Below are 72,089 nucleotides of genomic sequence, written 5' to 3' on the forward strand. Positions count from 1 at the left end.
GGTGTGACCAAAATATGTCACCCTCCAGTTCTGAAGAATGAGTTACAGAAGGTAATTCAGTACAGGAAAAGTTACAAGAAAGGAAACGCAGGAGATCAGCACATCAAGTTCTCCAAAGACCTAAAGGTAAAACATCTAGCATTATTTTGAATTTTATTCTCATGTGTGGCATTGAGGTGTACTGTCAGCCAGGTCCAAGACTGGTTGATCTCTGACCAACATTGTTCTTCATGTAAGTTTCTCTAACAAAGTCTAGCTGTTGGCAGCGATGACCTGTTGCGACTAGAGTTATATTGCTTTTGAATCCCAAAGAATTAATAAGCTAACCAAGCTAACAGACTCAAATCACCACTGTTTTCCACACCCCAGATGGCGATCGAGAAGTATAAAACAGATCTCTCTTTGCTGACAAAGGAGTGTGAAGAGATGAAGAAACGCTATGCTGACATATTGGTAATCCCTGAGTTACCATTTCAATATCTGTGTTATGGATGGTCCTCAGTGTCTATTGTCAAGATTTCAAGCTTTCCCCCCCAATCGTTTTGTTTATTCAGTTTAGAGAAGGAGAAAAAGGTATATTTCAGAGAAATTCATCCTCAAGGTCACAAATGTTTGCTCCAAAATGTGTTTTTTTTGCCAGTTGTGAGGCTTTCTTCAGTGGAGGGCAGACTTGAAATGTACTGTACCACGTCTGATCCATTAGTGACTCCTGTTCCATCATAGGAGAACTCAAGGTCTCTACTACAGTCAGTATGTTGTCACTGGATTGCAATGTACACGATTGTAGATTCAACAATATACTTTGGGATATCATCAGACCTTAGTGTGTGGAATCGTACTTACCTTATTTATTATTATTTTTCTTTTAAAAGGGTTCTTCTTACACAACAATCAAAGATATAATGCCAATTTTCCAACCCTCCCCATTCCAAGGAGGTGATGCATCATCACACACAGAGGGCAGCTGTCTTTGCTGACTTTTTGACTTGTGAGACTTGACAGGGTGAGCGCTGAGCCTGAGCCCGAGGCTGGGTGGGGAATTGTGTTACAGTGAATCCACAATTACATTCCTGCACTCCCCACAAATGTTATACCACACACACACACACACACACACACACACACACACGCACACACACACACACACACACACACACACACACACACACACACTCTCACAAACGTGCCTGTATGCGCACACACCCACGCACACACAGACCAATAACGTGGGCCTGCAACAGCAACAGAGAGAAGAAGAGGACTGACCCTCTTAAAGCTTATATCTCTGACATTATCAGAACCTTTGCCTGTGTCCTCAGGGGACGAAAAGTGCTGCAGTCAGGGGACCAGTGCTTAAACGCTGAGGGAGGCAACCGTTACCCCCCACGTTAAGTTCAGCACTGGCTTTGCTTTGCTGGTTTATTGTCTGACGGTGTGAAAGGAAATCAACTTAAAGGAGTAGTAAGGGGAAAATCATGTTTAGCCCTGTTTTAAGGTTACTTATGATCATATACAATGGTTGATGATTTTTCACGGTGCCCACCCACATCCATTGTATGACCAAAACGGTGGTAGAGCAATTATCAGACTTTCTCAAAACTGCTAGTTTTGTCAACGTTTTGATCTGAACCATTGTATATGATCATAAGTAACCTTAAAACAGGGCTAAACATGCATTTTCCCTTTACTACTCCTTTAAGGGTTGACTCACTATCTGTAATATCAGTTCCCATTAGTGTTGAGGCGGCCCTCTGTTGACTTATTGTAATTGTGAATTCTGGGGTACATGTCTGCTCGTATAGATAGACTATGGTAATTGATTCCATGATCAAGCAGTATATTAGCTCATTATGACAATTGAAAATTGCATGTAGGCTTGTGCATTCAAGACAGACATCAGTTAACCTCAGAACTCAGACTAATTTATTAATCACTGGATTTTCATGTATAAAAGATGAAAATAATGTCCACACATATGCTTGATCAAATGTTATTTATTACTACATACCGAGTCTTGTCTTTTCTTTCTTGAAGGTGAAATTTGGCGAGCCACGGGATCAAGATTCCCAGGAGCTGTTTGGCATGGTGTGCCAGTTTGTCAATGACTTCAAGACGATACATGCTCAGATGATATAAACCATATCCTACTTTATTGTTGTTCTTTGGAGACGGTGATGCTCTTGTAGGTTTCCTTTAAGGCTGACTTAAAAGATAGAATAAGCAATATTATATGAGGTTGCTACTTTCTTTCATGACACAAAACTCAAAGGAACGGAAAGGAAGACAATTTTGTTGTCATAATATGCTGGAGATGATACCTTGTTAATTTGTATGAGATGTCAAGGCCTCCACAGTGATTTCTCCTGAGTCAACCTCCTTGTACGCGCAGAGGGAAAACTTTGGTGTTTTTAAATGCAGAAAAATGCCAAATTCAATAAAATAACACATCAGTTTCATTTGAAGTGTCCTTACTGAGTGCTGTCAGCACAAAATGTATATGCCTCCACTGGCTTCCAGTCAGAGAGTATCTTTCAAGATCCTCCTCTTTGTCTACAAAGCACTGAACGGCCTTCCCCCAGCCTACATCATGGATTTACTTGTCAAAACCTCCAGCTCAGGTCGGACGACCAAATGTGGCTGAGACCTCCACGGTCCAACACAGTCAGGCTGGGAGATCGCACATTTGCTGTGTTGGCTCCAAAACTGTGGAACAAGCTCCCCATTCACATCAAGTCTGCTCCCACTGTAGGGACCTTTGAAGGATTGTCAAAAACCCATTTGTTCACCATAACAGACTCCTAGGTTCACTTGCTGTTGTGTTGTGTGAGAGTTGTTTGTGTGAGTTTTTTTCCCCCCACACTGTGTTCTTGAGTGCTAGACTGTCCTTGTGTACTGTCCTCCCTTTTTGTGCAATCTTTCCTCTCCCTTTCTTTCCGTCCTCGGGCTGCGCTCTGGGCCAGTGTAACAACTGGATGGGGAGCGCATTACAAATGCAGTACCTATACCTATACCTATATAAAACTTCATAGAGAAATAAGGTTGCAATGTGGCTAAGATACAGTCTTATAGCTAACAGGTTTTTACAGGTAGCTGTGTACCAACTCATCTCACTTTCATTCAGTGAAAAACGTGAGAACGAGCTCCTAGATTGTGCACACACTAAGCAATATAGAGGTAAAAATATAAAGAACCAGTGTGTGTGTGTGTGTGTGTGTGTGTGTGTGTGAGAGACAGAGAGAGACTCCTTAGTATAGTGTAGATAAGGTGAACCAGTGGAGGCAGGTGACTCAAAATATTGGGGAGGACAGGAGGAAAACGTGACCACCGTCCGGGGGCATTTTTAAACAATATTGCTTTAAAATGTGGCTTTAAATGTCAATTTTCGCGTGGGGATGTAGAGATTTGTCACATGGTCAAAGGAAGGCATTGGCATTTTTATTTTCTCCCTTATCTTTTCAGGTATCTCTTTTGCTCCTGCTGTTAGTGGGGGGGGGATGAAATTCCCATAAAAATATGAATATAAAGTAGAATAGGCACTAAAATCAAATTAATGGAGCTGTGTCTTATTTGTCCAATGTAGTACTATATTGGATATTGATTTGGAGTCACTGGGTCACATGACATGGGATTAATCATGATTAATCACAGCCTTTTATTGTGATTAACTTGATTAACATTTTTAGCCATGGCTGCGGTGTGGACTGGTAAGCCGGTGGTTGGTACAAAGCCTGCCAAGCAGGTTGGTACTGTATGTGGCCGCACAACCTGCCAGTCCAAACGTCGGCATAGGGGCTGGACAAGGAACCAAGGTCTTGGGTTTTGGCAGAGGAGTAGGAGCAGTTGCCGGCTGGGCTCTGAGCCCGCCGGCATGCAGGGAGGTGGGTACACCACTGGATCCTGGGCCACCGGAGTAGTGAGATGCTTGGCGAAGAGAAGCCGGTCTTGTTCCTGGCTTCTGCAGTGGTCCAGGAGAGTTAATACTGCTACTCCAAACAGGCCCATTCTGCTCACCGGGGAGTTCAAGAGGACCATTTTTTCGGCCTCTTTCATTGGTCTGGGGAGAGGGGCCGCTGCTCTGCCAAAACCGCCGCTCTGCCAAAGATCTGCGCTATAGCTGATCTTAGCATAACGATCGAGGAGGCTGCGGCCACTGTCTGCGCTCCAAGCATGTAGCTCTTAACCACAAGAGTCATCATAATCTTGACCTTTGCCCAGGTAACCACGCCTGGGACCAGGACAGCTGCAAAGGCTGTTTCCAACCAAGGGGCACCAACCAGCATCGCATCTCCCCACCTTGCGACCCAGGCCACGGACACGAAGGAGCGCACAGGCACTTGAGCATTGGTTGGGTCTTCCCACCACTGTTTTGCCTGCCTGGTGATACAGCCATAGTCCCATGCTGGGATGCTGTCTTTGACCTCCTCCGGCGGAATTGGAACCTCCAGGCGCTGCGCAGATCTTCCCAGGATTCTTGGGAAATCTCGGCAGAAGGATCTTGCACCGTCCAGGATGACTCCGAAGGTGTCGTCTTCAGTAGAGTCTTCAGAAGCTGCGGAGGGGGCCGGCGGGATGGCCACAGAGGACTGCTGCCAGCTGGCCACGCCTCTAGCGCCGTCATCTTCTCCAGCGAAGTCGCCTCCCTCCGAGTCTGAAGCATAGACCGACACGGCATCTTCAAGCTGTGGAGGATGTTCGGTGACCTCCAGTACATCCTCTCAGCTGCGCACACTGGGCAGGCGGGAAAGATGTTTCAGTCCCAGGAATGCGAAACAGATGTTTTGGCTGTGGCTTCGTCCAGGTCACCGCAGCAGCAGAGATCTTGAAGTGTTGAGCTGAACGTTTTTGGGAGACAAATGTTGGCTGCAGCTTGGTTATATAGTAACACCTGTACTCTGATTGGTTGCGGGGGTGCACATTGTTTTTCTTTTTCAGTGGGTGTAGCTAGCTACGGTAGTGTAGGACCTTTAACCTTTAACCCTGTAACCTTTCGGATTGGAGCCCTGTGGGGAGGAGCACCACGAAATAGAATGGGTGTAGCTAATGTTTTGCAAACAGAGTGTACAGTGGCCCTCATGCAAGTGCAATCCTAACAATAATCTGCTGCACAGACTAGGTGGGATGAAACCCAGGAGCCACCATGAGGTACACCAGGATCACGATGATCGTGCTGCCAGTAGCTCCTCAGCAGAGAAACTACATCACCCTCAGAAGAGAAACTACATCACCCTCAGAAGAGAAACTACATCACCCTCAGAAGAGAAACTACATCACCCTCAGAAGAGAAACTACATCACCCTCAGAAGAGAAACTACATCACCCTCAGAAGAGAAACTACATCACCCTCAGAAGAGAAACTACATCACCCACATCCTCACTCCAGATCAATGTCATTACACACACACCCCATACACTCACACACACACACACACACACACACACACACACACACACACACACACACACACACACACACACACACACACACAAGTAAACTGTGTCAATGTAATATAGCCTACTCTAAATCATAATCTGTAAATGTAAATACTACTTGAATGATCATCTGAATATTTAGTAAAAAACATTTGAATCTTAGAGAGACAGTTAGAGATTGAACGTTTTGTGGAACTTAAAAGGTTTTATTACAAGATCAAGCGAAGGCCAAACTTCCAGCTTCCCATTTGGCTCAACAGGAACATGACCTCTTGGTATCTATGGCTGTGAGTTCAAGCCACAGGTGATGGAGAATAATCATGCCTACTCAGGCATTGTACCGTTTGGATTTCAGACACATGATTTTAAATAATTTTTTAATTTAAGAGGCTTTAAATAATTAGTCCGGGCAGAAAATCTCATGCATTTGTAATTTGTCTCCTCCTCCTCCGCAGAACACCCAGCCCTGATCCAGTGCTGTTCAGCAACTCGCCTATAATTTTACATAAAATTACATGAACTGTTTTGACCTGACTGTAGCGATAATAATGTAGGTGAAATGCAGAAAGATTTTTTTTTTTGCCAGAGTGGAACATTGAGGTAGATCAACTGTACGGTCTGAATCCATCACATACTGTGGTGTATGATGGAGAGACACTGCCTAACTCATCTGCAACACTACACACAACGATGGCCTAAGGCACTGCTTAATGCTTAATGTGGTCAGGGGCAATGCTGCCTGGTGTATGATGGACTAACACTGCCTAACTCATCTGCAACACGACACACAACCTAACAGCAATGTTATCAGTGAACAGTGTTGATGCTGTTAATACTGTACAGTCAGCGGTTCTTAATTGACTTACCTGTATAGTAAAGGATGATACACTGTATGTTACAATCCTCTGGTAAACTAATCAGATTCCATTGCAATTGTAGACTATGGGTGATCTTACAATCAAAGCTAACCACACTTATAAAAAGATAGTGTTGTTGTAAAGAAGTCCTGATATAGGCTAGACATTCAGGATTACAATTTGCTTGTCGATTTAGGTTAGGCATGTAAGTTTTCTAAACAGATTTGAGTTTGTGTGGTAGGCTACTCAAATAGATTGTAAGGGACACATACAGCGCAGAGAAATTCCCTCTTCAATCATGTGGGATTGATTGTGTTGAAACGTTTATGGACATGGACGTGGACGTGTCCACGCAGCGCGCTGTGTGGCGCATCACCTCAGTCGAACGTGTAGTGAATAGTAGAGTCGGTCAGATGATGTACATACCTATCCATTTAGGTGTTTTCTCTATTTTGGGTGAAACATGAAAATGTGGCAAAGACATCACTTGTCTGGCCACCTCTTATCAACTTTTGAAGATATAGATGTTGAAAAGAAAATATATATGTTTTTTTTCCGAGGTAGCATATTTCTGGATCCAATAGAAGTTCATAGCGTCAGAGGCGTCTGAGACGGAGGATCAGTGGGATCGGAACTTGGAACGGAGAGGGTCTGTCTATTTTAAAATGGTGCGGATGGTCAAAGCAATGCTACACTCTTTTGTCCTACTGCTCAGTTGGGCTATAATCTCGGAGTTTGTGGAAGCTCAGAACGATACGGAACCTGTTGTCCTAGAGGGTAAATGCCTTGTGGTTTGCGACTCTAATCCTACTACGGATTGGAAGGGCTCGTCCTCTCCACTCGGCATTTCTGTGCGCGCTGCGAACTCCAAGGTGGCTTTCTCTGCGGTCCGGAGCAACAACCATGAACCATCGGAGATGAGCAATAAAACAAGAATCATTTACTTTGACCAAGTAAGACGATTCAGCTATTTATCTTTCTGTAACTCACAGATCAAAGACTTTAAAAAAAATAATCTAGGCAAAATACACTTTTAATGGTAGGATACTCTAATAAGAATAGTTATTTTAAACTGTCATTAAATATAATTCAATTTCAGCAGTTCACGCATCATCATGGAATTTACATACCAACGGCTGAGACATGTATTGTGCATGGATATGTGGCTTTATTACTCTAAACAAGCCCTGGGCAACAGCCTATAGTCCATGGCTTTCCACAGGCATTTCTAATAGGCTAGTGGTTGAATTTATACAGTTGTGGGTGGCTTACACCTACTGTACATCTACATTAACAGCCAATTCACAAGACATGTAACTAATACAATTCTTAACACTTTTGCGGTAGAGATGGGTAACACTTGGCTTTATCCAGGATTCAAGTGATATGTACAAGACAAGAGTACCATGTACAATTAAATGCTTACTTGAGACCTTCTCCTCAAATAGCAGTAGTAGTACTTTATTGATCCATGGTACAGCATCAAAAGAAGTAAGACTATGATACAGATTTACAATAGATAGAAAATCAAAAATCCAAATGTACTAGACTCTAGTACTCTAGGAACCCATTCTAGTAACTAGAGTATATAACAGTATATAAGGTTCCTAGATTATGCAAACATGTCTAAGTTGTGCAAGAGTTTAAAAGGTAAATGTACACGTCCTGTCCAGGGAGTCTCAGAACCCTCAGAGCTGACTCAGGTCCATAGTGTGAGGCCAGTCAGGTGATGTATTGAACAGTGTGATAGCAGCTGGTATGAAGGACCTCCCGAAGTGCTCTGCCAAGCACCGTGGCTGGATCAGTCTGCTGCTGAAGGTGCTCTTTTGCCTGACCAGAGTGTCATGTAGAGGGTGAGAGACATTGTCTGTGATGGTCCATAGTTTGGCCACCACTCTCACTGAGTCCAGGCTGACCCTCAGGACAGAGCCCGCCCTCCTGGTCATTTCCCTTCTGTTGGTGTCAGATGCCTTGAGCTGCTACTCCAGTACACAACCGCATAGAAGATGGCACTCGCTACCACACGCTGTAGAACATGCTCAGCATGGTTCTACGTGCTGTACGGTGAAGGAACTGAGCCTCCTCAGGAAGTATAGTCGGTTCTGTCCCTTCGGCCCAGGTGTCTCCGGGCCATACCAGCCTGTTGTCCAAGTGCACTCCTCGATAATAAAAGTTACAACAGTGATTATGTATAGAATACATCAGGGTAAATCATATACATCAAATTTAAAGAATATACGGTACATAGAAGAGTTCAAAATATTTATACATACAATAAGTATAGAATACATACATACAATACATACATACAGTATAAATGTGTATTAAAAATACTATATACCTACAATATACATACAAGAGGATAAAGTAGTAAAGTCATAGTGGGGGCTGCTGGCATAAATTAATACCTGAACTGCTTGGTTTTGGACCTGGGAAGGATGAGTCTGTGACTGAAGGTGCTCCCCATCTGCCACAGCTCGTCATAGAGGGGATGGGAGGGGTTGTCCAGGGTGGACTTTAGTTTGTCCTTCATCCTCCTGTCCACGACAGCCTCCAGACTGTCTGGTTGTTGCCTCATGACAGGGCTGGCCTTCACCAGCTTGTTTAGTTTGTTTGTCTCCCCAGACTTGATGCTGCCTCCCCAGCAGGCGACGGCAAAGAACAGTGTGCTGGCTACCAGACTGGTAGAACATCCTCAGCAGCCTGCTACACACATCAAAGGACCTGTTGACTGCTGTCTTTTATTATTGTCCTTATTCAGCTCTGCGTTGTGTTTTGGTTTCAGTAAAAGACGACACCCAATCTCTCACAATAACACACAGTCCAGGTGTATTACAAAAATGAATCTCTCCAACATGGGATTTGAGTGACAATCAAAAGCTGTTTATTACAGGAGGTGATAGCATACAAAAGACGATGGCATCCAGTCTAATGTGTTGGCTCCCTGCCTGCGTCGCTGTCTACCCAAAATTAAAGCATCTGAGCTCGAGCAAAGCTCTTATGGTTTGGGGACGTTCCATCCCCTCCCCCCCCCTTCCCCGATCAGACTGGTCTGGACTGGTCTGGTCTCTCCTGCAGCTTACGGCCTTGTAGCCGAGATAACTGGCCGATGGTTCGGCGCCCAGGTCTCTATCTCTAACCACAACAGTTACTGAATGAACCAACCATGGAATCTCACCCTTATCTCTGATGAGATGTATGTCTATGCGAAGGGAGACACTTTTCTTACAGAAAACTCTGGCCGACAGCCACATTCAGGGGTCAACATCATAATTAGAAACAGCTAACAGGATCAGGTTAAACCAAGACTTTTCTCTGAAAATAGCCATTTTCCTACCAATACTATAATTGGTTTATCACATTTCTCCAAACTAAGGCTAACAGCTGTCATCTGTGTAATCACCAGTAAACACAGCAGTCTGTCTCCACATATGTTTTCATTGTTTTCACACAAACACAACTGAACAGACAGTTTAGTAACCCTCTGAAAGTAGTCGATTGCATGGGTAAATCAATCTGGTAATCTTCAATACTCTACAGTGCATTCAGAATGATTATATCAAAAAGGGACTGCTTAAAAGCATATTCTGATAGTCTGACCTTTTCTGTGGATATATTGTACGTAGATGATCATAAATCAATTTTGTGTGTATAGTTTTGTTGCAAATATTTTATCTTTATAAAGAGAGCATTTAACCTTTTGGGGAGAAAAATTGTAACTCTGCATATCCTCTCATAGCCCAATTAATATTGCAATAAAATGAACCCTGGTAAATATGGTCCTGAAGTGAAATGTCACGGTTGAGCTAAGGCTTCTTCTTTTGTGGTTAGCGCCACAGCTGGAACTCAGTGCCACACCAACTTTGTGTGTATCACACCAACTGTTGACACATGCTTTAATTGAATCATTTAAAAAGACCACTTTCATAGATCTCTCTTCAATTGTCATGTCCTTGCGGTAGCTCTTCTGAATAGGTTTGTAACTATTGCGTTGAGTGGTCATATTATGAGCAGCATTGCTGAGTGTAACATGCATGTTCACTGTGAATGTTATTGATGTGTTTCAGACTTTCAACCCTCTTTGCTTCTGGGGTACATGTCTGAATAGTGTACACATACTATCTGCCTGCCTATCAAGCAACATTTGAGAATATATTATCTGTATGTCATGTCTGTAAAGCCATACTGTATGTTTGGTTTTGGAATGGCAAGTAGTGAGCAAAGAAAAGCAGACTTTTTAAATTTGGACTATTGTGGTCAGATTTGACCAGACTAGTCAGTTGAGTCAGTATGATGTGTGTTTTCTAATTCAAAATTCTCTACACTTCATTTCCAGGTTCTTGTGAATATAGGCAACTATTTCACACTGGAGTCTATGTTTTTGTCACCTAGAAAAGGAATCTACAGTTTTAACTTTCATGTTATCAAAGTGTACCAGAGCCAGACCATACAGGTATGCAATATGTCTTTGCCAAACCCATAATTATTTGATTTTGTAGAACTGGAGTGATGTGATTATAGTCCCCTGGTGATATGGTGATATAAATTTGTGTGTCATCTGCATAGCTGTGGTTGTCGTTGTTTTCCATAATTTTAGCTAGTGGGAGCATGTAAATGTTGAACAGAAGAGGCCCCAGGATGGAGCCTTGGGGAACTCCACAGGTCATTTTTGTGTGCTCAGATTTGTAATTGCCTAAAGACACAAAGTAGTCCCTGTCCTTCAAGTAGGATTCAAACCAGTCTAGCACTGTGCCAAAAATTCCCAGCCAGTTTTCCTGTCGGCCTAGTAAGATCAAGTGAGATCAAGTAATACTAAGACTGAAATTCTGCCATTGTCTGTGTTTAAATGGATTTGATTGAAAACCTTAACAAGAGCAGTGCTGTGGTGTGGTTGAAATCCTGTCTGGAAGACATCAAAACAATTATTTAGTGCCAGGAAGTTGTTCAGCTGTTGAAAAACAGCTTTTTCACTCAACTCAAATAATATCCCTATATATCACATTAATTAACATTAGCTTAATCTGAAGCTACAGGCAACCAACTCCTTCGCAAAATGCCTCGTTTGCACACATGAGACTTTTATTTTGAAGGGTTAATCTTACTTCCAGTTCATTGTGTTTAGTCACTGGGACAATTGAAAAATGGAAATACCAAACGATAAGAGGAGCCTCTTTTACTTTATTTTCAATGTTCATGGTCATTGGAAATACGAGAAAATGGCCCATTCTTCCATTTTATCAGTTTTGGTTTAAAACGGAATGACAAAAAACACCTGATTTCTGGGGGGTTTTCAATGTGGATTTCAACCAATAACAAACAATAAAAACGTACAAGGACCAATTTATGATTGATTCTATCTAGAGCACTCATTTTTGGGTAGCTGCTCTCTTGGAAATATGCATATTAGGTGCCCAGAAACACTGAATCTAAAAGATACACATTTCATTGTGTTTCTAATGATCACAAAACATAAAATAGACACCAATTTTGCATTTGTAGCTCATCTGGTTCAAACTTTATGGCTAAAACCTTTTTCAGATGGTGGTCATATTGGATTTGGCCACCATGGTAAATGGACTGCACTTATATAGTGCTTTTATCCAAAGCGCTTTACAATGGCTTCTCATTCATGTATTCACACACACATTCACACACCAATTTGGGGAGCAAATTGGGGTTCAGTGTCTTGCCCAAGGACACTACGACAGGAGTCGGGATTCGGACTGCCGACCCTACGATCACTGGGGGACCTGCTCTACCTCCTGAGCCACAGCGACCCTGGGACTTGCCAGCTTGAGCGCCCTATATACATCATATGAGCATGCCCTGGGCTACATCTGGGCCAAATTTGCTCTTTTGCATGAACTTAGCATTTGCATGAGCTCTCCCCAAGTCCCTAAACTACAGTATTTGTTTCTATGCTCTAGTTGATACTGTACAGTATAAACAACACATTCAATTTGAGCGAGAATCAAGCACCTCTCGAAAATAATGTGTCGATAAGATGCACCGCCTCAAGACACCTCCGTAGGTGTCTGTTTCCATCTGGCACAGAGCAAAAATATATATTTTTTATATATATTTCCTTTATTATTTAAAAATAATAAAGGATCCCAGATCATGTGTGGCCCACCTTTAGAGTGTGTTGTTATATATATATATATATATATATATATATATATATATATATATATATATATATATATATATATATATATATATAAGCTGAGGGCAAACTAGAAGTATAGTTAGCTAACAATTTTTGTCAATGTGTTTTGAGAACTGGACAATTGATATGTCACACAGCTACAGTGATGTGATCTCAGATTTTGTCAGTTGGCCTCAGAATCTTGGAACTCAACATTCCAAAGATCTGAAGCCATCTAACCCCTTGGCTCCACTGTGTCAGTCAGCGTCAACATTCAGCGTCCATCAAAAATCAAGAAATGAACCTTGGTGAAAGACAAGGAACCCATTCGCCACCATCACTGCAACATCCTCAAAAAGCATGCCCTTCCAAGCTGGGATAACATCTTGAAGCTCAGTGATGCCAGCCTGGTATTTAAAATCCACCATGGTCTAGCCCCACCATCCCTCTCTCAGTTCTTTACAGAGAGCAGCAGGTTCACTAGAGCTGTTGTAGAGGGAGACTTCATCATCCCAGTGAGGAAAAGCTCTTTCAGCAAATCTGCCTTCTCTGTTAAAGCTGCTGAATCCTGGAACACCATCCCATCCCACATCCGCAGTATTGATACGCACAAGTCATTTAAACACACACTCAAAAGCTTGTTGTTAGAATATCAGGCATGTGACCACTAACCAGCCCTGTCGCAGTCCAGCTGCCTAACACTGTGTGCCTGCCCGTTTGACTAACTGTGTATGTATGCTTGACTGTCTGCCTGCATGCTTGTCTGTGTAGTACTTGATCTTGTGTTGGCCTTGCCGTGTCCCTGTACATAATGTTTGTAACTTGTCCTGCATTGTGCGTGCGTGCGTGTGTGTGTGTGTGTGAGTGTTGCCTGCATGACTGTCTGCCTGCTTTCCAGTCTGTACTCTGCGTTGCTTGATCTTGTAATGTCCTTGTATTGTATCGTATTGTATTGCTATTTTTATTATATAAGTTCTAAAATGTCTTTTTATTCTGTCTTTTACCAGGCTTTAACATCTAGCCCAGGGACTGCAGCTGAAAATTAGCAACCCTGCTAATGCTGGCATATTTACAGTTTTATTCATGCTTCATGTATATCACGGTGGATTGGTATGCACTGTCCCTGATCAAATAAACTCAATAAAGTAAAGTAAAAGTGATCATCTAATGTCGGACGCAGGCATCTAACGCAACGCAACAGCTGGAGTGGAGCCACTGTCATTAATTACAATGGATTAATTTCCTAAAGGCCCTTTCGTACTCTACGCAAGCTAAGCTAGTGCTAGTGACGCAAAGCTGCGCAAGTGATGATGCGTCCTTGCATAGCAGCGTGTGTCATGCCAAAAATTGTAAATTAACACGAGCGCAAGTGCTATTTCACGCAAACTGATAAGTGGACTGATGCAAGGCAGCAACACTCGCGCTCTCGGAGTATGCCAAAATACTTGCGACAGCCGTGTCAGCGCAGCCTGCGTAGCATCTGTTAGTTGATGGATGACGCTGACGCTAACGGATCCAGTGGAGCCAAGCTGTAAGGGGCTATGTCCACAACACCTTTTCTAGCAGGAAACCACTGGAGAGAGCTGTCCCAGCACCCTGCAGCACTTCATCAAATGTGACATAGTGATGTTCAAAAAGACACAACATTTTTGAAAACAATGGCGGACAAAAATATCTGATGCGAGAGAATATTGACATCTGTTGTCCCTAATTATCGGTACCCTAATGTTACTGACCCAAAACAAAAGTTAAATCATGCACAACAGCTCACGGTGCATAGTCTATGACCAGATGTTTATGAGCAGCTGAGTTGACATTAACGTAAGCTAGCCGATCGGCTAACCATTGCTAGTTTCGTGACAACGTCCCTTAGCAGCCAAACACAACTGTGTCTAAGTAAATATAGCTTCTTGAAACGTAACCAGTTAGCCAGCTAGAGACTAGTGATCAGTCATCTCTTGCCTCTGGCAACTTGACTGGATGTATTTATTAAGATATGATTGTGGCCTTTAGGATATCCTTTCACTAGCCAGGTGCGGGAGATGTCTCTAGACAACTGACGAGTCAAGCCCTAAATAAAATATATGATTGGTTACTTGAAAGAAGTGGCAGTGACGACACCACCGCCTTTCTGAAAAGTTCAGATATGTTCAACTTTGTGCACTCGGAGCGGACTCCCCAAAAAGCCGGAGCGCTCTGGATAAAGACACTGTGCTGCACTTCTGTCTAGGCGTCCGCCAACACTGTCTTCTCATTGGAGACAATTAAAAAAAGGCACTGGTGCTCAGAAAAAGGTGCTATGTGGACACGGCCCCTAAGATGTGATGAGTCCAGATGCTCCCAGATCATGTGTGGCCCCACCTTTAGAGTGTATTTGTTTGCAAGTCTTGCTTGGATCCATCTGAAAGAGCTGTATTTCTCTTGAGACGTGCTGACTGCTCTTTTACGTCCCTCCTGCAGGTGAACCTAATGTTGAATGGGAAACCTGTAATATCAGCCTTTGCCGGGGACAAAGATGTGACACGCGAGGCAGCCACTAATGGTGTTCTACTGTATCTGGATAAAGAGGACAAGGTCTACCTTAAACTAGAGAAGGGAAACCTGGTGGGTGGATGGCAATACTCAACATTCTCTGGCTTTCTTGTTTTCCCTCTGTAAAAAGAAACACTATCTTAACTGACTTTTCAACAGAAGCGTGTTGTCACTGTATCATCAAAACATTCCCTCATCAGTTGGATTCTGCCAAATGAATGGAAATGCTGGATGGTAATGGATCACAGAGAGAACAGTATTTCAAAAGCTTTCAAATTCGCTGGAAATTGGAGTCCCTCTACAAATGCAATACAGTACTCTTTCAAAATCCCCTCTCATTGTTATGCGGACACTGTATCATTCTACAAATTCTAACAAGGAGCACCATCGCTTCACATCAGGATGTCAAATGCCAACTGCCCAGAATTGACTCAAATATGGCTCTTTTATCTGGGTATATGGATTTGTTTTCTTAGCAAGTGTGGCATGTGTGGTGCTACAAATCAGAATTCTGAGAAAGATGTATTACCCCACCCAAGTGTGAAATAAGTCCCTCCTTTCCTAAAGAGTCAAATATTTTCAGCAGTGTCTCCAAAGGTGGATCTTTTTCTCAAGGGTCAACCTATGAAATGTAACTAAGAGTTTACAAACAGTATACATATACATGTCTTGTTACAGTATGCTACCATACCACTGGGGCTAGAAATCCCATTATCAAACAAGATGACATGCTCAGAGGTTTCTCAGACATGCGAGTCATTGCCAAAGATCAGCTGCCATTTGCAATCCTCAATTATCTGCATTAGACAATTATGGGATCAAATTGATGCCAAAAGTATTAGATGTAGACAATGGACAAAGGCACGCACATCCAAAATGTTTAAAACTGGGTGCTAGACAGAAAAACAAACTCATCAGGAAAAGTAGAGTCTGCACACCAGAGATATGCTCCCAGGATTTTTTATTAACACTGAGGAGACGTTTCGGACTACAAGCCCTTCTTGTAGTCCGAAACGTCACCTCGGTGTCAACAAAAAATCCTGGGAGCATATCTCTGGTGTGCAGACTCTACTTTTCCTGAAAAGTATTAGATGTAAAAAACAAAACAAAAAACAACAACAATGTAGGTGTGGAAATATTTCTTGGGATTTAAAAAAAAAAAAAAAGTTTTTGAGAAAATTAGTTTGAGAAATATAATTTTAGCGAGTTAATTTATTACAAGTACAATTTGATTTTCTACAATTGTGATTCTGTTTTTCTCATGCTTGGGGTTTTGGAATGATTTAGATGTGGAGGCGTTGTGAAGGGAAGGCGAAGATTTTATTGGTCACTCAGACAAACGAGTGAGATCCACATTATCAGGCACAGCTACTAGATTACCAATGCAGATAATGATTTATACACAGATTATAGAGTATTGTGTGATTTATTTTCCTATGCAGACAATCATTTTGGCATCAATTTGATCCCATAGACAATAGTTTGATTTATCATACTGTAGTTCCCTGAGCCTGGGACACCCAAGTAATTGTACTGACTGTATTTCCTCTATTAACCGCACATGCACAATACCAAATTACAATGGGAACAGCAATGGTTGTTAGTGGTTAATGACCCCCAGTCAGAAACCCATGGCTGACTGGGTAGACATACATGATTCCCACAAGGGAGTTTGTGGTAATTAACATTACACACTTCTTTAAATACAGTACATACAGTGTATCAGATTTTATCCCATTTTCACCCAATTTTGGTAGCCAATCACACACGACCTATTGTCCAGTTGTCCCTTGTTCTGTGGAGGATTCGTCATGTAACCCTGCGTTACCCAGTTCTAATGTGTGGACGGGGTTTTCATAGTTTGATCATGAAAATTTTAGGCATGCAGCAAACTGGGCCTTTTTTAGAATGCGATGCACGGCGGTATGGAGGAACATTTCTGAGAAACTGCTACAAGTGCAGGATCATTGGAGGTTTGCAGTTAATAGAGGAAATACAGTACGCCATTAATGCAGTTGAATGATAGTATGATAGTATGATAGAATAAAAGTAGAATAGCTACAGTATGATAGAATGATAGTAGAATAGCTACAGTATGATAGTATGATAGTATGATAGCTATGATATGAATGATAGGATAGTATGATAGCTATGATATGAATGATATGATAGTATGATAGCTATGATAGAATGATAGCTACTATACTGTATGATAGTATGATAGATATGATATGAATGATAATGTGATGGCTATGACAGAATCTGTGGATGCTAGTGTATTGTCACAGAGGAAAATGAGATGGAGTGCTGACCCTCCGCCATGCTCTCCACGCCTGCATTATGAGTCAGCACATACTGTAATGAGTCCAGATAAAGTCATCCTCAAAATGTTGTCTTCTCTGATTATAATAGTTTCCATGATATACCTATTGATTTATAATTTAGTAATATATGTTTACCTAATAAACATATTCAATAATTTACTGAGTATGTATTGTATACATTGAGTTACATACAGTACAAATTGGCAGTGCTCTGGAATGATTTGGCATTTGCTTTTTAAATTACTGTTGTAGATGGATGTCTGTGAAATGTTATGTTAAGTCACATTACCTGTAGCTTCTACAAAATAGACATTACTTTATTCATTGTTGCCATTGTTTAGAAAGTGCATTTTGATGACTTTTTTTTTATAATAGGAGAGAAGGTAGCCATACTTGCAGTACATATTTAACCAACAAAAGATAGTTTTGCAGATTGTGCCGATAGATGTGAGTGTGACCATGCCTGACCATACTGTAGGTGTTCTTTCTACTTTGGTTACAGTGTACTGTACTGTATGATTCAACTGTTTCCTTAAGCTGAAATTCCTATGAATGGAATGTATCTTGTCATCATGAAGAGAGACTTAAAACACAAAACGTCTTTCATAATTACTGCATCCAGTTCAATATTTACAGTCAGTATAGAATGTTTTACATACTGTAGACCTTGTAATCATGCACAGTAGACATTCTCTGATCATGCTTTAAAAATGAACAAATATTCCACAATTCATGAGAACCTCAATGTAGAGATCACCTATTTGAAGGTAGCTATGGTACCATGCTAGTGGCAATGACACAACAGCTTATGCAACATACTGTAACGGACTAGCTGAGTATTTCAAATTAATGAATGAGCTCACAGAATGGTGTAAATATACAATAATTAAATGTTAACGATTGTTGTGGGTTATATTATGTGACAATTAATGGACAATTCAGTCATGTATACTTGATTTCTCATTGCACTATTTAATGTTATTTTCTGACTTTATTGGTCAATGTCTCTCACATTTTAAACTCTGAAAACATGATCTTAGAAATTCAGAGGACAGGAGACTTCCAGTGATGATGTATTGAATTGAAACCTTTATTGCCCCAGAGGGGAATTTGTTTAGCACACGTCAAACATACATAAAACATTAAAATGTACGCCCATCACCAACACCCCAATGTCACCAACCACCATCATCGTCATCACCATCCTCACCAACATCATCGCATCAACATCATCATCACCGCAACAGGCATCAACAGCTGTTCAATAATTTAATGCTTCTTGGCACAAAAGAAGTGCTGGCTGGTTTTGTCCTTGTTTTGGGCGTTCTAAACCTGCGTCCAGAGGGGAGTAGGGGGAACTCTGAGAAGAGGGGATGGGAAGGATCGTCCAGTATTCATCTGGCAAGGTTGATGGTATATTGATCAGAGAGCTGAGAGATACTCTGAATATCTGAGCCAGTGATTTTCCTCCCCGTCTTAGTAACCTTGTCCAGCATATTTCTGTTCTGGATGGACAGACTTCCACCCCAACACTGGATGGCGAAGGTCACCACGCTCTGAATGAACGTCAGATAGAACAGCCTCAGTGTTGTTACGTCTGCCTTGATGTAAGATAGATAAGCAACGGGTTGCTCCCAAACAAATTCCATTAATAATTTTTTTCAAGACACTTTTCTGCTTTATTTGACAGAATATCTCAAAAGTCAATAGCTGGAGTTTCAGGAGATGCAGAACTCGCTGAAGATTCGGAGAACATCACTGCTGAGCCTGTCTCTGCCTCCCTGCTAGTCACAGAACTCAACAAACTCAGCGCTAGCTTTTCCGCTGAACTCACAACAGCTTTATCTCCAATTCAAGCCATCGAGAACTGTCTCTCCTACCATATTTCACAGCACTGAAATCTGCACTCGTGGTACAAATCAGAAGCCCCTAGTGAAAGCTCAACCATGAAGAATTTCCTTGATCACTTAGAAACCCCCTAAGAAACCCCTATAACTAGCACGGAGAGGAGGTAACCAGTGCTATTCAGAGTATGTAAAATGACAAATCTGGTCCAGATGGCTACCCTAATGAATTTATCTCCAGGTCCAGATGGGTACCCTAATGAATTTGGGCACACTCATGAGTTTTATCATCCTAATAATAATCATAATCATAATGTTTTCAAACAAATTAGTCCCTCCTCTTTCAGAAATGTTTAAACATGCAATTTTACAGGATTCCTTGCTCTAAATGTTAACTCAGGAATCAATCTCACTTTTATTAAAACCTGGCAAGGACCCTACAGTAATTTTGAATGCAGATGTTAAGTGACGGGCAAAATTGTTAGCATGTCGACTGGATACTATTTTGTCGGATATTATCTCAAGAGGACTAAACAGGCTAGGCCATTCTTTTTTCTAATGTTCATTGTTATATGCAGAGAAGGCTTTTGATAGAGTGCAATGGAATTATTTATTTGCTTTGGGGAAAAATGTATCTTGTTTGTCCACCTTCTCTACGCTTCTCCACAGGCTTGTGTTGATACCAATAAAATGCAGATCCCATACTTCCCTCTCTCATAAGGAACTCACCAGGGATGTATGAGATCACCACTTCTGTTTGTGATTCAACCCTTCTCTGTAGCACTTAAAGCCTCTTATCGATTAGTGACATTTGGGGTTGTGGGGGTTGTGGTGCACCGTTTCTCTTTATATGTAGATGACCTGTTATATGTCACTGATCCTGTGGCCTGTGTACCATGAATTGTGGATATCTTGGACAAATTTGGTGCTTTCTATAAATAATTAAATTTCACAAAAAGTGAGTGCTTTCCAGTTAACAGCTCAGCACATCTTCCCTTTCAAATATATATCACTGGTTTTAAATACTGGTTTTAAATACTTAAGTGTAAATGTTATCCGTTCTATCACATTTTTGCACAAAGAGAATTTCACAACAGTGGCTGGAAAAGTGAAACTGGACTTCCAGAAATGGAATGTTCTTCCTCTGTCTTTAGTTGGTACAGTTCCCTGTGTGAAAATGAATGTTTTACCATGTTTCTCCCCCCCCCCTTTTTCTACCTACTCAATTGACATCTTAATCTTGGCCTTTATATGGAATGGCCACATCCCACGCATAATTAAATCTCTGCTTCAGAGACGTTGGTCAACTGGGGACTTGGCTCTCCAAAACGTCATGTTTTATTATTGGGCTGCGAACATCCAAAATATACGCATTTGGCTGCATCATCTGGATGAGATCTGGGGTCGTCAGGAGGCTCACTCCTATTTGTCTGCCCTTTGAGCTCTCCCTTACCCCTGACCCACTCTCATCATACCTCTAGTGCCGCTGTAACTACCACATATGGACACAATTTAATTGTCATTTAAAATTATATTTGTAACCAGAAGGGCACTCGGAGAGTGCAGACCTCCACCGTCCGCCCAATGATGCATGCCGTCAACATATACAGTGACATTAGAGTACCGATACTTAGAGGTGACACATGTAAAAAATATACAGGTGGTCCATCACCGTTGCAGTTTATGAGCAACTACTGTATAGAGTACCTAAGCGGAAGCAGGAAGTGAAAACTACCATGGGACCTTAAATTGGGAAAAATATGAATGGTAGTGAACGACCAGACAAATAATTTCTTGATCCTATTTTAATTGTGGCATGACTATCACATATGTTTATCAATTTAAAACATACATTTTACTCAACTCTGTTAACTCGCAAGTTAGCTAATATTAGCTAGTTGACATTACACTTGTTTAACACTCACGGAAACCTGTAAAGCCGATCTTGCATGCCAATGGGGGGTTGGAGGGGGTGGGGTGTCAGAAAGGGCAGGGGAGTGGGATTGAGAGACTGGTCCATTAAAACAGACCAGTGGCGGGGGGTGGGGGGGTTAACGGTCCAGGCAGAGGTGTGGTGGGGGAGTAATGGGTCCTGGGGGAGGGGGAGGTCTTACTAGGGGGGGGGGGGGGTCTTCAGTGTCAGTCTATTCTACTCAGCTCTTCCTGCTTCCGCTTCGGCACTGACGCTGAACGGTTATTAACTATTATTTTTTGCAATCATCTCTCAGTGGTTAGAAGAATCATTGCGTCTTCTTTTAAACTGGCTTCCACTGATGTGCTGTAAAATAAATATAGGCCTAGCCTATTACTTGATTTTGAAACAGTAGTCGTGTCATTGTTATTTAGGTTAAATAGCTACATAGCTGAATCAATCCTTCAGCATGCTATTGATTACATTTATAGCTAGAAGCTAGCCATGGATGTACTGTATTAAACATTGTGAAGTATACGTGCTGGTCTATCTGACAATGTGAACGAAAGTGAAACATAATGAGTGGATCCGTCCTGTGTTTGGGATCCACTCCAAAATGTGATGGGCTCTTCGTTGGCCCATGCCAAGGAAAGGAAGACAACAAATTGCTTCCTTGAGGACATGAAAATCACTCCTGTAGTTGTTGCGTAATCCTGTTGACAGACAGACAGACTGACAGACTAACACATGGCACCAAAAACATAACCTCTTTCCCGGAGGTACTCATCTCTCAAACGCCCGACTCTTAACGAAATTTAAAACGCCTGGGAGAAAGAGCTGGGAATGGAATTGACCTATGACTGGTGGGGGCGAGGTAATGCCTGAGTTAACTCCTTCCTGTCCCCGTATTGGTCTAATTCAGTGCTGCTCATTAGGCCTCCTCCAAATCTAAACTTAAAATGTTTCTGGTCCTCCTTTTTTTTTTTTTAAACAATCAGAAGTCCTCTGGGTGGAACTTCTACCCTGCATGGAGAGACTTTTTTTTGGAATGCCTGACTCTGTGCTGAGCCCTTGACATCAAGGCAGCTAGATGTTATTGCATTCACTTCTCTACTGACTCGCAGGAGAATCTTACTCCATTTGGAAGTCCCCTGTATCCCCCAGCATCTCGGACATGATGTTATTCATTTAATTAGAAAATAAACGATTGAATTCATCATTAGGATCAGGCCAGAAATGTTATTTTACCTGACCTCTTATCTTCGGTCAACTAACGGTGTTTCCCCCTGCTTGAGACTTGATCTATATATTTTTGGGATTGTTTACTGTATACATGAATGGGTGCATTGCTTTATTTTTTTTTTTAAATCTCAATTTGCAGAAATGCTTGACCTATTATTTGTTATATACATTATATATAAAATGTGTAATTATGTATGGTCGTTAACTGAACATGGCCTGCTTACAGTAAGATGACTGAATGCATCTTCTGCTGATATTAATTCAGAGGTGTGCGTGTGTGTGTGTGTGTCTCTTATATTCCTTCCAATAAAAATATTATTCCCAAAAATAAGAAGAGGGAATGGGAAACCAGTTGGTCTCAACTATTGAAATATATAATATTGGGAGAAGAAAATGTACAAAACCTGTGTTCTTAAAGTATTCTTTCATAATGTTGCACCACCACTGCAATTACTGTACATCTTACTGTATATGTTCAATTAAATCAAATTTCTTAATTGCCTTAATAATTATAACACACTAATTATGTGGCATGCATTTTTTAATTGGTGGGAAAACAAACAGAGATTAATTTGTGATACGAATATATGAATAACCCCAAATAGGTTTTATGAATTGGAATATCTGACAATATGTAATGAATCATTGATTCTAGTGTGTATAGAATACGTGGATTATTAGCTGTTGAGATTTCCAGGTCCTTTTTATCTGGCACATTGTATTTCTGTCTAATTTAAATCTGAGACATATGTTTGCCCATATTTATTTTGTATCTGTTTAAAAAGTATGCAGTGAAGTCTGTTACACTGAAAACACCGCATGAAGTGAATTGTAGAGAGTAAGAGACATTTCTATGCTGGATGTATTCTATGTGGACCATTGATCAAACTAAAGTACAAAGAATCCCGGTGACATGCCTTTTTGCCTTATACTGCCTTACATCTGCCTGGTGTGCTTTGGTTGCTGGAATAATTGTGGTTTCAACACTGTTACAGAAGTGCTAGTTAAGGAGGATCTGACTGAAGTCTATCGTTGAGGATTCAGTCCTTAAAATGTCTGTTGCTCTTGTGTTACATTTAAAAATTCTTCATCTTTGACCCATGGGTTGAATTCTGGTCTTTTGGTTGTTATATGCATGTACACAGAGTGTGTTTCCATATGGATATGTTGGATATACAGCATCTGTGCACTTTGATTATATCCTGTGGGACATATAACATCTGAAGTTAATTATAATTAAGAGATAATACTAACTAAGAGAGAAAGAAAATGTTAGTCTGTATGGAAATTGAAATTAGTGCTCAAGGATTTCAGCATGAAAAAATAAATCACATTTTCTGACAGAGAATATGAAGTTCAGTGGAGGCAGGATGAGAGGTATCTAAAATGGCCAATGTGTATTGTCACACTGGGAGATGGGATGTTGCATCATGAATTTATCAACAATTTTTTTTTCTTTTTTTCTTTTTTACATCTGAAGTAGTAAGTGTGCCGGCATAAATCCCCTCCAAGCTGCTCGCTCAGAGAGCCGGGGTTAGAGTGAGAGAGAGGAAGGAGAAAATTAGTTTTAAACCCTGCCTGCGATCAATTGAAATGGGGAATGTAAGAGCAGTGGGCAACCAGATGGATGACCTCTCAACTCTGGTGAGTAGCCAACGTGAGTACAAGGAGAGTTGCTTGCTTTGTTTCTCAGAGGGGTTCTCTCAGATATCCACTCTGAAGCAGGGAAAGAGTGCTGGGCCAGATTCCCCTAGAGGTATTTCAGAACTGTTACCTTGATGACATCATCTTGGACATATACAACCTTGCCCTAATGAAAAATAACAAGCCTGATATGGTTTCTCTCCAACATCATCCCAGTGCCTAAATCCGGGGATCTCTCAAAGCTGGACAACTACCGTGGCATCAGCCTGACCTGTACCATTGCAAAAATGTACAACCGCATGATACTTAACAGGCTGCGGAGCACCATCGACCCACACTGGAGAGAGAACCAGAATGGCTTTCGAGAGGGGAGGTCCGCAGTAACTCAGATCTTGACCCTAAGAAGGATCATCGAGGAGGTGGAGAAGAACAACATGACAACGGTGCTGTGTTTTATTGATTTCAAAAAGGCATTTGATGCAATACACAGAGGCGTCATGATGAAAATCCTTAACGCCTATGGTGTTTCCCTCGATTTACTTTGGACCATAGAGAACATGTATTCAAACACAAGGGCAAGGGTTGTGATGCCGGACGGCAACAGCGAGGATTTTGACATCATGGTGGGAGTGTTACAAGAGGACAGCCTCACCCCCTTCCTCTTTATAATAGTCCTAGAATATGCACTGAGGCAGGCAATCTAGGGAAAGGAAGAGGATCTCGGCTTCACTATAACAACTAGGAGGAGGAGGTATCCCACTGTAGTCCTAAAAGGTACTGCTCTGAAGGAGGTTGAGGGCTTCAAATACTTGGGGTCTTGGTCTCAACTCAACGGAGCAGGACCTCAAACTGAGGAAGGCGCTCACATGGAGAGCTCTAAACGGGCAGAGCAGGGGTATTGCGATTTGGGAAGTGCGCCCACTCAGCGCTGTCCGAGTTGCTCACTCCTGGGTACAGTTTTGTAAATCAGCCTGATCCATTTCCACGTAGCTAATAGCTAGCTGGTAGCTAGCTAGCTGACCTATGACCCCTGACGTTTGACCCCTGTGTCACAGGGATGGCTTGTGTAAGGTGCTTGCATACCGCTAGTTAGCTAGTTCCGCCAGCTAGTTCTGCTAGTTCGTTCCGGTAGCTATCGCTAGCTGTAGCTAGTTCACTCAGCTAGCTACTACTAGCTAACTAGCTAGCTCGCTAGAAGGAACACTAGCTAGTTTAGCACTCTATGTTGTGTCCACATCTGGGTTGCTTGGTCCACCGACGCAGCCACCCTCAAAAGTGCTTGTAAATAAATACCCTGCTACAGTATGCATCGAGATATGTCAACCTTCTGACCTGCTAACAGGCGCTCTCCTGTGCAATTCTAATTGGCTGATTTACATTGATTTTTCTCTAATAAATCGGCTGATTCATGCTTTATCGGGTTGGCTGGGACTCAATTTGAATGTGTGGATGACCAGACTGATCTACGGAAATGAAATTGAATGTGAGCTCACATGATCAGGCTGGCAAAGTCAGGCTGTGATTAACCAGTCCCTCTTATCAGGCCGTGTCCCCCTTGTACTCAAGACTGCTGTAATTACCCCTTTTAAAAAACCTACCCTGGATCCAGAGGTTCTAGCAAATTACAGGCCCATCTCCAACCTCCCCCTTCTCTCCAAGGTGTTGGAAAAAAATGGTTGCAAAGCTCATCTCAACCTCAACAACCTCTTTGAGACGATCCAGTCTGGTTTCTGGCTGGCCCACCGCACTGAAACGGCACTACTTATGGTTACAAATGGACTGATGGCTGCTAATGCTGGCTTCCCTTGCCTCCTGAGTCTTCGGGACCTGAGTGCTGTGTTCGATACAATCGACCATTACATCCTCAAATGCCTCCAAAACTCTATCAGTATCTTTGAGCAAGCCCTGAACTGGTTCTGATTCCCAAACTAAATAAATACTACACATATAAAAATGCTGTGCCAGCCGGCATATTATCTGTGCTAGTTCAATCATGTTGTAACTAAGATATCTTTTTCCATGGACAGATTTAGCTACTATTGTACAAATGTAAATTCATAACATCACCCCAGACAATAATTGACAACCCAAACACAATTTGTCATGACAGCACCGCTTAAATAAACATACTGTCTGTTGATGTTCTAAAGACCAGTGGAATTAGGGTGTGTGTCCACCAACGAGCTGTATTTTAGAGCTGGCACTGTTTTCTCGTCATCTACAATGAGTAGGCTGTGCTTTGAACTCTAGAGAGGCTGTGTTCTACAGTAAGTGCTTTTAGCTACAGTACAGTAAGTGCTTTTAGCGCTATAGCACCTGAGCTCTTGTTTTTATAGTTGAAAAAGTTTGACTTTTTTGCCTAAAGCACAGGCTTGCTAAAATGATGTGGTCCTGTAAAAGGCTCTTCTGATGACAACAGTTAGTTTTTGGCAAGACTGCAAAGAGACAGAGCACATCTGCAGGTTGCTATCAGGCTGCTATCAGATTCCTCAATGCGTCTCTTGAATGGCTGGACACTATGGACCTGAGTCAGCTTGTAAGGTTCTAAACAGGACAGTTACTGTATTTGCCAACATGGACATACTTACTAGACACTCGATATCTACTTTAATCTTGCATAACCTAGACATGTTTGCACAATCTACAGTAGGCTGTTTTGGTTATTCTTATTGCACTATATTAGAATTTCTTGTATATTTAGTATCTTTGTATTTAGCATTGATTGTGCTCCTTTGTTGTCCTTCCTAAATTGTCCTGTATACTGCTGTGCTGATGCTGTAACACTGCCATTTTCCCACCTAGTACCTTGTGTGGCACCAAACCACCTCTGCTACAATTATACTGTAGCTTGATAGATATCGCTGAGAGTTTAGGTAGAAACACAGGGGCGGTTCAATATGGCACACTCAGCCAAATGAACCTCTTGAGTAAATATCTCTGGCTTTTTCAATAGCCCCTCTATGACCTTGATCAGTGGGCTACTTTAGCTGGGGAACAAGAAGGAAAATATTGGAGGAAGCATTTGGTACCACGGGAAACCAGCACATCCTTATCTAGCCTCATAAATATCCTGTTCGAGAGCGGCTGGAAAATTAGCTCTCAAAAATACAGTAAATAACAGGCTCCATTCTCAGGGCAGGACAAGAGAGCAACACTTACAGCATTTGTTGTCATTTCTATTTGCCCATGACTGAGTGACATTAAATTATTAATTATGAACATTGAATTATTAGGTTTTTAAAATTCTAATCATCTACGCCTCACAAACAGAAATATCCTGCTTCCAATAGAGGGTGGAAGACGTGGCCAGCAGTTTGACCAGCATTCGTCTGGGGTCATCCCTATATTCCCCGGGTCCTATGTACCCCGGGTCCTACGTTCTAAATACTGTGGTAAGAAACAAATGAGTTGTGAACTGTGAATTATGTCATCTGCGCCTCATTTGTTTGAAGGCCTGAGTTTGGGAAACCAGTTAGCTATAGTTCCCGGGGCGCAAATCCCTAGGTGGCGTTGTCGCATCACTACCACTTGTCACACATGAAACCGGCAACATCACTCTAAATGCTAAAATTCTGATAAAGTTCTGATAGACTCCGAACTGGCCTATAGTATGTTTCTGAGGTCTTGGCATTCGTGTGTGTGTTAGTCTCTGAGGAACATACTTGATGGATAATACTTCAGCCTCATGTTTTTGTTCTCAGCATCTTTTCCATAGTCATACATCTTTTGATGAAGGGGATGCGGCAGTACATAAACCTGCTGTGTGGGTTTAAAACAGGAGGAGGCCGTATAGTGACTTGGCAGGAAATCACAATCACCGTCCACCATCAATAAGTCTCCTGATGAAAAAACAAATCTTTCAAGGGGTTGCCAAACCTCTTTGGTGACAAGTGCTTTTATTTCCTTAGTCATGCTAACTGGTGGTACTCCCATAGGTTGTATAGACAGGCTGCCTCCACTTAGGAATATTGATTTCTCTAAAGATCTGTCAATGTCTATTGTTATTAATTATTAAAATAACCTAATATATGAATCAGAATCAGATATAAACTGTAGATTCCACCACATCACAGAAATGTGAGACTATCCATGACATTATCCCTGCCTGTGTCTTCCTACAGTACATACTAGTGTGGAGATGGTGAAGGGTGATACAGTACAGTATTGAAAATAGGACCATTAGAATATTAGAATAACCATCTATCATCTGAAACTGTGTATTGGGATTGCTTATAGATATGTACAGTACATTAAGGTAATTTTATTTTCAGCTGAGTGTTTATGTCAACATGATTAAATTTGACTGAAATAATATTCTTTATGTGCAAAAAAAACAACAGATGCTCTGGAATGATCTGACGCTGGTGAACTGGCATTGTTTATCATGTAGCTTTGTCAACCTGTCAAACTTTTAATACCCTTGACAAAATGGAATCATGAAAAATGTAAGTTGTTGCTCTGTCGAGACACATTAAATCTACTATCTAGCTTCCAGAGCCAGTCAATACTGTGTGTCTGCTCCATTAAAATCACTTTAGGAACCACGGCTCACCTTGAGACACACTCCAGTCATTGTGTCTTCTTCTGAGCCCAGGGCTGCCAGCACAACCCTACTGGGAAGAGACTTCAACAAGACAACTGTCCTGGAGAGAAAAGCTCTATTCCTGGAAATGTTTCAGTGCCTGTCTGAGCATCACCATATTCAGTAAACACAATTCGGCACAGAGAAAAATCATGCGCTTTTTTGGTGACTATGCAGTAGCAATACATGCTTTAGGTTCAGACATTAATCTTCCATTCATGCAATTTGACCATAACCTCCTGAGACCTGTGCTTTTGTTTGTTATGCATTTTTAATTTGTCTGTAGCTGGTCTGTAGCTTGTTTGTAGCTGGTCTGTAGCTGGTCTGTAGCTGTCTCAGACAAAACAAAACATATTCTTACTATTGTGGGTTTGGGACTTTTTATTTTCTGTTTCAATTGTATGTTATGTTTTTCTTTTAGCCCTATACATGTCAATTAATTTGGGGCAGAGTTAAATCCCCTTTACATTATTACAAACCTCTGTGTCACCCTCAAAACATTTCTGTTCAATTTGTTTAAATCATTTCATTTTGTGGTCATAAGCTACTGTACATTACTGCCTGTGATTCTTGTTTGTGGTGAATCCAAAAGTATTTACTCAAGAATGACAACACACATTTCTGTACCTCACAACTCTTTCCATATCCATGCTGGAAATCTCAATTCAAAGAACACTGCACCAAGATGGATGATTAATGTCATGCAGCTTTTAACTGCGGAATCATATGATTTATGGCAACAGAAATCTATGTAATTTATAACCATAGCCTATACATTTTCAAACAAATCAAGTTATACAAACCCATATAGTTGATAACCTTAATCATATGTATAAATATTGAAATCTAAATAATTATAAGGCTACAGTATTTGTGCAAGTCCAGCTGAAAACATGAAAACATTTTATTTTAGAACGTGAACGTTAGGGTTGGTTGATCTGTCTGTGCTTGTTTATTGGCTGTTCTGCAGGTAACCCCTGTTTCACAACAATATGAACTATGGGTAATTCCCTTAGGCAAAGTTTGCAAAAGTGCAGACTTATGGTAAGGGGGCATTACGCGCCTCAAAGTCTGAGAGTAGTTTTAAATGCAGGCTGGGAGAGGATTTTAAGACTATGGTTGGATGTCCTTATCATTCCCCAAACGTTAGCACTACCGTCTTTACTCACACTCCATTATTTATCTACATACAATTATCTGGCCTGAAATCACTAATATTACACATCATGGCCGTGCTGTTACATCATAGGAAAGTGTCCCTTGCTCTGAAACGACTTCTGCGCACTTCCGTGGAGTTCCCTGGACACAAACCTCTAGAGTCCATCAAGGAGGAATTCTAAAATTCTACAGATTAGCAGGCGACTAATGTTGAAAGCATTCAGTTGAAGTTAACGATGACATTTTAACTATATTCTGTTAATGACATGTGCTGCAACCTCAGACTGGGATCATTCAGTGAGGCTAATGACTTTTCTGTTTGCAGGTTTCCCAATGTGTTAGGCTGCATCGATGGGACACACATCCCTATCATTGCATCTACTGTAAATGGAGACTTCCTGAACACGCATTAATGTGCAGGTAGCCTACATTGACTGCTGTTTGAAAATTACAAACACTATCCATCACAATATACTGTAGCCTACATGACCTCTGATTGTAGGGCCAACTGTACATACAGTAGCATGCACCACACACACATACAGTATCACACAGTACTCTTTGTACACTTACTACACTCAACACACTCCATTTGTATTTTGTATTCATATTTTGTACTGCTCATTTACACTGTCCTGTCTGCACTGTCCCATCTTGTCTCTGCACCCTGTCTAATGTTGTCTCCATCAGTGTTATGCACCATTGACTGAAGCTAATTCCTAGTATGTTGCAAACTATCTGCCAATAAACCAATTGTGATTCTGAAAATAATAACTCTCATTCTCGTCACTTTTTTGTGCAACTTATTTTTTTTATTCAACAGAATAGTGAGACAATTCCCGGCTGACCAGCCCTCGAGGACCCGCCCCACCACCGGGGAATCTTCTGTTTGATTTTGACCTTTTTTTCTGTTTGTTGGTGGAATAAATACGCGCCCCGGCGCTAACGAGTGCAGCCCCGACCGGAACTTCCCTTTGTTTCCCCCTGGCCTACCACAAGGTACAGGCATTCTACTGTATACACTGTAAAAACATACCATACCAGGGTTGTCTCATTAGTGAGACAGTCAAACAAAAAGGAGGACAAATGATACATAACATTAGGTTTGAAATAAAAAAGCAAAGAAAAAAAAAGAAATGAAAAAGGTACATATATAAATATGTATTGTACATATAAACAATACCTATACGCTCGGCTGGTGCCCATTTCCTGATACAATCTTTCACTTTGTAACCTACCTGAGTGAGTAATCTCCTCCATAGTTTGGATATTTTTCACTAGACAACCATTGTTGGTTGTGGGTCGGTGCAAGGGTCTGAAGCCATTTAATTGTGATAATTTTCTTAGCCACAGTTCGCAAAATCTGGAGGAGATGGATGTTTTTTCTACCCTCAAGGCCTTGAAAATGAAGCCTGAGATGGCAGTTTTGAAGTCCAAGTCTTAATGTTTCTGCAAGAATCGTCTTTTTTGAAGATGCCTAAATAAGTTAGTTCTAGGCACACCAAACTTCTCCGTGAGCTGCTCAAATGATTTAAGCTGACTAGAATGAATAAGCTGGTGAACAAACGTCAGACCTCTCGCCATCCATCCTTTGAACCCAGAATTTAATTGGGACGGCACAAAGTCTCTGATGAAACCAACTGGGACCAGACTAGAGGCAGAGGAAGACAATTCAAACTTTCTGTACCTCCCTCCATATTTGGATTGTGAATCTGGACCACAAACCTACAGAGTCGTCTTTAATCCCATGGCTAGAAAATGTTAAGACTACCAAGTGGTGCTGTGTACATAAATATTTTTCCATATTGAGCCACCTAGTAGATACATCATCAGTAATCCAAGTGGATAAGGGTCTAAATTGAGCTGCCCAATACTTGAGATTGGGAAAGGCCAGCCCAACAGCAGTCTTTGGAAGTTGTGGGGTTTTGAAACGGACCCTACGGAGTCCGCCTTGCCAGATGAAGCATGAAATTAGTTGATTTAGTGAGTTGAAAATGGGAATAGGTATTAGAGACAGGGGCAACACATTCCATCTATCCATTTCCTCTCTGATCCTGTTAATAAGCCTGATATAGTTAGCTTCATACAGCTGGTCTAATAAAGGCGATAGATATAGAGATATAGAGATGCCCAAGTATTTAATGCCTATATTAGGCCACTTAAACAGAGAAAAGGGACTTTGTTTGCTGAGATAGTCTTACCAATATCTAGAACATCGGTCTTATCCACATTGATTTTATAGCCTGAGTAATATCCAAAAGTTACTCATGAGACATGGGATTGATGTTTCAGGGTGCGATAAATGAAGGACATTGTCTGTGTATAAAAACACCTTCTTCCTCCCCAACTGTAACTCCTTTAATGTTTTCCTCATCCCTTCAGCTGAGCCAGAGGCTCTATACAGATGTGGAATAACAGAGGAGATGGGCTACAGTCTTGTCTGGTCCTCTCTCTAAGCTGAAGGGACTATATATGTTACCATTTAGACGCACTGACACCTTCGGACTAGAATACAAAACCATAGTTTACAAATGTTGGTCCGAAGCCAAACTCCCAAGAGACCTTTTTCACCAATAACAGAGTTCAGCCTGCGTGACAAAGCATGGTTAAAAATTGTAAGTCACAATTTAACAAGGATATTGGACGATATGATCCACATACTGTTGCATCCTTCCCTTCTTTGTGAATCACTGAAGCCATGGCTGTGTCAATCGACCACAGAGGCAACCAGGGGCCACCGTAGTGTCAGGTGGGGGTGTAAGGTTTGACCATGGCCTGGAAATACAGTATGAGGGAGCTCTTCCATTCATTGCGCTGTAGGCTAGTACCAGAGTTTTAAACTGGATGCAAGCTGCTGCTTGGAGCCAGTGTAGAGAATGGAGAAGGGAAGTTGGGAGAACTTGGGGTGGTTGAACACCAGGCGAGCAGCAGCTTTCTGGACAAGCTTCAGAGGTTTAATGGCTGACACCGGGGCACTAGCAATGAGGGAGTTGCAGTAGTCCAGGCCAGAGATGACAATGGCCTGGATGAGCACCTGCGCTGTTACGTTAGTGAGGAACGGGAGAATCCTCCTGATGTTGTAGCAGGAATCTGCAAGAGCATGTAACAGATGTGATATGTGCTGAGAACGACAGTTGGTCATCCAGGGTCACACCCAGATTCCTCGCAGTTCGAGTTGGCGAATGTAATGTAATGCTCTCTAATGACAGCAAAACTTCGACATCTAGAAACTAAACACAATGAGCTAGCATCAAAACCACCAGATTTTTTCGAAAGGAAACTTAAGGCATTACGAGGACAAAGGCAAATAATTCAAGTCAGGTCAGCCTCACCTGACGCTTCATATTGGACGTCGCATTGGCAGATAAACCACACAATATTGGAGAAACCAGTGCTGCCAGCTGCCAAGGAAATGTGCTCCATAATGATGGGACAGCAGACGGCTAAGCTAGTCCCTATCTATCAGACAATACAGTAGCTTGCCGCATTTTGGATATAGCATTGAATAGGATTGGCACAATTCCGTGTGTGTGCGTGTGTGTTTGTGTGTGTGTGTTGTGGAAGGGGAATGTGTGTATATCAGAGCTCTCTGAAGGGATGCCCACTGTCTTAAACTTTGAAAACCCTTGTTCCAGAACATAGTGATGTTGGAACTTAATTTACACATTTTACTTGATCAAGATTTATTCAAAGAAGAGTTATCTTACTGTAATTTAGGGTCCTTAAATAAAGAGGATGTCAGACGAGAAAAACGTTAATCCGGGTTTATTGCTTTCATGCAAGGTGATACAGCAAGTTACAGTCCACACAAAGCTAAGCCTTATCACATTGATGTTATGTCTTATAAGCACAAGATTTACATTCTTCCTGCCTAAACAAGGTTTGGCCAAACGGCCTACAGTTGTCATTGGTCAGCCTTATCAGTACAGATTTCAATTGGCCATTCTGCTCGTTCCCATCTTGGGAAGGACAGGAAATGATAAATGGTGCCCTGCTCTGGTGCAATGAATATTACTCAATAGTCCTTGCCACATCCTAACCTAACACGGATGACACCACCAAAATAGATCCTGACCTTTGGAGTCACGGCCTGTCCTGGAGGTGTAAAACCCACCTCAATAGAGTGAAACTTTTATGGAACATGACTCATCACAGAGTAATGGCCGCTTGTATTGTTATGGGTTTGGCCGAACCACCTCCCTTATACTATGAAATTCATAAAAAAAAACACATTAAATGTGGTTAATGGTAACATGGTAGCTTTGTACCTATCTTTTCAACTGTAGTAGATATGCAGTTGAATACTGTCTGAATATACTTTCATTATGCAGTATTTCAAGCCACTAAATAGCCTTCATATTACAAAGGATGGGTGCAGCATGGGTCAAGGAAGAAACCATTAGATTTTGGAGTGGATCCGAATCACTTAGCGGATCCATGAAAACAAAATGTTGAGTGAAGTAATGATTCACTAACAGTTCAAAATATGTATATGATTAGTCTCAAGTATGTTTCCTTTAGTGTGAAAGCCTTGAACATACTGAGTCTTTTTTGTAATTGCATTTCAGTTTTATTCAGTAAAGCACAGTAGCAGGCACCCTCTGTCCTAGGTGGTTAATATTTGACGAAAATAATCCAGTTTGCAAGATCTCGTCTGTCTCACATATTGTATCTACCTGTTAAGGTCTCTGTAGTGTGTACTTTGGTCTAATGTGTTCCTCTTAGAGAACAACATATTTATCATTCTTGAACCATGCAGCGAATGACCAAATTGATCAATTATTCTGAGAAAGTGCAGATTCTGCATAATGTCAGCTTCTTAAATATGCAGAATTCGCCATTGCTGGATGAGCTATTCATTTCTATTACTACTTGGCATGCTTTTGTTATTCAGGGTTGATTTGATTTCATATTTAGAGTAATGGGCCAGGTGCGAGGTTCAACTGCAAAGTCAGTAAGGAAGTTCAGAGGTACAGAATGAAGATGGAAAGTGATTACTGTATGTGAGAGTATGCCGATTGGCCTAATGTATGAGCTAAACAAAATGTGCTTTCAGCTCCAACAGCAAGACACATTTCAGTTGTTCAGATGCAATCTATCTTTATTATCTGCTACTGTCAAAATGCACAAATTTCTTGATCTGAAAGATTAGATTCAGAACTGGATGTGTTTGGATGTTGATTGTATTTGTTTTTGGATTACTTTGAAATGGCCAAAAGACCATTATGCCTTATAATCAAAAGACTATTATGCCTTATACTGTAAGCATAACGATTTCAATTGTAAAGCCTGGAAAAAGATTCCAACTGGATTTAAAGAGTTAAATGAAACTACTGAGAGAATATACATGCTGCAAACTAATTTCCACAGGAGAAAACACATAATAAAACAAATTATGAAAACATTCCCAACATGTTCTGCTACATTCTTAGAACATTCTTATAACAAATGATTGCTCACTGGGTAGCTTGATCTCAGATTGGGTGAATCTCTAGCCTTTGTTTTAGCCTGGTGAGACATCCAGAATATAAATTGGATGAATCTCTATTCTTTGTTTCACCTGGTGACCCATCCTGAATTTCATTTTCCTATCATTCACTCCATAATTAAAATCCATGGATAATATTGATATGGGGTGGAGCAATTGAGGGATATATTGCGTCTTTGTTAGCGTGATGGTCGAATGGATCCTATTTGATGCCATTGTTACCACAAATCTAGGGAATTGTTGTTACAGAAAACAACTTCCACGGGAGGTCGAACTAACAACATTTTCCAAAATACTATTGATAGACCCAGGAGTCTGTCAGCTTTGCATCGTGTCACCTCTCATTGCATTCTGAACCATACTTTATATATTTATTTGTGCTCTGTACGGTAAATATAATGTACTGTAGATTGATTACTTTTGTGAACTGGGCTAGCTGGGTTTATGTTTTATTCCCACAATGCATATATCAAAGACATGGTATGAGAATTGATTGTGCATGAAAGGGAAGAATGGCAATCAGGCTGATTACCAGGCTGATTAACATAATTGTGAATGGATGACAGAAAGTTTGTGTGCATTAAGACTGAGTGTCGTCTGGCTGGCTCAACACCTGCTTATAGCCACCGGCCTAATCCTTTCCGACAGCCGCAGGGAGAGTGATTTATGTCTAGTTGCCTGTGATGGTGGGTGCGTATGTGCATCTCAGTGCCAATGCTATACCATATACTGTACTTTTCTTTGGACTATTTAGGCCACACACTCTTATCACATCCAACGTAGGCTGATAGTTTCTTCCTCCAGCTACTAAGGTAAAGAGTCACCCACTTAGCTATCATCATCATCATCATCATCATTATCTTTCATCATTATCATTTTTTCCCCTGGTCTTTCAAGAAGTCCCAGACTAGGCTTATATGTCCAGATTAATGCTCTTTATTTTATATTTTGTAGACTATAATATATGAATTGGAACTATCACAAGGCCTCGTCTTGACTCTTAAATAGATTAGCAGATGAGCTTTAGAAGGCATAGCTTCCTTTTTGTAAATATTAGATTGGGGTGAAATGATTATGACAACACTTGAAAACGTCATCAACAAGGGACAGCTCCTTACGATGTACCTTACGATGAACCTTACTATGTATCTTCAGACACCCACTAAGGGATAGTCTGGGAAACACTCGTAGGAAAAACCTACCCTTTTTTCATGTGAGAGAGTAAGATCAAAAGGATGTTAACTAACTGTGCTGGATGGAGTCCACACACACACACACACACACACACACACACACACACACACATAGCAAGAGACAATATACACACATTCTAATCATTGCAGTGGCCTCCACAAAGAGCAGTGTATTGATATCCTGTTATCAAATGTGAAACCTCCTCTTACATTTTTACATTACATTACATTTACATCACAAATAAATATGTATCATATTGTAATTTTCTAGTTGAATATTATGCTTGTGTGTGATTGTCAGTGCAAAGAGGGAGACACATGCAGCTGTGTGCACATTGGCCAATCAGTTTGGGGCTGAGCACCCCTAAAGGTTTGATCCTAGAATTTCCCCTGCCTCTCTCCCTCTGCTTTCACTGGGGCGGTGAATGAGCAGCCATGTTTGGGTGGCTCTGTGGCACCCTCCTTGGGTCAGATCCGCTCCAAAATTGAATGGGTCCTAAGTTGGCTGATGCTGCAACCCTCCACGTGTCTCATGAAAATCAGTCTGGGAGTTTTTGCGTTGTCCTGCTAAAAACCCAACCCTAAACCCAATAAATAAATACATAAATAATCAAACAAACAAACATGCCACCAAAAACATTACCTCTCACCCTGTGCTTTCGTTTAGGCGGGTGTAATTGATGAATGAATGAACTGGTGAAAATAGTCCAGGGTATTGCATTGTTTGGTGTTCATAATCTCAGTCTTGCATTGTATTTAAAGCTTACATTTTAAATTGCAGAACAGTGAGCCCTTTATCCTGTCCCCCACCACCCCCACCCCCACACACACACACACACACGCGCGCACACACACACACACACGCGCACGCGCGCACACACACACACACACACACACACACACACACACACACACACACACACACACACACTCAGTTCATTAAGCTTGAAAGGATTTTAAACCTCCCAACATTGATACGGTATTGCATATTTCATTGGTATTTAAAGTATTTGAAGAGTATTGAGGTCTTAACAGTCAGCTGGCATTAATTCCTCTGAGGCAGAGGGATTCAACTTTTCCCCAGAAAGAAGCTTAAGAAAGTTTAATCTCCCCACTCCTGATGCAAGAGAACAATCCATAATGTGATGTGGATTTTTTTATTTTGTGCATCATATCCAATACATTGTTTCACAAAACATGCATTGGAGTTTTCATTTTCTCAGTAAACATCAGTAAATCATATAAATTAATCTTGACCAATAGGTGAGATGGAATAATTGACTTACTCCCAATGCTCTCTGGACATGTAATAGCTTTATACCTTAGCACAAGTGAAGTCAAGTAAGAATCTTTAAATTGTAATATAATCATAATATGTGGAGATACAGTAGTACATAATGAACTTTACAAGTGTGATTATAGCCATGTGATGAAATAAGGCCTATATCACGAGGTATGTTTGACCTGAAAAGTAGGCTACAGTATGCTGAGCGGTCCAAGTCCAAACAGAGGTGGGTGAATGGTGCTGATGTGTACTGGAACATAGCTGCTCTTTCAGATGAACTTCTCCATACGCATCACATTGATTCTGGACAGCTTTGAGAACCAGCGGTTAGCATGTGTGTTACTGTGGGAGGACGTTTGAACAAAGCCCAGTTTACGGTACAGGGAGATGGCTGCTATCTGGGGGGAGCTGACGTCCAGGACGACTCGAGAGAAAGCGCGCTCCTTACAGAAATCCACCGCCTTCTGGACCAGCTGAGTGCCGAAGCCTTTACGTCGCCATGCAAAGGAAACAACCACGTGGGGAACCTCGCCGTAGCTTTCATCGGCCGCATCTTGAGCTATCTCTTGGGCCCCTCCCATTACGCCTCCATTCCAGACATCCCCCGTCTCACTCGCAGGCCCATCCCCCCCCCTCTTCCCCACCACCGCCACTATCCCCGCCACCCTGGACTTTCCATCGACCTCGGCCTCCGCTACCCAGAAGCCGTTGTCTGGGTTGTTCAGGAAGCTGCTGTGAATGTCGGCCATGTCTGTGTCCAGCCTCGTCAACATGTAGCCTTCGTAGATCTCACGGCAGCAGTAGTACACCAGGCCGGCCCACGCACCCCCAAAGAGTAAAGCCTGGAAGCAGGAGCTCCCTCCCAACACGTACCCGGCCATGGAGATGCTCAGGGCCACGCCGATGTGGTCTGGGTTGCTCATGGCCTTGAAGAAAGCGGGGTAGACATTCTCCAAAATCCCGTTGCGAAAAAGTGAGATGACAGCGTCTTTATCTTCCGGCGTGTACTTCCGGATGGAGCATTGCACTGTGAAAGAGAGAGGGAGTGAAGGGGGAATTTCAGCTGAAAGAGACTAATCAGTCTGTTTTTATGATTAGGAAATCCTACTGGATTTCACAACGGGTTTATATAACTGAGGGACAAAATAAAGCTCTTTCACAGAGAAGTTTCATTTCTCACGTGTCTAGTGATGCAATAGTACAAATATTAAATACAAAACATAAAACAGTATATTTAATAATATATATAATATACATAATATACCATGTATTAATATTACGAAACAATAGTAACTTTTGACGAATTTAAAACGATACTAGCTTTGACATCTCTTTAACTATCATTATGTTGGATGTGGGTTAGGTGGATGTAAACTACAGTTACAGTTAATGGTTGTAGACAAAAAGTAATTTTATAAGTAAATGTTTAAATGGAAATAGCCATACAATGTATGACACATCATTGCAGTGTTACGGTGTACAGAACACTGTCTAGAGTCTATATTCAACAGTTACATGGTTTGGATGCAGGTAAAAGAGAATATAGTGACTTACAGTCATTTTTCTGTGCCATGTTGTTTTCTCCCTCTTCTTTCTCCACGTTATAGAGCTACAACTCCCCTTCCTCACAGAGGTCCTTCTCTCCTCTCTCAACGTCAGCCACAGCATAATATGGTAAATAATCATTCACAAAGAGGCTTGAAAATAGTCTGGGCATGCTCACAAACACCCCCCCCCCCACCTCCCAACACACACACACACACACACACCCTTTATGTCAGGTGGAATACAAGATTATAAGTTTGAGTGTGACTATGTGTGATTGATTTGAGGTGTGTGTGTGTGTGTGTGTGTGTGTGTGGTGGGGGGGGGGGGGTACAAATGATAAAATGCATGACTTTATTCAAGGAACCTTTTTAACTAATGACTAATTAAATGTAGTAGTCAACAATCAAGTTGGAAGAAGGGAATAAAAGCCATGTTATGAAATAAATAACAAAACGAGCAATAGTTATCATGGACAAGGACACAGTTAAATCCACAATCATTTCTATGCCAATTTACTGTATGGTTTAAATGTACTTATTAACAAGCCTTTATCTTGTGTGCTGCCAAGTGTGTAGTTCAATGTGAGGTGAAGGGGTGATGGATAATGTCGATTCACTCGATGTGGTATGTGATATGACCTTAGTGACAGTGTCTTCTGCAATAAGCCCGGAGCCCTCTGAGAAGATGTGATTTTCCCTGCTGGAGGAGGCCCTTTACACCTGTTTAAATCAATAGGACTGCCTCATGAATCTCAAAGTGCTAGAAGGTCAGGGAACTCTGGAACATTCTCAAACCATTCTAGAACCCTTCCATGAATTCTGAATTCCACACCGGTGAACCTCCCAGCACATGGAGCCTGTAATCACATTTTGGGGGCCAAATCTAATTTTCTGTGTTTGCATAAGTATAGGGTGTTAATGTTACCCTAGACTGAACACTGTTTGATTCCCCTGCCCATGTGATTGTCAAGCTATATGTTGTTTGGGAAAAAATAAATAATACAGAACAGCAGGAAGCAGAATTTTGCACATAAGGTTAGAACCCCATAGGTTATTCATTGTGTACAGTCATATCATGTTTTCATTGGTGGTTATGAATAAGAACATGTTTCTTGGCAATTAATTTTCCAAAGCCATTTGAATGTTTTTTTTGTTTGTTTCTTATTTGAAAGAGGATTCATCAATTATTTTCCCTTCAAACTGGAAACCTGCACATATTAAAATTTTATACCATTTTTCCAAGGCGACCTTGTCATTGAGCAAAACTGCAAGTGACAATAAATAATTCAGTATACTCCTTAATAACTGCATTATAAATCCCCTGCTATGCCAGTCATGCCTCAACCCCCCTGGCCAAAAGCATCATGAGAGATTCCCTTCTACATTTGTATACCTCAAGACAATGGGTCCAAGTCAAATTAAATTAAAGTGAGATATTGAATACTTCATATCTTACCTGCCTTCACTATAGCGTCAGTATTTTCCATGTGGACTGCAGTCACGGGGGAGGAAATATATTAATTATATTCAGCTTTTGTGAAGATAAGTCTTTCAAATGGTTTACTGTGGGTAGCCACATCCCTGTCAACATCGGAAGGGTGAACCTCAGCAGATGTGGTGTTTTTGTACCTTTGACAAATCAATGAGAGCGATGTGCGAGTGTATGGTTTGTGTATAGGAGGAGAGTAAATAGAGAATCTTGCCAACAACACATAACAGTATCATCCTCTACATCATCGTCCCATAATGTTATCAACATTATACATGCAGAGAGTGTGTCCCATGTATTCAAAGATTACACTTCAATGTGAGAATCTCAGACATTTTCCATCACATGCAGAGAATAACAGGGTTTCTGGCATTCAAGGCATACTGTATGCTAGAACATAATAGTAACAGATGTTGTCTGATCATATGTATTATACAGCCAATGCCTGATGCCGATTTCTCTGACAAACGTACAGGAAGTCAAGTTAAAGACCACGCAGCTAATTATACCATTGGACTCATGCAGACTTGACATTATTAGTTGTTATGTCATGATGAAATAAACTGCCTCCAGCGTCCACCACGAACAATTCATAGTCAACGACAAACAACATACAGTAGAGGCCTGTGGAAACAAGGTGGTTTGGAACCTCACCCTTGTGATGAGGTTCCCCTGCCTGAGATTAGTAACCCTCCTCTCTCCCCTACCCTCCCCCTTTTCTCTCAGAATTAGTAAACATTATCTCTGTGAGAGGACATGTGTTGAACAGCCAGTACAGAATTAAAACACAACAATACATACAAAATAGCAATGCATACAACATACATCCACAATACACAAATTTGAGTGCACTGCTGTGTTTTGATTCTCTACTGGCTGTACAACAATTTGCCCCTCACAGGGATAATAACGTTAACTAAGTCTAAGAGAGTAGAGTAGGAGAGAGGAGGGTAGGAGAGAGAGAGGAGGGTAGGAGAGAGAGAGGAGGGTAGGAGAGAGAGAGGAGGGCAGGAGAGAGGAGCGTAGGAGAGAGAGAGATGAGGGTAGGAGAGAGGAGGGGGTTAAGGGCAACCTTGGGCCAAAATGATGTCTTCGTGGTAGAAACGTGGGCTCAGTAAGTAAAATGGCAGTGGTTACATGAAGTCTTTCAGTGAGAGTCAGATGGCTGAGCTGGGTGTGAAACACAAACAAATGAATGGTGTTACCTCTTATAGTGATTGAAAGGCAACAAAAGGTTTAAGAGGAACCGTATTGCAGCACAGGCTTATTCCTCTGCTCTTTCTCCCCTGGGTACGGCAGGGATAGAGAACCAAGCAGGAGGCTGAAACTATACACCATTTATCACACTTAAAAGCTGCCCACCACCTCACCACCAATATTGTGGAAGATGGAAGGTGGAAATGTAGGATTCTACAGTGGGACAAAGCAGTGAATTGTTATTTGCCCGTTTCTCATTAGAACTGGCCACAATTGTTGAAGTTTAATTACAGTATTGACTAGGGACATGACTGTAAGGTTTTCAGGCACTTGAATGGTTGTGTGGTTTATTAAGAAGTGATGTGTCCCAGACAAGGCATACAGTACTCTGAAGGATACCTTACAGTTCATGTGGATCAGTCTCCTATACTGTACACCAGGCAGGAGGAGAAAGCTCAACAGCACCGACTCAATTCATGTGAACAGTTTCAGGTCAGTTTCATTGGCTTAGCTCCTGAATTCCTGGATTGCTAACTGAATTTGTAATTCACAATTATCAATTAATAATATGAATATAATATTGGATTAGGACACAAACAAAATTGGCATTTTTGTGGACATAGTAGCAACAGGACATAGTAGCAACAATCAACAAATAAAGCAAAACATGTGCATTGCCCAGAACAACAACCTCTATTACTGTACACTGCTAGAATACATTCTGAAGTTCATAATTGAATTAGAACAAATTTCATTAAAGGAGTAGTAAAGGGAAAAATCATGTTTAGCCCTGTTTTAAGGTTACTTATGATCATATACCTGTACAATGAAATTGAGAGTTTAGTTTTTTTGAATGATTTTTCAAGGTGCCCACCCACATCCATTGTATGACCTAAACGGTGGTAGAGCAATTATCAACTTTCTCAAAAGTGCTAGTTTTGTCAACGTTTTGATCTGAACCATTGTATATGATCATAAGTAACCTTAAAACAGGGCTAAACCTGATTTTTCCCTTTACTACTCCTTTAAGGGATTTTCTTCTGGGAAAATATGTCTCCTGCTGTGATTAACAAATGAATTGTGTGTTAAATGCAGAATGGAGCCTCCCCTTATGTTTACAGGTGTTGCCTGTACGGTACTAGAGGCTACAGTACATTTCCCATCAGAGATGAAATTAAATTGCATGTCTTGTTGAAAAATACAGAGAAGCCTAGTATTTAAATGAAAATTGACCTTGGGTTCAGTTCCATTCTGAACTCTGGGACCCATCTGTCTTGACCCTAACAGAGTTTGAATTGCATCTCTCTAACAAGACCACTCAGCCCAAAAACATTTAAAAACACAGTATTCGCTGGAAGGTTCGAGATTCATTTAAATGGATTTAAACCAGAAGTCTCCACCCAGTGTTTGAGAATGTAGATGCACATTCCTTTCGTTTCACCTTACCTTCGACTGATATTGAACAATAACATACACTGAGGGAATGTCCAACTTTCACTCCACATCTTATTGAAGCAGTAGTCTAGGTAACACTTTATATTAAGGTCCTTGTAATATGCGTTAGTTAATAGGTATTATAAAATGGACAAAAATGCGTTTAGGAGTTACATCTGTGTACACCTTTAGCCTAATACTTGGTTGATGCACCTTTGGCAGTGATTACAGCTTCAAATTGTCTTGGAAAAGGTGCTACGAGCTTGGCACACTTGTTTCTGGAGATTTTTGCCCATTCCTTGGCATATCCTTGCAAGCTCGTCAGGTTGGATGGGGAGCATCGGTACACAGCCATTTTCAGCTCTTTCCACAGATGCTCAATTGGATTCAGATCTGGGCTCTGGCTGGACCACTCAAGGACATCATAGATTTTCTTTGAAGCCACTCCTTTGTTCTCTTGGCTGTGTAATTCTGGTCGTTGTAATGTTGGAAGGTAAAACTCAAACGCCCTAGTTTGAGGTTCAGAGCGCTCTGGTGCAAGTTTTCTTCAAGGATCTTGGTGTACTTACTGTAGCTGCATTCACCTTTCCATCTCAGGACTAGTCACCACGTTCCCACTGCTGAAAAACATCCCCACATCATGATGCTGCCACCGCCATGCTTCACTGTAGGGATGGTATTAGCCTGGTGATGAGTGGTGCCTGGTTTCCTCCAGACGTCACACTTGGTATTCAGGCCAAAAAAAACAATTTTGGTTTCATCAGACCAGAGAATCTTGATTCTCACGGTTTAAGAGTCCTCTAGGTGCCTTTTGGCAAACTCCAAGTGGGCTGTCATAAGGGGGGGAACGATACACTAATCTCATGATACGATACGATACACGATATTGGGTTGACGATAACAATATGATACGATACACTAAGGGCAGGTGTGAAGCATTGCAGAAGTGCTGCATAGTGCATTTCTACACATTTCTACTACACTACACTTTGTGAATTTTGTACTTTTGAACTGTTGTAATATCATGGATAGGCCTAGACAAAAGACGTGTTTGTTACCAGCGTTGTGTAGCCAGTGTTCAATGATATACAATAAACATATCACAATATTGTTTTCACCTTGACGATACGTATTGTGACGTTTCTGTATCGCGATATATTGTGGCACGATATATTGTTACACCCCTAGCTCTCGTATACCTTTTACTAAGACTTAGCTTCCGTCTGGCCATTCTACCATAATGGCCTGATTGGTGGAGTGCTGCCTGGATGGTTGATCTTCTGAAAGGTTTTCCCCATCTCCACGAGGATACTCTCTGTCAGAGTAGCCTAACCCTCAGGTTCCTGCTCACCTCCCTGGCCAAGGCCCATCTTCCCCGATTGCTCAGTTTGGTCAGATGGCCAGATCTAGGAAGATTCTTGGTGGTTCCAAACTTCTTCCATTTATGAATGATGGTGGCCACTGTGCTCTTTGGGACCTATAAGCTGCAGACATTTTTCCGTACCCTTCTCCAGATCTATACCTCCTTAACACAATTCTGTTTCTGAGGTCTGCAGATAATTCCTTTGACCCCATGGCCTGGAGTTTGCTCTGACATGCACTGTCAACTGCGGGACCTTATATAGGCAGGTACTGTATTGGCAATCCCCAATCATGTCCAATCAATTGAATTTACCACAGGTGGACTCCAATTAAGCTGTAGAAACATCTCAGGCTGTATCAGTGGAAACAAAATGAACCTCAGCTCACTTTTGGGTGTCATATTAAAGGGTGTGCACACTTGTTGAAAACCTGTTTTCACTTTATCATTATGGACTATTTTGTGTAGAATTATGAGACAAAAATGAACTCAATCTATTGTATTATTAATCTGTAACATAATAAAACATGGAGAAGGTGAAAGGGGTGTGCACACTTTCCGGCTTGACTGTAGCTGCTAATGCAGTTCGTTTAGTTATATGCTGAATAAGCTATTCCAATGTGTAGGTTCTAATTTATTTCATGGATTTTTCATGGCTTAGTGCATTTTATAATAGGTTGAAATTTTCACTCTTGGAAATAATCAGTCGCAGCTGGACTAAAAGCAGTGCAGCCTGTAAGCTTTCTTTGCTATTACCTATATCATGGGCTATAGTACTGGGCCATTCACACTGACATTTAAACCCAATTCAATGAGTTCAATTTTGTTTTAGGATCTCTTAGGCCATGGTGGTCAATATATACTTATTACTCAGTTGGAGCGATATCACTCGGAAGACCTTGGGACGCATCATGTGGACTACTGTTTTCTTGGTTGGGGAGGGAGGGGGGCATAAATGTGGGGGCTTGTCACGAGAGGGTTGTTGTTAGTTGTAAGGGGAGGATAGCCTGGAAGCCAGACAAAAAAATCAAAAAACATGCCTTCATCCTCCCTCCAACGAGCCACTATGAAACAAAACAGTATAATTTTGAAGTGACCTTTCCAGAAAAATCAACAGAATGAAATCAGACAAGAGGAGAGGATACAGGAGGTGAGGAGATAAGACAGGAGGAAAGGAGAGGAGACAGGAAGTGAGAAGAGGAGGCAGGGGTAGAGAATACAGGAGGTGAGGAGATAAGACAGGAGGTGAGGAGAGGAGACAGGAAGTGAGAAGAGGAGGCAGGGGTAGAGAATACAGGAGGTGAGGAGATAAGACAGGAGGTGAGGAGAGGAGACAGGAGGTGAGGAGAGGAGACAGGAAGAGAGAAGAGGAGCAGGGGTACAGAATACAGGAGGTGAGGAGATAAGACAGGAGGTGAGGAGACAGGAGGCAAGGAGATAAGACAGGAGGAGCTGCACAGCTGCTCCTGCTGGTTGACAGAGGAGACAGGAGAGGCGACAAGAGGAGAGGATAAAGGTGGTGAGGAGATAAGACAGGAGGTGAGGAGAGCCAAATGGCTATCTAGCCTAGTTAATCTGTTCCTCATCAGGGGTTAATCAGAGCGGCACACCTGAACCTCCTCAGCTCATCAATGGCAGTATATCTACCCTGGGTCCCTACACCTCGATGCCAAATCACTTGCTTTACCACATCAGTCTCGAGTCGATTTCCTGAGCTGTGATTTTCTACCGTGCTCTCTCTCTGGATTCTCCTAACCCCAACTATTTGGTTCTGCTTTTCTGTTGCAGTCGTCAGCCACCGACTTGAGCCCAGAGCCAGGGCCCATTCCCCTCCAGCCCGGTGGTTAATTGTCCATGTTGTGGATCACTTTTTGTTATAATTAAAAGAATCCTTATTTTTGAGCATCCCGTTGTCTGTATCTGCATTGTGGGTCCAGCTCTACGTTAAAGTGTAACAGACTGATCTGGACGACTTGCTCTACCTCCTGAGCTACAGCCGCCCCCAACAAAGCTCATGATTTGCTACCTGGAAACAGATATAGTAGGGTTTCTAATCTTGCACTTTCCAGTTCTGATTCTATGTTATTTCATATAAACTACCATATCTGTTTCTAGCTGAACTTAGTTGGGATTTTAGGAAGGATATAACCATGGAATTAAATAGAAACTCACAATGTTGCATTTTCTAGCTCTGATTCCACATTATTATATAGAAACTTGTCTGTGTTTCCATGTAAGAAATAATGGGGATTGGGGGGTAACTACACAGGTAACTACTACGAGTAACTACTGGTATTTTCTGGTAATTTCCTAGTAATAATGTAGTTATTAACCATGGTATTACCATGGTAGCTACACAGGTACTGTAACTACTACTAGTAACTAATGGAAATTGCCATGCATTACCCTGGTATTACCATGGTATTACCCTCTTATTAGCAAATTATAATGTAAAGCGGTACCAACATATTCAGGTAAATATGTAAAAAAAACAACGAAAGCCCTTAAAAATAGGATCACTGAACACAGGAACGCCATTTGCAACCATGATCCATTAAGCCCAGTACTGTAGCTGTCGACTTAACCAAAGCCTGCCACAATATACAGTATCCTCTCAGATATATTGTCATCGAAGCTATCAAATGCCCTCGGAGAGGAGGGGATATTGACTCTCTGCTCTTGAAAACAGAATTATTCTGGATCTTTACACTTGACACACACGTACAATGCAGGAGGCACGTGAGGAGCAGGGGTTCCAGGGAGGTACGAGAGGAGCAGGGGTTCCAGGGAGGTACGAGAGGAGCAGGGGTTCCAGGGAGGTACGAGAGGAGCAGGGGTTCCAGGGAGGTACGAGAGGAGCAGGGGTTCCAGGGAGGTACGAGAGGAGCAGGGGTTCCAGGGAGGTACGAGAGGAGCAGGGGTTCCAGGGAGGCACGAGAGGAGCAGGGGTTCCAGGGAGGTACGAGAGGAGCAGGGGTTCCAGGGAGGTACGAGAGGAGCAGGGGTTCCAGGGAGGTACGAGAGGAGCAGGGGTTCCTTCCTGATGCACCAATATTCCTTTGTTTTTTTTGAATGCCCTTGGCTACACCTGTACCAAATGTCATGATTTAATTACAAAATGAACAATTGTTATGCTTCACTGCTCCACTAATATTTCTACAGTATAGCACCTTTCATACAAATAAATGCAGGTTGGCTATGGCTAGACCAGGTCCTTTAGGCCTCATATTGATTCTGTCATTAAAAAAATAAATTGAAGTCAGAGCACATTATACCATTCAATATTGTTTCACCCTTCAGGTAATAAAAATAATAATTTCTTATTTAGTGTTACCCATTCTCGATTATGCAGATATTGTTTATCAGAACACATATGAATCTCATGTGCGTTCTCTAAAGGTAGAATACAATAGTCTGCAGATTTGTTCTGAGGTGTCTGTATCATGTCCATCGTTGCCTTATGTATGAATAACGAGCTGGCTGTCTGTGCCCGAAAGCATTTTTATTGGCTGCAATTTATTTTTAAATTTATTTTTCTTAACTATCCTTTTTATCTAAAGCAGACATTCCCAGACTGTGAGGCGGGCCTCCCCTGGGGGTCCCCAAAGAAATTCAGGGGAGGCTCGGAGGGATGGTTAGAAAAAAAATAAAGAAAAAATGGGAAAAATATGCTTTTTGTTTTTGAAATGTCTATGGTTTTTATGAATGAAACATTATTTTAAAGGTCAGAATATCGAAATAAATAATGGGAGAGATGTATACTAAATTTGTGGATAGTGCAGAGAGAGCCTCCCCCCGCAGGCATGAATGTATTGTGTGAAAACATCATTACGTTAACTAGCAGCAGCTGCCACCGAGCTAACTTAGCTGTGTAACGTTATGGGCTAGCTAACGCTGCCTTGCAAAATGGACAAATTAGGGGGTTGAGGGGGAACGGGTGTGTCACTCTTTTCAGAGGGGAGGCCGACATTGATGGAGTTTGGGAACCCATGATCTAAAGCAATGCCTAGTTCCATGCAGATCCCCATATTCACTTAAACATGCTAAGTACCCCTCTTTCTTTGTTCCCCAAATCACTAAAGAAGTTGGGCGCCGGGCCTTTAAATTCAAAGCCCCATCTGACTGGAATGGCCTGCCTGACTCTCTCTGATCCATCTCCTCACTGTGCATTTTTAGAACATCACTATTTGCTCATTTGAAAACAACTTGTTCTTCAAATAAAATACAACATTGTAAAAAGCTTACCAATACAATGTCACAATTAGGCTGTTCTATGTCCTTGTGAATACTGCACACGTTTGTATTAGCTACACAGTGACTCTAGTAGACCAAGGCCGACTGCACACATTAATATAGTTCATATAGCCTATACTATACATACCTTAGTACCTTCAAGATAACACCCGTCGGCGTATCTCCAGGTTCTGCAATCATATTTCTTATTGAACTATAATAATAATAATAATAATAACAATCATCATCATCATCATCATCATCATCATATTAGCCTCTTCACCTGGCGAACAGTTGCCTTCATGGTGCAGAGTTCAGAGGTGAACCAGGGGCAGGATGAGTGAAGGAGACAGACCAGGTTTTGAGGGGGGCAAGAGAGTCAAACCTGAGGGATAAGGCAGCACTGTAGTGGACTACCGGGCCATCCCCCATGGTGTCAGGGGGGAACCGAGGCCATGTGGGTCGCTATCAGGTTGGATAGGGCTGGTGCACTCACTGACTTGGTGTTCCTGAACGTGAGGGTACGTTTTGGGCACTGCCTGGGCAGGGCAGACCACCTCTTTACAGGAACAGTGAAGAGGTGGTCAGATACAGCTATATCCAGGCACTATAGATGGGAGGGAGGTGAGCCAATGGACGGTAACAGATCCAGCATGTGACCTTTGGTGTGGGTGGGACCTTGGACATGCTGTGTGATGTTGAAGCAGTCCAGCAGCGACAGGAATTCAGCTGCAAACTTGCAGCTGCTGGAGTCCACATGGATATTGAAGTCCCTGAGCAGAAGTGTAGATGGAGACATGGAGCAGACAGAGGTGAGTAACTCAGGCAGCTTAGACATGGAGGTAGTGGAGGCTTTAGGGGGGCGGGAGATGAGGACAACCTAGAGCATAACAGACCCAGCCACGGTGAAAACAACACCCTCAAATGAGGTGGTACTGGGAGTTCTTTAACCAGGATGCCGGTTTGATGGACAACAGCCAGCCCACCACCACGACCCATGGAGCGGAGCTACTGTATGGACACACAGCCTGGGGGTGTGGCTTGGTTGAGCATCACAAAATCCTGCTGATTTTGCCATGTCTGTGATGATGTCATGGATGAGTAATGCTTTATTGTTTAGAGAGCGAGTATTGAGCAGTACAAACATTGCAGTGTTGTTCATAGATGCTGAAGGAAGCAAGACGGAACCACCAGACTAGAAGGACTACTTCCATTTCATTCAGCCTGATTTTGACCAATTAGGAGGAATTGGATGAAAAATAATATTAATTTCATAATACCTATTAGGCATTGTATACGCCCAAGGGATATACATCTTGAGATAAACATAACTATAGAAATCATCAAATTTGTTTATTATAAAAACAAATTCACCTGTAAAGGAATGTCTTTTCAAAATGTTCACCCCCTACGCTGTTGGATCTGTACAGTACCTTACACTCACAAGATGAGTGTTTCTACAGTTCCACTGGTGTCACTGGAGTTTCACACCTTTTCTCTGCCGCTGAATGATGTATAAGATCAGCTGACCCGCCATGATCTCTATTCACAGATAGCCTAATATTTTAGGAGCTAAAAGTTTTCCTTCGCTTTCTTCAAAAAACATTTAAGGTACCTCAAAATGTGTTCCAACCACCTTGGGATGTGTAAATGTCAAGGTCTTTGCAGTGTAATTGTATTGTTGTCATTCTGAGTTTGGTAATGATATTCATGGGACGATTGGAAGAATTCCAGTGTCTCTCATTTGGTGGGTGTGCAGTTCTTTGTGCTAGATATGGTAATGATTTGTGATGCAAAGCAGTTACCTGTGCATATTCATGGCCACTGATCAAAGAGGACACCCAATGTCTAAATTCTGATAATAAAAAAAAATCAGGTTTGAGCATTAATTTTCTCATATTTCTGCTCTGACATTTCTACACATTGTGTACAGTGAGTTCTCAAATCTAGACAATACAATTGAAGGTTAAGTTTGTGTTCATAGGTAATTATCAGAAGAGTTTTTCTCTTTCACATTTCCGATTTCATTTTCTACAATAACAATTATTTTCTTACATTTTGGGGTTTGCTTTGATTTTTACTTGGAGTGAAGAAAAGGCGAGATTTTATTGGTCCCTAGCTCGTTCAAGTGAGTCATTATGTTACATCCCCTGACTGGCATGCACATCATCTAGCTACTATCATATACCAATGCGGGTAATGATTTATACAGGAATAGATTAGATGTAGATGTGAACAATACTAGAGGTAGTCTGAATAAGCTTTCTTCACGCAACAAATATTTAATCACATGCATGCTTCTACTGCACCTTTAAAATACTACCACTGTGGCTCTACTTATTGTCATGGATTTATAACTTGATGGGCAGTAATGAAATGACACACAGAGTATATCCCTGCCAAGTTCACAGGCAGCTAATATCCCTCCACGAAGACGTCTGATAGTTGAGGAGCACGTCTTAGTCCCAAGACCACAGGAAGTGATGGAAATGTAATTATCTGGAAATTAATTCATCTGAAAGGTCTCCGGCGATGTTGATTCCCAGCAATGTGAAGCCGGTTCCCACACGAACTCTTCATCTATCTTTGTGTTTTTTAGGTTTAGGCTTATAATATTTTCTAAATCCCTTTGCTGTCATTTACTTGTCATGCTCTCGTAATCTTTTATACTTCAGATGTCAAAACAAGGGATCCTTATAGCCCATATAGCCCAGGACACTATAGGCCTACTCCCCCATCTCATAATATATTAAACTACAGTGCCTCAAACTAAAAGCCAATTTCTTCTCAAAAGGAGGATGGTCACCGATGAACCAGTCTGTGAGAAATAATACTGTATACACAAGAGAACAAAGCGAGCCCTCCCCGTGTTCTTAGAGAGACTGTTGTAATGAATGTCAGGAATGGCATGTGGTAGGCTACAGTTGGAACCTCAAAATAGTTCTTGAGTGTGGCGGCATTTGTGAAGATAGAGGAACGCATCATTACTGAATGAACCCGCTGGGTTACCCAACACTGTGGTTACCCAACACTACACTCGCCCAAAACGCAAATTCAAAAATCAGCCAACTTTCGATGTTTGCTTGATGAACTACTGTAAGTGCAGTGAAAGAAAAGTATATGCTGTATGGGATTGAGTAGCCAGGGTGTTGAAATATTGTCATAAATCTGCAGCAGGAGAGTCCTTTGTGTCCACAGGTTGACAGAACATCAATGTTCAGTAGCCTACCCCTCCCCACTCCTAATTAATCCGAGTCCTCTAACCCTCGAAGACATCAGTCGACCATAGGAGATGTCTGTCTGCAGCAGGTACTGTACACTGACGTCAAAGAAGAGAAAGTCCGTTTTAAAGTCTGTGTTCTTTCATTTCAAAGAGAGACAGAGACACCTGCTGGGCTGTTTCTGCTGGCACAGAAAAGAGTAGCTATAAGTATCAGTACTATTAGGCTATTAGTGTTGTTACATTAGTGTAGATACCAGTATTTCAGTCAAAGTATTGTATTAAATTATGCAAATTTTCTGTAATAACAGCACATAAAAATGAATAGTTTACAACTTAATTAAATGCACCTTAACATTATTATTTGATGCAAATGTTCAGCTTATGTAATATCTCATTAGGTATGATTGGGAGTAATATCATTGATGTTAATAGTTCTCTCTGTCTGAGCACAGCACGGTTAATACGATCTGCAGAGGGACTATACACTATTTCATAGCAAATATTCGAATCCTCTGTAGAGGAGAAGGAAAGACAAAATGACATAAAGCAAGAGAGAGAGAGAGAGAGAGAGAAAGAGAGAGAGAGAGCAGAGCCTGCAGAGCTTCACTCAAGACACTGTGGAAGTTTGATGCATAGTAGTCAACAAGGCCGCTTGGGAAATAAGTCCAGGCATTTACATGTTGTAAATGTAAGGCTGTGAAGCCAAGTCTTCGTGGGTGGAGCTCTTCTTAATCACAGTGACTGTTCAGAAGGCCTGGGTGAAGAGGAACTTAATTGAGAGTTCTAGTCTCCAGAGGTATCTCCCATTTCTTTTATGATACTTTATTAGTTGAAGAAGGCTACACTTAAGGGCGTGCTTTAATTATGTGTGTATTCTTTGTGTTTGTAGGAGCTGTTATAGTGGTTTGGTGCACAAAGGTGTGTCCCAGAACATACAGTAGCCTAATACTGAGGTAAGATGTCTTGAGTGGACTTCCCAGAAAATCCTTAAACTAAGCACCTCAATGTGTGATTAAATGTCTCATTAGAACTGAAGATAATGCACTTTGTACTGAAGACTTTTGAAACTTTCCATCATACAGTGTGGACTTGGAAATCTATTGTCTTTTTTGCCAACCCTGCTGAAGTCTAAACCCTCTTTTCAAAATCGTCATATTTTGTTGCTTTACAGCCTGGATTAAATACATTTACAAGTGAGGGAAAAAAAAGGTGCAAAATCATACATTTGTGGAAATAACAAAAAAAAAAAAAAACTTGGTTGGGTATACTGACTGGCAGGACACTAGAGGTCAGGTCAGAGGTGATAAGGTTCTCTGGACAGGACAAGTTGGAAGCATAGAAGTGTCCAAAATGTTAATGCTTCAGCTTACCACAACATTTTGGACAATTATACGCTTCCTACTTTGTGGAAAGTTTAGGGAAAGCCCTTTTCTGTTCCATCATGACTGTGCCCCAGTGCAAGAAGCAAGGACCATAAAGGCATGGTTGGGTGAGGTTGGTGTGGAAGAACTTGACTGACCCGCACAGAGCCCTGACCTCAACCCCATCGAACACCTTTGGGATGAACTAGAACGGAGATTGCGAGCCAGGCCCTCTCATCCAACATCAGTGTCTAACCTCACAGATGCTCTTCTGGATGAATCGGCAAAACCTCCCACAGACGCACTCCAAAATCTTGTAGAAAGCCTTCCCAGAAGAGCAGAAGCTGTTTTGCTGCAAAGGGGGGACCAACTCCATATTAATGCCTATGAATTTAGAATGGGATGTCATAAAAGCTCCTGTAGGTGTAATGTGTAGGTGACCCAATACTTTTGTCCATATAGTGCATCTTATTTTTGTCAGAACCTTTTGCCACAAGGCTTCAGAATCTCAAAGAAAAAAAAAAAAAAATACTGGAAAAAAAACTTGTTGCAAACCTCTTAATGTGACTCAAGATGGGCTTTCTTGAATAATGGCTTTCACCATACCATACAGGTCAGTATTGTTGAGTGCTTGGGATATTGTTGTCACATGAACACTTTTGACCAGTCCCTGCCATAGGCCTGTAGCTCTTTCCAAGTTGTCATTGTCTTGATGGCCTCTCTGATCAGGCTCCTCGTTGCCCGGCCATCCAGTTCGGAGGTGTGGCTTTATCCTGAAGCTCTTGTATTGCCACCCTGTTGAGTCTTTGCATTGACATTAATTACCCCTCAGAGGAAGCCTACAGCAACGGCTGATTTTATTTGGAAATAATCAGCATCACTACAATTTAACACAGGTAAAGGCCAATTAAATTGATGTGTGATTTTGACGGGCATTGGTTACACCTGAGCAAATTTACTACTATAAGCAGAGTGCACACCTGAACAGAAATGAAAATTGTCTGATCACCACCATCATTAATATTAGACATACAATACTGTGGCACCCCGGTTACGCTTAGCGGATGCCTCAGTGCAAAATAAAAACTGGTAAACCTAAGACATGTTTATGAAAACCCATATTTGCTTTGGCAAGCATTCCATCGGCACTGTGTGGGTGTGGTATGTGAACTGGATGAAGAGTCATTTTGAACCCAGCAGTGTTCAGCTCTCATCAGCCTCCAAGTTGATGTTGTTGCCAAACTTGGCATAGAGCTGGACCTTGAGATCAGCTAGCACCTGCTGTATCGCCGATACGCGCCCATCCAGGTCCTTCACTTCCTGCTCTAATGCTTCCTGTGGACAAAATAGACACATTTTAATCAATAGTTATCTTGCATTCATGTTAACATTAGTATCAAATTAATCATGGACAATGGATGTCATCTGACAACCCACCTTAGCAGCTTCGAGCATTTCTTGCGTCTCCTCCTGAGTGTGACTGATGAAGACATCTCCAATTTGGTACGGTACGAGCAAGGTGTCATCATCAAACATCATGATGTCATCACTAGCATCTTGCAAATTCTGAAGAGATTTCTGAAACAAAGAGAAAGAACAAAACTGGATTTGTCCGCAAGGTGTACCAGAATAAACCGTCATGGGGACCCATCTGTGGACGACCTGATGGGTAAGCCACATATAAGGACAAATTCCTTACAACGTATTGCTCTTTGGTATGATGATCAGATAGACTGATCATCCATAGAACACAAGCTAACATGATACTGAACTTAGCTAGGTATAGGCCTGCCTTCTTTAACTGGTTCTGCTTAGCTAGGCATACCTTCTTTGCTTCTATTTCATCTTTCAGTTCAGTCATCCGATTTGTGTTCCTCGCGAACTTGTTGATCTTCTGCTGGTCTCCAAATGTGACATTGACATCTTCAACTCCCTCGATGAACGGAGACAGAGGAGAAAGGTGTGTCAGCTACTGTAACTAACTTTAGCTGTAGCTAGCTAACGACAACAAGGCTTTCTATAGCTAATGTTAGCTAGATTGATAAATCGATGTGAGCTCTAGCATAAGTAGCTGCAATAAAACGTTATTTAAGACTAGTGCAGAGTGGATGCAGTGCTAGCGGCTGCTAGCGTGCTGAGTGGCAAGAAAATGTGAACCGACAATCACAGATGTCATGGTGTTCATAATGCACGAGGTGGCCTATCCGTATATATTCACATGCGAAACATTAACAAAACGTGTTTTTGTTGTTTTTTTGCAGATAAGGCATTGTTACCATTGTAACGAATTATATGTGGTTCTGAAATCGTTAAACACATTTAATAAGTTAATTCAATAAGATTTCCACTTACTACAGTTTTCTTCATGGTGGCTGCCATCTTTAAACACGCCCAACGACTTGACTTCTTCTGTGAGTCAGTGTTTCAATGAAAAGTTCATTATCGCCACCTAGTGTACAGTTGGATCTTGCATGAAATGAGAATTCATTATTATAAGCATCATTTTCTTGTCGTCTCATTGTTCCTGTCTGCGCTCTGAATAGTTATTGCCTATCACCAGAATTTGAATACTGAAATTCTAATTAATGTGATTATGGCAGGTAGGCTAAATGTGCTTTAATCAGAGCCAATAAAGCCACAATTCGTCATACTGGGCTTAAAGATATGGCTCTGACTCCCTGAAGTAGGCTACTACATAACTCCAACACGTGATTAGGGAACCGGAACGTTCACTCTGTAAATATTTAATCAACAAACAGAACTGGTCCCAGGGTCAAATATTTACAATACACGAGTCGCTAGAGTTGATGAATGAGTCGCCATGAATACAATTATTTACAAAGCTACTTTATAATGATGTAAATGGTGCAGGGAAGGAATGTGTTCTTGAAAACTTGTTCAATGAAAACTTAATTGAAGACAAATGCAGATATCCGACTTGGCCATTACCTCTATTATTAGGTTACTGCTGAGCATCACAAATACAACCCATCTTTGGAATATGTTGGATATAGTTACAGCTATATAGACATTGAATCTTTAATTAGAGGAGGTTGTTTGAGGACTCCCATCTGGGTCCTGACCTTAAATCAAAAGTTCACAGTGCATCTAGGGGGAATCCAACTCCGCAGATGTAGGCTGCAGTAATGTGCTCATACCATGTGTAATTATTTGTAGCCTATTGCCTATTGCTAAATACTGTATTCTTTGCTGTGAATTGTCTCATTCAGAGTTTGTATTTTCAGGCTTGGAAATAAAGAATGAGAAGTTGTTGTTTTTTTCGCCAGTGTGTCTGGTGTTGTTCTATAGCCTGGCCCTGTTTTAGATTCTGAATAGCAGAAACTGTATAACATGTTTGCAAAGCAAGGATCACTATACAATATTACAATAATAATAATAATAATAATAATAATAACAATAATAATAATAACATTTTATTATTATTACTATTATTATTATTATTATTATTATTTTATAAAGTTATATAGACTAATATAGCAAATAGTGAATTCATGAGCTGGTCACTGGTAAAGGGTGATGTTTTCGAAGGGCTTCTGAATGCCTCCACTACAGCATGGGAGTGGATTGGCAAAATGCCAGTGAATCCATGGAATTCTGTCTCAGGAAAAAGTGTATTGTTCATGCAATTCAAAGCTGAAAGAAAATGGCTAACAAGCTGCTTTTCTGTTGATTATTGTATCATATTATCATACTAGAAAAACATTCCTCTTTGAGGAAGACCTACATTATTGTTGATGCATTACAGACACATTGCTATGATTTTTTTGGAATAATAACCTACAACATTTTAATAAAACAACAAAGCAATTGTTATACCCGTGCTACATTTTGACCCCTTGGTTTTTCTTTACTGGTGCAGGTATCCTACTCCAGTCTACAAAGCACCATCTACCTATCAGCTTTTTGGATGTGAGCCACAGTAAATAAGCAATGCTTGTTTACCTTTCCTTCACATACAGTATATCCTGGTAGGTCACCAGGCCACCCTAGTCAGCCTGTGTGACCTGGATGCAGGACATCTGGACAGGACATGTGAGTGATATAGCTCACCCCACCTCCCTGTCAGCCTGTCTACCGGTATGACCGGGATACTCTCTGGGAACTAAGAACATCTGACTGATAAAGCTAGCCCACCACATTATGATGAAAATGATCACAGAGAACTGGATAAATATTAACACAAGTATATCAGATATGCTGTAACAGAGATTGTTGCTGTTAGTGGGTTTGGCATACTTGTACAAAGACAAATCCTGATGATTAGAATAGCCCCACCCCCTTCAAGATGAGTCTGAACACCTATGTACTCTAGCGTGTATATGCAGACTTCAGCAGGTTGCAAAACCATCAGCACTTGTTCAACAGGATCAGGATATTTGGTTTATATTACATACCGAACGGAGGAGGCAGAAGGTGAGTTATATCAGCCACATACAATGCCAAATTTAACCAGCCCTTGGTTATTTTCTCTATCAAATGTGAGATAGAGAGCCAGCTGTTCTATCCTTCTACATAAGTGTATTATTTACCCCTAAGTGACAGGGGGTCTGGTCTTGATACTCTACAGCAGAGTATATTGATATCAGAAGAAACATTTTATAGGTGTTTGCTCATTGCTCTGAACCTGCTCAAGATCGGACCCATGTTGTTTTATAAGATGTGAGATGATATCCTTATAACAAACTTTCAATGTATCCACAACCCTATCTGGCTGCTGATCTGTACCTGCAGGTCTCAACTGTGATACAGATGGGGAGTGACCAATCCACTCAAACTAAGGTATTCTCAAACTCGAAATTAAAAACATCTACCATTACTGTATTCTGAATGTTCTAGAAGTCCAGGGAAATCTATAGCATTATTGACTGTCTGCTGAGGGTATCAGAGCACAGAATCCAATTGTACCTTTTTTTTTAGGATGAGGAAGCCACTAGGAAGCACCAAAATGGAGGACTCAATGGCCACGCTGTACACATCTTGAAAATTGAAAATGGTGGTAGGTTCCTAATGATTCTTTAAATTCAATTTAACTCATGGTAGTGTGATTGTTGCCCATTTACACTATCATAAATGATGATCTTAGAACCTAGGCTATCAGTAGCCCTTTCCTATTATAATGTTTTTTTTTCTTGTTATGTGTGAATTTAATAGCACAGCATTTTGACTTAAACTAATTCTTGGGTTGATAGTTTAATCAAGATCAGCTTCTTAGTCTCTCATAAGTCTGTGTAAACACAGCCTGCACACACAGTGCTGTAGCCGCAGCCTATAATGCAAACTCTACTCTAGGCGTAGCCTTCGATATGGATCAGGTACAACTGTTTGATCGGTCACTGTGTTGTCTCACTGGATCAAGGATCATGTGCTGAGATTCCAAGGCAGTAGCTACTGTACTTGGAGATAGTTTTTGTAAGCCATAATATTGACTTTGTGTCCTTTCCTTTGAGCTGTTAACAACAGGCGGCCTATGTTTGCTTCATGGTGTCTGTCTTGTCACACAAAGAGCTTAATGTAATTACTCAGTATTGCTTAGTCACCATGCTTGTATCAATTGGGAACTCCTTTGGTAAAGTAGACCAGCTGTTTGCCATGATACACAGTGGAACTCACAGTGTGACCTCATTGCTGCCTGTCATACCAAATAGTTTGTCTTTTATTTTCAGTTGCCAGTGAAGTTGCAGTGCAGCAGAACAGTGAACCACCCTCAACAGCCCTTATAACTGAGAGAGGATTGGATCAGGCAGATAATGCTAGTGGTCCTGTGCCTGAAGACCACCAGCCTGTCACTGAGAAGGTGGAGCAGAAGACTCCAGCTGCTGAGCCTCAAATCACCACCTCCCACCCAGCGACTGAAAAGGAAGAGACCAAGGAAACGGTCGACTTCTTTAACAAATTATTCAAGAAGAAAACTGCAATTCCATCCAGTGAGGAGAATGTGCAGGAGACAAAGAGCTCAACTGAAGATCAGACTGCACCCATAACTGACGTCACCCAACCTGTAAGTATCAATTAAGCTCTGTGATAGAGGAGACACAGGGTGAGTTATCTGAGCCACAATACAATTGTGCTTTTTCCAATGCTGTCTGTGCCAAAGCTAACAAGCCCTTGTTTATTTTCTGTATCAAAGTATGTATGTGAATAGAGCTGTTCTATAGTTCAATTAACTATATTATTTACCCCTTAGTGACAGTGGGCCTGATCCTGACTGGAGCAAAATTGGTAAAAATGTAGCAAAGTGCACTCTTATAGCCCACTGAGAATATATCAGCAGAGTATATTGATATCAGACTACAGACTATATATATATATATATATATATATATATATATATATATATATATATATATATATATATATATATATAGTTTTTTTTTTTTAGGTGTTGACTCATTGCTCTGAACCTGCTGAAGATCGGACCCATGGCATTTTATTTGCTGTGATATATTATCCTTATAACAAACTTTCAATTTATCCACAGCCTTATCTGCGTGTTATTTATACCTGCAGGTCTCAGCTGTGGTAAAGATGGGGAGTCAACAATCCACTCAGAAAAACAAGGGAGGTCAAACTAAGGTAGCGAAAATAAGACAATTACTGTATTCTGAATATCCAGGGAATTTACAACAGTATAAATTACACATCCATAGCATTATTGACTGTCTGCTGGGGGTATCAGAGCAGAGAATCCAATTTCTACTCTTTGGTGGAGGTGGAGCAGGAAACTCCTGTTGCTGAGCCTCACATCACCACCTCCCATAAAGCAGTTGGAATGGTAGAGCCCCAGGACATTTCAGGGGAAAAGGTCAACTTCTTTGACAAATTATTCAAGAAGAAAACGGCAATTCCATCCAGTGAGGAGAATGTGCAGGAGACAAAGAGCTCAACTGAAGATCAGACTGCACCCATAACCGATGTCACCCAACCTGTAAGTATCAATTAAGCTCTGTGTTTAACACTGGTTTCATTATCACTCTGTTGCAAATATTGTATATGGTCATTGTTCATGTTCCCTGCACAGATAAATTATTTATCTTATAAACATTATTGTTGCCTCCCATTACAAAGGAGTCTCCAGTCCAGCTAGCTGAAATGGCCCAGATGTGGTTGAGTCTGTAGAAGCACATTTCAGTGTGGCAGAGTCAATTGCAGAGGCTGTTGCTAGGGCAGTTGTTAAAGCTGTTGTTGAAGCTGAAGCCAACACGGAGGTCAATGTTATCCTGGAAACACCCTCCAGCGATGAGGTACTGTAGCTACATAAGATAACGTTACAGAAGAGAGCATCGCAGCTTTGGTTGCTAACTTGGTAGCTGAATATGGGATAAGAAGTAACCCAGATAGCAAGCGGATCTGGGCCATATATGGGCCGGAACTAAGCCACAAGGGCCAGATCTGGCCTGTATATGGACCAGATCCACTTGCTATGCCAAGGGTGAATCTCTGGAGACAGAGGCTGATGTGATTGCAGAATGATGCTGCTCAAGACAAAGACGTCGGAATACTCTGGAAACAGAAAAGCCTGAAGACGTGGCAGCTGATGCTGAGCTAGAAACTACAGAGGAAGCTGAATCCAGCACCACCTGTCCAGAAGAGCCTGTGGAGGAAAGTGTTAGCCCTGCCGCAGAAGAAATAACCCCTGACTGAACCGGGGCCTTGCGATCCCCAGCCGACTGCTCTACCTCCCGAGCTACGTGCCGCCTTGTTGATGTTAAGGACTGCATGCAGCCATCTGGTGTAGCACCCATCTAGGGACTTCTGCAGGGTGGACTTCAGGGTCCAGCATTCACAGCCTTAAAGGAGAACGGATTCTTCCGTCGCATAGAAGAAGCTGAGCTTGATCTGTCGGGGGAGGTTGGAGGTCTACACACTGGCCATGCTGTTCAGAGCCCTCCACGCAAGCGCCTTCCTCACTTTAAGGTCTTGCTCGGAGGAGTTGATGTTCACCACCAGAATGCTCACCACCAGATTCTGGTATGGAGTGGGACAGCAGTGAATAATTTGAATCCAACTCACCTCCTGCCAGTGCCCAGGAATCTGTGGAGGCAACTATTGAATCCCAGAAGGACATTAGCACCATTGCTGAAGTTGAGGCAGAGGAGGGTGGCAGCACAGTAATCAGCTCCAGCCCAGATAGCAAGCGGATATGGGCCATATACAGGCCAGATCTGGCCCTTGTGGCTTAGTTCCGGCCCATATATGGCCCAGATCCGCTTGCTATCTGGGAGAGGATACTTCAGTCTGTTCACTGTTGCTGAATGAGCACTCAAACGGTTGAAACTGAAATCAGCATTCAGGCCTGTCAGTGTTGATGTGTCCGATAGTCTGAGCAGGACTGCACTATTTACATTAAACTAAATGTGGAAATACGATAGAGTGAGGAGTAGTCAAAATGGTAGAATTACTGTTAATATGGTTGAATATTGTGAATTGTTAATAGCTGCAGTACAGTGTATATTAGTTGTTCTGCACAAGTACATTTCTAAGGTTGTGTGATTTATTCATCTATTCATGATTGGATGTTTCAACCAAAGTCCGTCACAATGAACCATTTTCCCATCAAAATTGTATCTGTAATCTGTATACGCACAATTGTAATTGCATGGTTATCCCCCACCTGATGAAATCGGAGAGGGGTTATTAAAACTGCGTTCATCCGTTCGTTCGTCCGTCCTATGAGATGTACCAGCCCTTCAAATCCACAGAGTTTAGAGCACCGTGAGTTTCCTTGTTGAACCCTGAATTGGTGAAATAGTTCCAGCTAGAAGCGAAAAGAGTTCTCAAATTGTTTTTCAGAGTGGTCTCCCACAGGGACTACCAAGGAAATGGCTTATGGTTCCTTTATTTCTAAGAGTGTAGGCCCAACCTTTTTTAAATCAGTTATATTGATTGTTTGTCTTTCTAGCAAGTCATGCAATCTGACTTCATACATGACTTGTACTGTATGTTATCTGTCAAGGGCAGCAATGAGTGTTTTGCACCAGAGGTCTAAACTGCAATACTGCTGCAATGCTTAAAAAGATACAGGTTCAGGTTTAATCTCTCTATTCAGAAGCAAGGCTTAAAACAGCTGCACGACAATTACCAATGAGGTGGACTTGTAGGGATGGAAAAAGTTGTCCAAAGTCCTATGGTTAACAATTTGCGGCCTGATTAAACACTATGGCCTGCAGGTACGGCCAGCAGGCCATCATAACATATCCTTGAATATAATTCAGGACTGAGTTTCCCAGAGGCATCGTAGCGCTACGATGAACGCTGTAGCTTATGATGAACGTAGCGCTACGATGCCTCTGGGAAACTCAGCCCAGGACCTTGAGGGTCTTCTATTTTCCATATGGCAGTGCTACACACAAATACACACATGTTAATGAGCGGCCACAACCACACACAACACACACACACACACACACACACACACACACACACACACACACGCATCTGCAGCTGCCACTGGAAATTGTTCTCTGCATTTCTCCCATCCAAGCTGTCCTCCTCCAGGGGCAGCCAGGAGCAATGGGCAGCCTCACCAGAGGAACTAGAGAAGGGCTAGTGAAGGGACTTCAGATGCTGCATATTCATATGAATATTTGAACAAATTTTACAAAAAGATAAGTTCTGATCCAGAAGGGAAAAAAATACATTTTCATGTAAACTTTGCCCGCCGGACTGGGTAAACTTTGCCAGAGTAAAACTTATAAAGCCATCTATGATTCTAAAATGGGCTGTGGCAATGACGGCAGCGGATGGATGGATAAGAGGAGGTTCTATTGAGAAATTTAGAAATTAAGAATTTAGAAACTTGCTTGGAGCAGCTCATTAAAATAAAAAAATGAACTGTAAACTAGTTCATTTTTGGGACTATGTACTTAGTTCAACATTTGAAATTGTGAACTATGAACTTGAACTAGTTCATTTTAAAATTTGTGAACTGAACTTTGAACTGCAAGTGTGAACTTGCATAACACTGCCGGCCACTCTACTTCCCGAGCTACATACTGTTTACTACGGGCTTTTGTTTTGCTCAAAATGTCTTATTTTCTACAGGAAGTAAATTAATTGCTTATGGTTGTTTTTATATCCACATTTTCAACCACTTGCAGTCCAACTGAAAACTAACTTGCTTTTCAATAATGGCTTACATTCTAAACTGTAATGGCCTGCTCTACTATCCCAGGTGAATTTAATCAAGGGTGGGGGACAACTTGTTTATTCTGCAAGCACTTGTTTTTACTTTGCAATAATGTAAAAACCAAAAACAACTTCAAAACAAAACAATTCCATTTATGTTAGTAACATTGATGTAGTAAATTAGTACACATGTCCACTGTAACCCATGAAGGTGAAACTCATTCTGAAGTCTACTTCTCTGGTCTCAATGACCTCCCTGTCACCTAGACACATAGTCGCACACAGATTAAGGGGGATGCAAGGTCAGTGACAGTGAAGACCTGACCTGCCTCAGAGGCTCAAAGGCAGGATAGTTAGTTGACCTTTGTTGACCTTTGACTACTGTATTGCAAGAGTACTGTTTCTCACAGAGAAAAACTGTACACTTATGCACTCTCTCTCGCAAACTCTCTCTCTCTTTCTGGCTTTTATGACAGGTGATAGAAGACTATTGCATTGTGACCATTTTTTGAGACTAGGTTGCTATTTCAGATAAAATCAAGGCTTGTCCTGGCTGAACAGGCAGTTTTGTTTGATGATTGGAAACAAGCCCGAATGATGAATGACCATTGTTACGATGAAACTAAGTGAAAGTGATGTAGGCTTCATGCTGCTATAATACGTTTTTTTTCTTTCTTTTTTACAAATACCAAATACCACAAAACAAAGAGTTTCCTTACATTTCTCCAAGTGTAGAGACAGAAGTCTTCAACATTGCTGAATATCAATGAGAGAGAGAGAGAGAGAGAGAGTGTGAGAGAGAGAGAGAGAGAGAGAGAGGGTGGGAGGGCAGGCAGACATTAATAAAAGGGTGATTGTTGACAATGCCCTGAGTAGGCAGAGGCATGGTTGGAATTGTGCTCCCATCTCAATGCTGCAATCAACAGACTCAGTGCTTGCATATCAGCTCCAACACATTTCCAAGGGCTAATTCTCTGTGGTTTTCCATAGGAGGCTGCTGAGCTAAAGGGAGATACAGAGACATTGAAGGAGACAAATTGTGTGTCTGTCAACCTTAGTCCTGAGGAGGTCATAACACCGGAGGTCAGTGAAGATAGCATTCACCTTGTGAAAAACCAAGAGCAGGAGAGCAACACAGAAGAGAACACAGTTATGAACTTCTTCAAAACTCTAGTAAGTAGAACCGTCGCTTTTCATATGCCATTATTCAGAGAAGGGATTTTTTGATGGACATGATTATTATTATTATAATATTATTATTATTATTATTATTATTCCTTCAGTACTTTTAAAGTAAGAGTAAAAACTTGGTATATTGTCATTAAATCCAATGAGAGTTTGTACACAGAATACAATTTGCTGTTAAAGTACATACAGAATGTCATCTATAGAGATTTGGTTGTAAAGTCGGGGCAATAGAAAGTATATTCTGGGTAAATTGTTCCTCTGTTGTCATAATCTCAAAACTGTATAGTACTGTTAGTGATTATGCCCATTGTATGTGAAGGTACAGTATGTCTAAGGGCAGCCTTAGGTCACTGAAGGCATTTCTAAGAAATGCGTTGGCCAGTGGTCATATCTGAAGAATGAAACGCTGTAGTGTTTTCCTCTTCATCAAGGCTGGTTTTGTAATCATGGCTCTTTAAAGAGTTAACATTGCCCCAGCCCCATGCTAATCAAGGCTTTGAACATGCGGGAATGTGGTGGCCTATTGTTCACCCTATATTGTGAGCTCACAAGGGAGGCCTGTGCGATTGGAAGTTGAGATGTGTGAAGATGGAGCGAGGGCAGGCCTACGCCATCTCCAGAGCACAATGGTTGACACAGTGAAAGTACATGTACTAAACAGTATGTGCTCGGTCAGGGAGATCTATGTGCACTTGTGTACAGTGTACCTCAGTTACCGTAGATGTCAGAGTTTATATAGCTGAAAGGCCTATTTCACTTCTCTGACCGTCCAACATGTATGCAGTTGAAGACATTTGCAAAGGGAAATTACAATGTTCTTCAACATAATGCTGAATGAATATTCAATACCAAGATTGTATAAATATATTCATATCCATGTTACACAGGTTAATCCCACTAAAACACCTAAAAAGGAAACAGCCACTCCGGATGTTGCCAAAGACCAGGTAAGCAGATTGGGTTCATGACTTTTTGCATTGGAGGGGTCATACAAAATAATAAAAAATTACTTTTTTGCAAATTTAAGCCACGTTCATGCAACATTTAAGTTGCAACAGTTTCGCAGACAAGGCTTATATCAAGCCAGTAGTAGGCCTAAGTCAGACTAGTTCAACTAGGCCATTTAAGTGGCTTGCATGAACGTGGCTTAAATGAGTCTTAGTTAGTCTGAGACTATGGAGTCCTGGAGTAAGCCTATATGAGAACATCTGGGTCAAGCCTCATTAGATTAAGTGGGAGCACAGCCTGTCAGCCTAATGGTGCTCATAAAAACCCAGAATGGAATTGAGGACAGCATTGCTGGAGGGAATTTTGACACCAAACAATGGCTGAAGCTCAAAGAACACACTCAAAAAACTATACTGAGTATGAAAAGACTCTACTTAAACAAATTGTGGGAAACCATGCTGTTATTGAAAGTAAGAGCCATACTGCTGCTACTGAGCATAAGAAGAGGAGTGATTGGGCGGCCATTTGCAGTGAATTCAATGCAAATGAAAAGGTAACCACCAGAGCAGTACAGCAACTGCAGGTGAGATATGTCCATTATGATCCGTATATCAGATGTCATATAGTTTGGTGACATTGTTTATATTGAATGATATCTGCCTTCATAGACTCTGTGGAACGTCAAATTAGATTTGAAAAAAAAGAATGCAGTAGCCAGAAGAGAGAGATTTACTACTGGTGGTGGACCAGACAAGACAGATGAATTGAGTGACTTGTGTGGAATAACAGAGGACCAGCAACCTCTAGATGGTATACAAGAAGATGACCATTTGGACAGTGGACATGAAGAACTGAGCACAAATGGTAAATATACCAAATAAAGTAAATCAGTTACCTCCTTTTGTACATGCAGTATATTCCACTGTCTGTGTCTATCTTTATTTTTATTTCATTCTAAGGACCACATGAGTTTGTGTTTCTAACAGTGTTCTTTTCCCAGAGGAAATTACTCTTATCCTGTTGGAAGAGCCAGTGCACAGTGACTGTGCACCCTCCACATCTGGAATGGCATCGCAGAGAGAAGATGCTGCTTCCACCTTCCAGCAAAGACTAAAAGAGTCCATGCATGAAAAGTTAGCCTTAGAATTTCACGAGCAGAAAATGAAATATCTGAAAGAAGAGCATGACATGAAAATGAGAATTCTACAGGTTGAATTGGACATGAAATTAGAAGACGGAGCTGCTCAAAGAAAGATGCATGAGATAGCTATGCTGAGCAATGCAATTAAATAAGTAAAATAAATGTTTTCTCACTTGGCAAGAGTGTGAGTATTGTAGTCACAATCAGCCTGGGTTGAGTTTCTCATTAAATTTTGCTGCACACTATTTACATGTTTTACACAACAAACACTATTAAAGCAAAAACAAGCCATAATCAATACATTCCATGGTTAAATGCATCTTTGTCTAACTGAAGTGCTGCAATGTGAAAGCAGCTCTGTGTGCAAGTCCTCGTTGGTTATTATATTATTATGTTATATATCTGCCACCGGCATGGGCACACCTGCATCATTCTGACCTTCCATTGGAGGATCAGGACAATTATGCTGCTTCAGGTAGTTGTGCAGCACAGCTGTAGCAATGATCACCTTGCAGCATCTTCTTGGTTCGAAACGAAGGGTATTGCGTAAACACTGGAATCGATTCTTCCCCACTCCAAACATACGCTCGACCATCCCTCTAGTGCGAATATGAGCTCTGTCGTATCTTTGCTGCTCAGCTGTTGTGGAATGTAAGTATGGCGTGAATAAATATCTTGAATCATGTGTTGCACCTTTCCAACGGGCAACAATGTTGGAAAACTCTAAATTCGGAGTGCGTACAGCCCGAACATTGATGGAAAAACAGTTCTTACGCTTCCTGTACTCCTCAGCATCAGGTGTTGATGGACACTTGATGGCAACATGACATCCATCTATACAGCCAATCACTCCTGGGAAGTGACCATATTCATAGAATCACACTTTATAGTTGGCTTGCTCAGCAGCATCAGGTAATTTAATGTACAGACTTCTCAGTTCACAAATGGCACTGCAGACATTCTATTCTACATGCACAGTTGCTTCACTGACACCACACAAATCACCAGTTTCACGATGAAAGGCTCCAGATGCCAAGAACCTCAAAGTGATCAGAACTTGGAGAGAACTGGGTTCAGGCCTTTCTCTTTGAGACATAGAGGAAAGTCTAGGCTCAAGCAAAGTAATTATCTCCAGTGCATTTTCTTTGTACATACGAAAGCGGTCTCGGAAAGTTATTTCATCAAACTGATTCAATGGATTACTCCTATCCACAAGTACTGGTCTGGCTGGCCTCTGTAGTGCATATTGGTCTTCATTTAGATATTCCAAATACTCCATACTCCCAAACAGTCCGTGCTCCCTTTCACAAACAATACTAAACCATAGTTAAACCTGCCTCTTTGAAGGATTAATTTAATATTAAATTTAGTCCTAGAGTAGTCTAATCCACTCTCTTGCAATCAGTTTTGTTTAATCCAGAACAGACTACGACAGACTACCGACGATCTACGACTATTTTAAGATAAGTCTGTGCAAGTGACTTAGAGTTAAGCCAGCTCAAACAACATTTTAGTCTGGGACTAGGCTTAAGCCTTGTCTGCGAAACTTGGCCTTAGTGTCTAACAGCCTTTCCTTTAGAAAGAAGACACTATTTTTATGTGGTTTGGAGCCTTAAAACATTCAAAGTATTCGGTCCTTTTCCCTGCAAGATCAGGCTGTTGTGATCGTGAAACATAAAAGCATTAATTATTATTACTACCCACTATCATGCTCTGCTTTAGTGCATATTAACCATGAGATAACTTTAGTATGAAAGCCCTCCATGTACTAGGGAGGAAAAGGCCAATCAGATCAGTCCAAACAAGCACATATCACGGATTTATGCCCACGGCCACAGCGAATCATGTGCTGAGCCAGGTTAACTCTCTTTGCTGTTGCGTCTCAGCCCCCATTATGGAGTGGAAACATAGGATGTCACCATTACACGTGGGAGCAGACTTTGTACTTGTACCCAACTACTGAGCTACGGGGCTTGCACTGTTGTTAGCTAGCTGAACCTGAAGGCACGAAGTTGGTTAGCTAGCTAGCATCAGTGAAATAATCCCATAATTGCTTTTCGCCTATAGCGTCAGAAGTGCACGCGCCAGTCCTGGTCAGATATCTGCCATAACTGGCATCCATTTTGTGCTGAGGGCCACAGCTGAGAAGAACTCTGCAGGCCAGGAGGCATCAGCCTTGAATCCCAAAAATGTGGAACCTGTTGCTAGGTCTCCCATGAGCTGACAGAAAGTCCACATGACCCCTTTTACAGAAAGTACACATGAACTCTTCTACAGAAAATCACATAACCTCTTTTACAGAAAGCCTACACAATATGACCTTTTAACAGAAGGTCACATGACCTCTTGTAAAGAAAGTCACATGACCTCCTGTACAAGAACCAGAAATGTAAGCACTCTGTTAGAGCAGCGCTCTAATGTGTACATGTTCCGGTTACAGCATCAGAAGGAGACCCCCCCAACAACAACAGCAACAACAACAACAACAGCAGCAACAACAACTGTAAGTATACCGCAACTTGCCATTAATCGTAAGTGAACGATGCTTGGATGTTTTTGCAAAACACAAAAAGTTCAGAAAGTCAAAGGTGTGCTGGGGTATGCGATCATTAATTGTGTAATGGCCAATTCATAGTCTACGTATAGTCTATGCAATTATGGAAGAAAGTGTAAATTTACATCAGAAAATGGGCGGGCTCTACATAATGGAGCTATGAACGCAGCTATGCGCGCAGGGTGAAAAATCTCAATAAAGATAAGGAACACAACAGAAAAATTACAGTAATTCCATGTGTTACGTCAAGGCAGCACTATAGAATCATTTAGAAGCCCTTGCTTCCAAACATAGGAAATGTAGTAAACAGCCAATCAGCCAAGGAAGAGACACGCTAATTACCTCCGCCCCAACTACAGCACAGGGGGGAGAGCCCTGAGCGCACCAGAGGGGGGCGCCACAGAGCCACTCAAGCATGGCCGTCCATTCACCTCCATTCATTTTTTGGACTTTGGCAATGGGGGAGATTGAAACGGCCATATCTCGGCATGGGAAGGTCATAGAGACACAGGATTTGGACTGGCATAAAACTCTCGACCTAGCGAATGCAGCTATACCTAACATGTCCTACTCGCATGTGGGTGCACACAGTACCACAAAATGCATTCATGGGCGGAGATCTGTGCTCTCCGAGCACCATTTCTAGTTTAATAGGTGATCTCTGTCTAAAGTTAAAGAATCTCACCACCTCTTAATACGGAATTCTAACTCGCAGTCTTGTGGAGACTTTTATGTGGAAACTCCACGTGACTGTAGGAGTAGAAGGACAGCAGTAATGTAGGAAATACTCTCAAAGCAGCTCCTCCTGTTACGCAGCCTACTGAAGTTTCTAAATTGAATGGTAAGTTTGTTATTAACGTGTCCCCTTTGATTAGGTCGCCCAGGTAGTGGACCCTCCAGCTCCTGCAGTGCCTAAGGGCATGTCCATTCCACCTCCCCCACCCCCGGAACCACCGAGGCCGGAGAACAAAGCCGAGACTGCTACCAAACCTGTAAAGACCAAAGCCAAGGACGAACCAAAGGATGCTGTCAAAGAGCCTGAAGCTGCGAAGGGAAAATCAACAAAAGACAGCCCATTCAGCAAACTTTTCCGTTCAAAGGTAAGTCTACAGCGGCACTACTAGGTCGGATGATGGAATTGTAGTTAAGCATCTGATAAAAAACAGTTGTAAAATATTTATGGAATAAAATGTGTCAGATTCTAACAGCGTGGTGTGAATTTGAGGTACTGCTAGGCTTCAAGGCATCTAAATCCATGGGTGCCTCAACAAGTGGAGCTAAGGTCCCTGTGAAGCCTGCTACAGCGGTAAAGGACAATATCCGCTTTTTAAAAATGAACTGATGACACTGTGTAGCTCATTCTGTGGGATCAGTCATTCATGTAATTGTATTAATAGCATTGTAACTTTAACACAAAGGTGGGGTCTCAGTTCTGCAGGTACAATGCACATACTGCTGTCCTTTCTCTCTTGATGTCCTTTCTCTTCTCGCTTCCTGTGGTCAGAATGTCAGTATAAAAATCACCATAGTTACTGATCCATTCCATATGCATGCAGTATCTGTTCAAACATGAACAGTGCTCTCAACTCCTATATTACAACATTGAGTCACCTCTAATGAATTCATTTGAACAATATAACTCATGTCAAGCCGCATGCCACAAACGGAAACTGCCATAATAACTCCAGGCACCAACCATTCCATTATTTGCAGGATATACATTTTTGCAGGAGACTGCGTTGCTGTATTTCTTGCCATGCATTTCTTATGACCAGATTAAGATGATTGTGCTCTCTCATAGACAGTGGAGGTGGAGCCACAGCCAGTAGAATTCCAGGTACAGTAAATGAGCAGAGATTTATCAGTATTGACATGTCTCACCATCACACTGCCTCTTTTCATTCTTTTGTTGCATGATGGAACAGGGTCCTGTTGATACCAGCTGAGGACAGTGTGCCATATTCACTTCTCCCCATTTGTAAGGTCTTTGCCCTTGTGAGCAGGGTCTTTGCCCTTGTGAGCGGGGTCTTTGCCCTTGTGAGCGGGGTCTTTGCCCTTGTGAGCAGGGTCTTTGCCCTTGTGAGCAGGGTCTTTGCCCTTGTGAGCAGTGTCTTTGCCCTTGTGAGCAGTGTCTTTGCTCTTGTGGGCAGGGTCTTTGCTCTTGGGAGCGGGGTCTTTGCCCTTGTGAGCGGGGTCTTTGCCCTTGTGAGCTGGGTCTTTGCTCTTGTGGGCAGGGTCTTTGCCCTTGTGGGCAGGGTCTTTGCCCTTGTGAGCGGGGTCTTTGCCCTTGTGGGCAGGGTCTTTGCCCTTGTGAGCGGGGTCTTTGCCCTTGTGAGCAGAGTCTTTGCCCTTGTGAGCAGGGTCTTTGCTCTTGTGGGCAGGGTCTTTGCCCTTGGGAGCGGGGTCTTTGCCCTTGTGAGCAGGGTCTTTGCCCTTGTGAGCAGTGTCTTTGCACTTGTGGGCAGGGTCTTTGCTCTTCGGAGCGGGGTCTTTGCCCTTGTGAGCAGGGTCTTTGCCCTTGTGAGCAGGGTCTTTGCCCTTGTGAGCAGAGTCTTTGCCCTTGTGAGCAGAGTCTTTGCCCTTGTGAGCGGGGTCTTTCCTGTGGCTTGCAGGTGGCATTTGTTCGTTT

At 41.7% G+C, this 72,089-nt stretch overlaps 3 protein-coding genes and 1 pseudogene across 4 annotated transcripts; 1 reads left to right on the forward strand and 3 right to left on the reverse strand.

The window, feature by feature from the left end:
- Positions 1-6,952: 6,952 nt before the first annotated feature.
- cbln4 (cerebellin 4 precursor) lies at positions 6,953-15,093 on the forward strand (the record flags this gene model as incomplete). Its single annotated transcript, XM_084446182.1, has 3 exons — positions 6,953-7,240; positions 10,624-10,740; positions 14,896-15,093. The coding sequence occupies 3 exons, from the start codon at positions 6,953-6,955 to the stop codon at positions 15,091-15,093; spliced, it is 603 nt and encodes a 200-aa protein (XP_084302308.1).
- A 22,815-nt stretch (positions 15,094-37,908) lies between these two features.
- On the reverse strand, positions 37,909-53,859 carry LOC311315512 (N-acetyltransferase family 8 member 3; the record flags this gene model as incomplete). Its single annotated transcript, XM_084446183.1, has 3 exons — positions 37,909-38,666; positions 49,560-49,779; positions 53,740-53,859. 3 exons carry the CDS (start codon positions 53,857-53,859, stop codon positions 37,909-37,911), a joined length of 1,098 nt encoding a protein of 365 aa, XP_084302309.1.
- Positions 53,860-54,419: 560 nt separating this feature from the next.
- Positions 54,420-55,878, reverse strand: pfdn4 (prefoldin subunit 4). Its single transcript, XM_084446041.1, has 4 exons — positions 55,836-55,878; positions 55,309-55,416; positions 54,921-55,061; positions 54,420-54,818 (listed from the first exon to the last, which is right to left on the reverse strand). Exons 1-4 carry the CDS (start codon positions 55,860-55,862, stop codon positions 54,687-54,689), a joined length of 408 nt encoding a protein of 135 aa, XP_084302167.1. The 5' UTR covers positions 55,863-55,878; the 3' UTR covers positions 54,420-54,686.
- An 11,354-nt stretch (positions 55,879-67,232) lies between these two features.
- LOC311314809 (putative nuclease HARBI1) lies at positions 67,233-68,185 on the reverse strand (annotated as a pseudogene). Its single transcript has one exon. The product of its transcript is annotated as a putative nuclease HARBI1 (transcript).
- Positions 68,186-72,089: the final 3,904 nt, after the last annotated feature.

Source organism: Borostomias antarcticus (assembly GCF_949987555.1).
Source record: "Borostomias antarcticus genome assembly, chromosome: 11".
Classification (NCBI taxonomy): domain Eukaryota; kingdom Metazoa; phylum Chordata; class Actinopteri; order Stomiiformes; family Stomiidae; genus Borostomias; species Borostomias antarcticus.

What these genes read in the sequence shown, in the direction of transcription:
- pfdn4 (XM_084446041.1), bottom strand. Translation starts at nt 55,862, where the DNA reads ATGGCAGCCACCATGAAGAAAACTGTA. An exon ending in CCACCATGAAGAAAACTGTA is followed by an intron (nt 55,417 to 55,835) that starts GTAAGTGGAAAT and finishes CCGTTCATCGAG; the next exon opens with GGAGTTGAAGATGTCAATGT. An exon ending in ATGAAATAGAAGCAAAGAAG is followed by an intron (nt 55,062 to 55,308) that starts GTATGCCTAGCT and finishes TCTTTGTTTCAG; the next exon opens with AAATCTCTTCAGAATTTGCA.